Raw genomic sequence first — 60,948 nt, 5'->3', positions numbered from 1 at the left:
GGGATACTTGGCAGGTATGCATAGGATGGCCTAATTTTTCTTTCGCCTAGCCATATACAGCTCTGCCATAAAAAAAAAAAAAAGTTCCGCTCGATTGCGGTCGAGGCTACTAGGTATGAAAGCACAGTTAACACTTTTGCAGGGTCAATTTCCTGCAGCCACTGCATGCAACTATAAGGTTCTCCAACTTTCAGGAGCTTGCTCCTTTTGCTGGGGGGTTGTCTCTCGTCCCTCCCGCAGTGTACGCTGCGCGTGCTCGGCGGAGCACGCAGAGAAGCCGAAGCCAAGGCAGCAGCAACGCGGGCTCGCCGCCACAAGACCTTGCAATGATAGCTGACGAGTCCGGAGAGACGCCAGCGCCGACAGCAAGCCCCTACCAGCACCAAGGGGGCGGCAGCAGCGAGGACTCGCGATGCCGAAGCTAAACGGGCTCGTCGACAACCGGACCCGGAGGCGGCACGGGCCCGCGAGGCCGCAGACAAGCGGACCCCGAGCCGAGAGCCCGCGAAGCAGAAGCCATTAGGGAAACGTTCCCCCGAGCTTATCTGATCCGCAAACAAGCTCTTGAAAATGTATATACTGCATCACTACGCAAATTTATGTATATGGTGCATCGATATGTAAATTATAAACAGTGTGTATATAATGTGTATACAATCACCCCACAACAAATCTCAAAACGCTTCATTATATGATTGAGCAGATGTACAGAGCATTCACAGTTTACCAGATTTAACCTCTGGAGCAAGCTCCATCATCATTCACTTCGTGGATATGCTGCAATTTTTTTTTAGTATTTAACACAGTGGATACCTCGCTATCCTGGACGACACCACTGCAAGTGATCACAAAGCCACATGCAGACACCTCTTGCCTTGTCGCATGCATGAACACAGAACCACATTTCGAAGTTTTAATACATTCAATATATTTATTTACTCAGTTTTAGACAGAGTCAAACAAAGCATCATTTTTCTTTGTTTCTTCGTTCAAGTCCTTTTTTTTTCTTCGGCATACTATGTATATAAAAATGTTAAAACAGAAACCTGACTTCAAATTCCACAAGCTTAACACCGCAATACATACACACGTTCCACGCACTCTGAACCAGTCAATTTTTTGTTTGTTTTCTTTTTAACACTCACTCCACCACACACTCAAAACAAGCATTCTCACATACGCAGCACGGGTAATCACTTTTTTTTTCTCCTTGTTTCTTCTTAGTGCTTTACAAAGTCATTTCCATTCCTACAAAAAAATAATGAAAAAGCCTATATTCAGTCCATGTCTTGGCGGCCACCTCCTCCCGTAAAGACATTCATTCTGGCAACCGTACACCGCCGCACACGAGACTACAGACAACTTGTCTGTCGTTCATGTTCTCCACACCAGACGATAACGAGTTTTGCATGCTCTTTTACCGAGCCTATGCCGCATGTCATGAACAACAGAGGGGTGGTGATTGGGAGCAGAGGAGGGGGGGGACCAGTCAGGTGTGAAGCGGGGTGTAAAGGGAACCGAGAATGCTACACTGGGATTGAAAAAAAAAAAAGAAAAAAAAAAACGGTTCTGACTCCCTAAACACCGAATTACACGAGTTACGGCAACCGACGTTTCCTGAACATCTCGTACAATGACCGGGACACCGCAAGAGTTGAGTGGTGCTGCATGGTTCAACAGGCGTCGCGCCGACAAAACTTCCCTCCTACTCCTCCCCTGGTTCGCGGTTAACAGAAGCCGTACTCTTTAAAACAAGCGACGTCAAGCTGCGCCCTCTAACACGGTGAAGAGGAAAGCAAGAGCATGTCGGCCAAGAGGTGTCGTGCCGGAAAGCACCGGAGGTACACTCAACAGGCAAAAAATAAAGGAAAATAATATACAAGTGTATGATCGGGCACAGCTACTAGCCAGACGGAGATCTTGGCGGCCCGTGCATTTTTTTCCCTAAGCATCCAACGAGTTGCACACACTTCTTTGTACGAAGGGGGAGGGATTGGGAGGGTGGGGATGTCGTGAGGCTAGGGACGTGGGGATATCCGCTGTCATCACAGAGACGAAAACAGGACGCAGCTCTCCAAGCGACACCGAAACTAAAATGAAACATACGCGAGACAAACAGAACGGTGAAAGCGTCGCCCACTGCGCGGCTTTTCAAAAAAGAAAACGTAGCTCCCGCAATCCCCAACTCCTTCACCGACACTCCCCCATTTAGCTGTGAACACTTGCTTCGCTTTGGTGCGCGTGTCGTGCACAGAGCCCTCTCGCGCCTGTGTCATACATATGCACACGACGTAATTTACAGACGGCTGCAACGAGAGCCGGAGCGAGCAGCAAAACATTTTCTTTCATATTCCCCTGAGTTACCGTGCGCCCCTTGCTGCCCAGAATGACGACTCATTCTCGACAATGCCTAAAACGAAAGTCCACAAGAGCACTGACCAACAAGGCTTCTTTTTTTCCTTCCTAAAACAAACTGGGAAACTAATTTGCTGAGATTTCGGTTTCTACGCACTGTTGTCGGGACGGCTCTAGGTAAGTGACTGATGCCAACCCAACTAGAAAAAATAAAGGCTATTCACTGAGCCTGGAGAGAAAACAAATTAAAACAAAATGTGCAGAGAAGGTGAGAAGGCATGGGGGATGGGACGAGAAGCACAACGACAACACTGCACGAAAAAAAAAAAAAAAATGCACTCGTTGGAAGTAGATATCCTCGCAAGTGTTCATCGAACTCCAACGGAGCAGGGTCACTCGGTATTTTTTTTTCTCTAGGCAAGTAGCCTATGAAGGATCCGGAGAAAACAAACGTTGAGGAACACATCTAGAGAGAAGTGAAGCCACGGCGCATCCCTCCACATAAAAAAAAATATACTGCCAACACCAAACTTGGCGCAGGCACACGCAAGAATCGCAACGTCAAAGAAAAAAAGCAACTGGCCAGCTGTTGTTTTTGCGCTTGCTTAGAGGTACGCTGCTTGTTTTTCCTTTTAATGTTGAACGATTTACGGTCAAAGGGCAACAATTTGAAAAGTTCACTTTCTGTGTCAGCTGTCCCTGCCAAGGAATTAAGTGAGGGCTGAGGGGGAGGAGAAGGGGAAACGCACGCGTGAGCGCAGAGACTCGTATCTGCCATGTAGGAACGACGACGAAAAGAAAGAGAGGGTTTTTGCGGAGGGCTCATCCGCCACAAAAGAAAGCTCCCCCCATACCCAAACGTCGCAGAGTCCCGTCGTCCAGCATCGTCGCAGTAGCGAACCCGCACAAAAAAGCAGACGACGGCGCTGCTCGCCAGCACGCCACGATGAGTAGACGCACGACGACGACGACGCAGGAAGTGGTTGGGGAAGAACACAAGCCGCCACAACTTCTTGTTCCCTTGCAGGTTGATGCATGACGGACCGGACAGAGATATGGGCCAGTCGGATGGATCACTGCCGTGTGTGAACCCCTCCTCATCTCTTCTTCTTGACTGGACAAGCAAAGCCTCCTTCTTGTTCTCCTCCTTGCAGTGTCAAATGGTTAACAGTTCCGCACGAAGGAGCAGCAGCAGCAGCAACAGTAAACCCACACCCCCCCCCCCAACCTCTGCCCTTGACATTCGACCCCCCACATCAGGGGGGCAGAAGCGGCAGGGAGGGGAGGGAGACAAAAAAAATATTAAAAATGTGGCAGGGGAGGACTCAATCAGTGCTTGCGGTGCCGTTGCTCTACCTGTCCGATGCTTTTGCTACGCCGCTCTGTAAAAGAAGAGAGAAAAACAAACAAACAATGTCTTAGATGTCGTGCCGTCTGGCAACGAGATATTGCAACATGTCGGTCTATAGACCTTTTGGGTGTTTACGAACACGGGTTTCTATAGTTGAGTCCAACTTAAGCGGGCAGGTGAGGCCCTGCCCGGATGACCGAAGTGCGGCAGCCAATTGTCTCCGAAACTAAATAAATACGGTAGAACTTCGGTGATACGAACCCAGCTGACGTGAATTTTGGTCCGATACGAATTCGAAAAACTCCCGGGCCGAATTCCATCGTGTCCAATGGGCCAAAATTCAGATGCTACGAACACCTTTCCATGTCTGACGGGTGATACGAACTTTGGTACCGAAACCGTCAAGCGACGGCCGAGGGCAGCGTGCTCCGGAAGCACGCGCACGGCCAGCGCACAGTCAGAACTGTGGTTATTGTTTGTCGCAACCACAGCGCATGAAACTGCAGTCGCTGTCGACGCAATCATGTATAGCGATGACAAAACTGATGGAACTCTGGAAGTGTACACACATCCAACACTCAACCGAGTCAAAGCGATGCTGCTTTGCGCAACCACCGCGCACGAAACCGTGGTCACTATCGACGCAATCATCGATAGCGACTACGCAGCTCCAAAGGTGCGCAGCTAATGCAGCGGTAGATTCAAGGCAATGTCGTAAAAGGGCAAGAAGTGTTTTGGCGTTCCTGTCGTTCACTTATGACTATGGTGGAGCGGGGGTTGGCACTCACGTAAAGCTCTGATGCGCGTGTTCGCGGCAGCCAGCTGCGCCGTCCCCTATTGCACTCTAAGAAAAAAATAGAGTATTTGGGGAGTATTTCTGCTACACAACAATAATCGTCATCCACCTCGCACTATCACCGCGGTCCCGGCACCTGCCGATCACGAACGGCGCGCGCGTTATCAGCGTGACAAAGCATTCTTGATAGGAAAGCGACCAGAGCCGGGTTTTCAAGAAAGGAAACGCGAGCAAGCCAGATGACGATTATTGTTGTGTAGCAGAAATACTCCCCAAATACCCGCTTTTTTTCTTAGAGTGTGGTCTGCTCGTATATGTCCCAGAAAGACATATGCGAGTTCTTCAACGGAAATAAATGTTTTATGCATATAGCACGACTTGAAAATGGATTTCGCTGGTTTTTTGGAGATAGAAAATTTCGGATGACAAGAATATTTTTTCTCCCCCCTGAGGTTCATATCACTGAGATTCTACTGTGGTCCTGCTCACATCCTTCATCGGCAGGGTTAACGGCTGTCCGGTTCACAACATCAGTCTAGATTGCATCCCCACTGGCGCAGGCTTATGTAGGAATGCCACTGCTTTCTAAAGCTGTAACCGACTACAGTCGAACTCCGCTTAAACGAAATTTCCGGTACAACGAATAATTCTCGGTTCCCCATCGACAGTCCATAGGAGTCAATGCATAAATATGCTCGACACAACGAACACTTTTTCTGCTGCCGTTCCGCTTCAACGAAATTTGACGATGCCATTCCGGGCTCAAAAATTTTATTTACCGTGCAATAAACACAATCTCGGACATTTTGGTGCATTTTAGAACATAAAAATACAAATTCAAAGTCTAAATCGCATGTTGGCACCACCAGAAACCGCCACTGTTGACTGAGCATGGGGGCCGACATTGCTTGATAGTGACGGCGATCAGACTGCCCTGCTTTCCCAACTGGCTTGAGTTGCTTCTTAGTCACAGACAATCCGAAGCCAAGGCTCAGTTGTCCACACTGGGGTACAATCGCGGAACGATTCCTTTTCCAATGCCTCTCCAATGCTTTTCGTGCTTCGCTAGTGGTCAGAGCGACGGTACATGCGCGTTATCAACGCGAGCAGCCCTGGGGTGCAATTGCCGAATGATGCATTTTCCAATGCCAATGCTTTTCGTACTTTTCGCGCTTGGCCAGTGCGACCGTTGGTCGGAGCAATAATTCGTCCGCGTTATCAACGGGATCAGCCAGCCGTGAGTGGTGGATAAGAATAGCATAGAATAAGGTGTAAATCATCGCTCCGCGATAGCACGCCTGCATCTCCCCGTTGTCGGCAAATAGCTAGTGTTAGTGTATTAGTGCAACTGTGCAGTTTGTGTTGCGTGCCCGTGCCTCTGTTTCGTTCGTTCGCGGAAGTCGTCGTTTCTGCATTCTGTCCCACGTGGCGTCGCCATGCATATATGAGAATCGCGTTGTGATGCTGCTGGGGATGCAAAGGAAGCAGCAGACACTTTTTGAATTTTGGAAATAAAAGTTTCTCTGTTCAACTAGCTCAGGTCAGCCATATTTTTTTCGATTTCACTACAATGAAATGTTCGCTTCAACGAACATTTTTCCGAGCACCGTCAATTTCGTTGAAGCGGGGTTTGACTGTACAGGCAAGAAAACCTCGGAGAGTCTGCACTGCTGCACCTTGCTAAGAGTCTTTTGGAAACACTTACGGCTTTCTAGATAGTCCACGTTTCGAAAGAAAGGATCACAGAAGTAAATTTCGGTTCCAATATAGCATTGTTACGTGATTGAAAAAAAAAAAAAAAAGAAAGAAAGACGTTAGGCAATTTGACCTCACAACAATGAAAGCTGTTGCGCGCGCAAAAAAAAAGGGGTATCAGTCTAAAACTGCAGAAATGCAAAGCAACAACATAACCTTTGTTTATGTTATATTATCTTTGTTTATGGTGGCCAGATTTCTTGTTTTGTGACACTGCACACAGCATTAAGCAAGAACATTAATTTCGGTCCGACGGACTTGAATCGCCTCTTTGCAATGGCTCAAAAGAAGTCTTGTGAGTTAGCTTCATCACAGAACATCTACCCACGATTTTATAGAGCTGACTGCAGTGCACCTAGTAACTGCGAGCAGCTTCAAAAAATATTGGTCCCGAAAAAACAACAACAAAACACATTCATCTGTGGTAAATGCACCTGTGCCAGTTGCTTTCACTGAAAATTTATCCCTCACAGAGCCCAAAAAAGCTTCTTTAGAGTTGGGGATATCGCCACAATATCCTAAACAAGCAGCTCTTTGTTTCTTGCTGATAGAGATTGCATGCAAGACACTCTGTGTTGGTAATGCCTGTTTTCTGAATGATTCTTGCAAGACCATCAAGAGCTTGCTGTGTTTACTGCTGCCGCCTCCACGGCAACTTATGCTTGCTACTTGACATGCAGCGATGGCAAAAACACCAAATCGAGCTTCAACGCAAGGCACGCGCAGCGCAGAATACGGAACGTCGTGATTCGGTCCGTTTGCAGCATTGTGAATTTTAAGGGGAGACGCGGGTCGAAAAGTCGCGGTTTTCCGAAAAAAATCTGGGTTTTTTTTTTCGGCTGTACAGTCGAACCCACTTATAACGATCCCACATATAACGATCTATCGGTTATAACGACCATATTTGGGTGCACTTACGATTTTCCTATGCTAACAACCATTGAAGCTGCGTCCAGATATAGCGAACATTTTTCAAAGCCTCCTACTTTTACAACAAACACTTCGGACACGGTCGCGGTAAAAACATGGCGCATACGAAGCGAAAAAAAAGTTAAGACATGCCTTCTAAAGCGTGACAGGGGCGCGCGCTCGCGCGTACCCCGCTCCAGTTTACTCGCGATTAAGATACCCAGATCGGCGAGCGCCGCACGCAGATTTCGGATGCTGCGAGCGAGGTCGCTCTCTTTCCAGGCATTTCTTCAATGATAGAATGACAGTGAGGGGAAAAAAAACAGTAGGCAGCATGAAGCCTTGCGGTCAGCTTTCGCAGGGCAACCTTTCCCGACGCCGTTCTCTGCAGCTACGACCGCCTGCGATGAACCAAACAATGCCTAATTGGAACGCAAGAAGGCATAAATGCAAAAAGTGATAACCGCGATAGCTTTCCATCGCAAAAAAGGTTCACTGCGTCCCTAAACTCGTCGACGCCACAATGTGCCGCGAAATGTCGTCCGTCTTTTTGGTAACGGCAGAGACCGGTCGATCGGTGATTACGACTTCCGCGCGATTGCGGCGATGCCTTCGCAGATAAGCATCAGAAAAGAACGAAGGCGAGGTGGCGGCCGTCGAACGTGAAATTATGCCTTATAGCCGACAACCTTATCACAGTCATCTGTAGATACTCGGCTTTGCATGTGGCGTACGCCGTACGCTGCGGATTGACGGCGCCATGCTGCCGTTTGCAAGTTCGCCGCCGCCGCGTCGTGCAAGACTGCTTTTTTTTTTTTAAAGTGCGCGTCGCTTTGTAGAAACGAAAATAGCTCGCTGTTGTTGAGCGGCGCGGGCACCGAGAAACATCGATGCACTGACAGCGAGCATATACAGCGTGTTTGACTAGGTGACAACTGAAGTGCGCCGCGCATCGTCGTGCAGGGCCGCGAGAGCATCGCGGAGACGTAGAGTGCGCGTTGCTTGGAAAATGCTTGTTTTCGCCGTGTTGAACGAAGAGGCTAGTCGCCGCACCCGTACACGGTCCGGAGTGAAGTAAGCACGAAGAACGTACAAACGCGCGCATACAGCATACAGCAAGCGGCACGGCAGTGACTCCGCGACCCGAGTAGGCGATGCACTGCACGCCAACTAGCCAGGGACGATCGGCTCCATGTCGCGGTACCGCGCTTCGGTGAAACGGTGTCAGCTCATTGCAAAGGCGGTTAATTCACTCGTGAGCACGCAGCGGGCATCGCTTCACGACGCGAAAAGGCTTAGCTTGTCACCGAAGGGGTTGTTAGCACTTTAATAAAAGTGCACAAAGAAAAAAAAAACGGCTTGGCCGCTAAGCGCGCGTTTTTAAGGGAGAGTCCATATACAACGAACTACTGATATAACGACCACTTTTCGCGACACTTTCGAGTTCGTTTTAAACGGGTTCGACTGTATTGTCATCCTTGGACTATAACCTTTTATTTCTGAAAATATCAAGCTCAAATTCTCATGAGAAATTATCTATAAAGGCTTCCAAGTGACAAGCGGTGACGCGAGAAATGCGCAAAAGTTGCGAAAAAATGGTGTAGTTTGCGTCCTTCTGTTGCGAAAATGACGCGGTGCCCGCCATTTGCAATCCTGCCCGCATGCAGCGTAAAGCTGTCCTCTCCACAATACACCAGGGGTTAGTCTCGTATCTTCACGCAGAATAAAGAAAAAACGATAAAAACGACGCGTACGTCGAGCGTTTTGAATTTTGCGGCACGCAGCGCGAGGCCGCCATTGGACGGCGGCGCGCTCCACCCTCTCCTCCCTCCCATCTCCCCGGCAAAAGAACGAAGCCTCAAACGCCACGACCGAGTTGTTCTGCGTTTCTTCTGTATTTTCGTGCCATGGCAAGCCCTAAAAAGCACAGTTCTGATGTTTGAAAGTTCAGGACTCGCCACAAGTATAGAGGGAAACGGCGTCGGACGATTCCCAAAGCGACAGCGATGGACGATGCCCCCGACGCTCCGATATCGGATAGGCCTAACGCCGACACCGAACCCCGCGACAGTGGTTGTGAAATTGACGCTGTGGTGGAATTTATCAGTGCATCCCAAAAGAAGATTGATTCTTTGAGAGTGAGCCTAGACTTGTAGGTGCTCCTGCTTTGCGATGCTTTGCGAAATCGGTGCGCTCACGGCACTTGTGGCGGGTTCGGCATGCCACCCTTGCCACGAACGGAAGCTCGGCGTCCGAGAGGTGGCTGGAAAGCGCAGACTTTCGGCATTCCTCGAACTGTGTTGTGAAAATTCCGATTGCCCCGAGTCTACGCTTTCGTCCACGCACACGTGGAGGCGGATTGTGGCCCAATTTGATGTAAATAGTGTTTTTTCTGATAAATGCCAACGTTTCAAACTTTCAAACTTGTTTTTCTCATTTTCATTTTTTTCGACAATTTCACGTTTTGCAGGCAGCCTTTTATAAACTTATATTTATTGTATAGTAACGAAACTTCGCACACGTATTCTTCAAGACATGTAGAATGCAAATATCTACTTGAAATTGCAATATCTATCAGCATTACTTGTGAAAATATTCGGTTACTGTTTCAAAGGAGACTGAAAATAATCAGTTACAGAGTACAATTTTTTTTTATTAGTTCCATTATCTCTGTGGAATATCTGGATAGATATTGGCACTCTACAGTCTACAAAGAGTCTAATAAGATTCAACACAATGATTTTACTGAAAGTTTAGTACATAAACGAGTTCCCGCAAAAGGTGTAACATTTTGCCATTGTGTATGACATAACTCAACAACTGTAGCGGCTACATGGAAAGTAATGACATATTTGAAATCTGCATGAAAAACTATACATATAACAGAATTTTCAAAGTCTCTATTGCAAAAAATAAAAAAAAAAAGTTGTTTCGAGGAGCGTCTCCCCTGAGGCTACCTTCGGATACAAACTTTTTTGTTTATTGAGATATCTTAATGAAATTTTCATGATAGACTCAAAGCAAAAGCATTAGAAGAATTACAAAATTTCATGAAGTTATGTTCACTGGTTCTCAAGTTATGGCAGTATGTCAGAATAATGCACATGGTTCTCTTATCCCAGGCCTGGAGAACTTTCAAAAGGTACTGGAACTGTGAAATTAACTGTGATGATTCCCAGATTGATGCTTCAGGGGGTAACAGAGCCCTTTTTTTGAATTTCCTTGCTGAAAAGTTTTAGCAGACCATCAAACTTTAGTGTTGGTGATTAGGATATTATCAATCAAATTTTGATTAACTATAATAAATAACAGACACAATATATTGAAAAAATGGGCTTGTCACCCCCTCAGAAATTTATTCAAGTACATAATAAAAAAAGACTTATGGAAATTCGATGAGTGGTTCCAGAGATATGGTTGGGATAAGCAGCCTCACTAGCCAAAAAAGTCATTTTGAGAAAACGACGTTTGAAAGTTTTGAGCACATATGTAGTTCTAAAATGATCCTGCAGCATAACTGGAGGTGTCCTTTGGCACTCTCTTTCTTTGCCGCCTTTCCATCTTCTCTAGTGATCGATTATTAGCCTTTTTCAAGCGCAGAGAATTTTTTTCGGCTGCCCGTTATATTGTAATGTGATTAGGCCATATGCTGTGGTGCTTTGCCAGCTTTTTTGTATTCGTGCTATCACTTAGTCTTTATTGCAATTGATCATTGAATAATTTTTATAGGATACTAAGAGTGGCTCTCGTCATGACAGCCTATCCCTTCCTCCTAAATAACAGGCAATTACGGCCAAAACATTGGGGGAATAGAAATTCCTTAGCTGTTTATTCAAGACGCGAATTGGGTAGATGTAAATTCATCTCCCTGCTTCACTCAAGCTCACTTGTAAACCTCGACTGTGATGCGCTTCACAATTCACCCGGTTGCGGCGAACACGGTTATCTGCGAGGCTTTTATATTTTTTTTTTTTTCAGATGATTCATGAATGCTTGCGGCGATACCACGCACGGCTCCAAGCGCGCCTAAATTGCATCAACAGTGCTTTATTTCACCTGGAAGTGCTCGGCCGCGGAGTCCGGGAAATCTGCACGCGATGTTCTGGGTCGCGGCATTCGGTGACGATGCGCAATATCCCTAGGTGCGGCGACGAAAAATCGGCGCGCAACGTGTTTGGTCTCGAATTTCGGGACGCCGACGCGCGGCCGCTGCGCGACGAGCTTGGCTGTGAGGTCCGCTGCCGATGCGTAAAATTACCATCCGTGGTTCCGAGGAGCCGGCGGGCGATGCGCTGCGTTGCTTACGAAGAAGCACACTGCCGCGGTTCCTCTAACGCGTTGTTCTTGCCCGCAAAGTTCGAGGTTCGCCTCGCACGCCGGCGCCGTGAGCGGAGTTAGGCCTAGCGACGACTCCGAGCAGTAGACGCGCCGGCCGCGGTGCCCGATGTTTGTTTCAAAGTACGTAATGCGTGCTCGCGAGTACAAGGAGTCGTCCCGCGATTATCTTCGTCACTACGTACGAAGTGTTGATAGCAGAACCTCCAACCGCTGATCCGACGAGTCAACTAAAGGGTTGGACCGAGACGCGCGCTTACGACGTTCGCTACGAGCGCGGCGTGCCATCGTAATCTGATCGGGCTTCCGCTTGCAGCTCCTAACTAAAACGTAGTTAAGTTCTACGTGATCGTCGACTTCGAGCCGTGAACACATAACGAGTGCGAACGCGTCATAAAGACCGCGACTTTCGACAGCCGTGACCTCGCGAAGCGCAAGCAACAGCCATGGCAGCAGCCGACGATCCCCCGAAGCGCGCATCGGACCAATGGCGAGGCGCGCTGGGGCAACATGGCGGACGCGGCCAATCGGAGGCCTCGAAACGACCTTCGGACATTTGCTTTTTGTGCGCTTGTTTTCGAAGGGAGGAGCCAGCTGAGGCGGGGAATTCGAAGACGGAGAAATGCTCGTTCCGACGAGACCAAAATATCGGCGAACGGTGGCGCCGTTGCGAAGCTATTATTTTTTGAAAATCAGTGTTTTTTTGCGATTTCCGCAATAACTTTCGCCACCGTGGCAGGCGTAACAAATTTTTTAAAGCACTTCTACGTGGTTTTTGGTGAAGATATTTTGGAATCTGATAGAAAAGGGTCTACAGAAACTGAAAATGCGATTTTCAAAAAAAAACGATTTTATGCCATTTTTCGCGATACGAAAGGCGCGTCCCCCCTTAAGTCAGCTTTGTCACAATGCCACAGCGTTACTGTGAACATTCTGAGAACCCAAAGGGGCCACTGTCATGGCGTGAGCTGTGAGTGCAGCGATGCCACGCCAGAAATGCACAGAGGCATGATGGCAGCAGATGGCAAACGCGCCAATGCGACTTAACCACTGAAAACCATATTATAAGCATCTTCAGTTAACTGTTCGATATAGTGTGTGGCCTGGTGCAGTTGTAAGTGTAGTGCACACTTTTCATAGGCGAAAACCCAAATGTGCCGCGCAGTTCTTCACTGCTGCCTCTTGGTGTGAGAGTGCTTCAGGAACGAAGTAGGCACAAAGGCAAACATGAGTGTACAGTACAGCAAGCCTCCCAACAGTGATGGCGTGAGCTTGGTAGGCAATGTGCTGCACACTACTAACTAGGAATGATGGGCACACATTTTCGTACAGCAGCGCACTGTTTACGCGCACACATGCATCGGGGAAAAACCAGACGGGTCAACCACTCCCACCATTTGTGTCACGAGTCACTGTTGCGAAATGCTCCTTGGTATCGCAACCATGCACTGTGACACGGCCGTGTTAGAGAGCCATAATTTTTCCGTGCTCATCACGAGATGCGAATTTGCAAATTGGCTGTTAGCACACAGCTAAGCAGGGTTACTAATAGACATGCACAAGAAAGCAGCAGTGGCTGGTGGTGCATTTATGTTGTCTCCTATCAAAAGCGTGCAGTCCGCCTACAACAGTGCTATGCTTGCTGCATTACATGTGCGGGTTTATTGAGGTAGTGTCGGTGCAGCGAAGTTCCACGGCCACCGCACCGCTCCTGATTGTGCACGATTGCGCGAGTACCTGTCGAGCCAACTTAGGAACACCAAGCTGTTTTTTTTCTGCAAAGCGATGCGCGCACTTAGGTTGTTGCCTATTAAAAGAGCACAGTCTGTTCGCAACAGCGGTACGTCACACATGCTGTGAGCAGATGGCTGGAGATGTTCATCGCGATCGGGTTGTGGGCGAAAAGTTGAACTGGAGTGTTCGTCAGTAGCTGCCATCACACCTTCGTTCTTTTCCCAACGCTTACCAGGAAAGGCAGTGCCAGAATCGTGCCGAAGTCTGAATCACTGATCAAATGGTGTCTGCAGTTCACGAAAAGGCGAAAGACCCTTTGTGGTGCATTGTGGCACTGGCCACACAGAATGTTGAGGGGTGCAGTTAACCTTTCTGCGACAAAATGTGATTGCACTGTGCACCAACCGATAGGCATAGGACAAGCCACTACAGCTCAAGTTCATTACGCTCCATAACGCTTGCTCGGGGATTCATTGCAACTACATTTCATCCATTAGCATGTTTAACCCTTTGAAGGTCAACGTTTCACACCTAGGGGAAAACGCTGAGTGCATTGCAATGGGCTCCGAGTTTCCCCCACAAGTGTGAAACAGCCTGTACGTCATCCGCGACAGCCATACATACGGCCAGACAAACATGTACAGTTGTATCCAAAAAACGGCAGGAAGTGGAAGATGGAAGCTGCGATGAAAAAATCCGTAAAATAGGTGAACAACTGTACATGTATGTACATGTACAGTTGTACATGTACATACATGTACAACTTGGATGTAACGAACCTCTATTTAACGAATTTTTTTCATTCTTCAACTCCATCCCCATAGAAATCCATGTATTTGTTACCTCCATGTAATGAAGGCATTGTGGCAAATCACCTGGGTGTAACGCATTTTCCATGCTCATCATTCATTATTTTGAGCAGTAGATCTGCCGAAAATTCGGATAAATAATGTGTAACTTTTGCAATTGCTAAAACGAAAGGCAAGCGACGATCACGAGAGGAACGCATGCAAGCGCATTGAGCTAGAGCAGTCAATCCGGTGTACCGTGATAATGATGATGATTAAAGCCACTAGCTCCCCTAACGCCGCTCTAAGGCAGATCGAAGTTTTTTTTTTCCTTTTTGTTTTTTTTTCGCTTACGCATCGTGACACCAGGTGTCACTGTTGTGTGCACCTGATTTTGCTGGCTTTTTTAGGCTTGTGCATGTTTTGCTGTCAATGCATCGCATGCGAGTAGACGCGACGCAAGCCTTAACGCGAGTGTCAACGTCGGCAGTGTATGTTGCGCGTTTCTAACAGCGATCACTTCGAAAATTAGTTCGGCGAGAAAGCATAAAGTTTTGTCTTTCGAGTACAAGCTGTCGATCGTCAATGTGTGTGTAGTTATGCCACATTCCCGGCAGGTACTTACCGTATAAACGCGTGTAAGGGCCGCACTTTTTTTTCAAGAAATGAGGGCCAATTTTCAGGGTGCGGCCCATACACGCAACGTGCAATTTTTTTTTTGAAGCGAAAGAAAAACCGTACCAGCTAGCGAACGAAGAACGTTTATTGCAGCATAGAGCATATGTGCTTAATCGTCGTCGCTCGACGAATCCTCAGACTCGGTGTCCGAGATGGTGTGTTGCAGAGCACTGTCCTCCCACAAGCAGTCGTCTTCAGCGCCATCCAAGCTGTTGGATATAGGGAACCAGCGCTGGAGTTTCCGCAGCCGCCCTGGCGGTCAAAGTGCGCATACTCCAGCCGCTCCCGCGGACGAGAGTGGCGACTGGTTGAGGCGATGCGGGCGCGTATCGCCGAAACAAAACAAGAGGATGCTGGCGGTACTGTTGCGCATTCAACTGCCACAATACGTAGAAATGAGGGAGGACGTATCCTTCTATGTTTTTCCTTCTAAAACGTATGAGTATGAACGGATGCGGCGTTGCATCCCGGCAGTCAGGCGAGCACAGTATGTTCTTGCTCTACTGTCTAGTGGCGTCGGGCTGATTTCTAAACCGAATTGCGCATGTCTGCTAGATTTATTCGATAGTAAGGGCCACCAGTGGAAACCGGGGCCAACGAGAGGAATTTCATCGGTGTTTTGTCGTAAAAAAATGTACATATTATGCAGCATGCAACATATGTAACAATTTTTTCGTCTGACCACCACCAAGTTCATTTCTGATGCCACCGCGTGCAATGAATGATACGATAGGCAGGTAGTCTGCATCATTTGCAAACAGTTACGCAGAAGGAAAGCTGTCTGTCTACGAGATGTGTACGGGGGCACGTTCGCGCCGAAGCCGCTGCGAAGTTATAAGAAATACGCCCGCGATGGATGCCTCCGTTGAACTTTACTTGTGCTACAGACAGAGTTGTCACGAACAAATCAGCGGACTACTCGAAGCTTAGCTTACTGGAGTCAGCCGATGCGGTAAAGCATCTTTGTGTATTGGCTTCCGCGGCGAAGTGCCATCGCAATTATATGCCTCGCTAGAAAAGGGTCAAATATCTTGGATTTTTACTCGCCGTTTAATTCGCCTAACGTACTGTGTTAGTTTTTTCGCTTGCCTTAGCCTGCTTAGAATAAACCTGTTTGATCAACATAGACACTTGCTATAGCGTTTTACGTGCCAAACAAGGTATGATAATGAGGCACGCCAAAGTGTGGGAATCAGGATTATTTTTGACAACCTGGGGTTCTTTAATGTGCACATAAATCTCAGTACGCGGGTGTTCTTTGTATTTCAACCCCATCGAAATGCGGCCACCGTGGCCGGGAATCTGTCCCGCGCCCTCGAGCATAACAGCGCGACACCATACGTGCTTTGCTAGCACGGTGGTTTGCTTGATCAACGTCCGCGTGCATACATACCGCAGGCTGGGCATACATACCACGGCAGAAAAACGTTGACGCAGATACTCCTTGCCTCTTTTTTTTTTTTTTACTGCAGTAGTGGGCAGCTGGTATCGACGCAGCACGTACTTATCAATGGAGGCTGTGAGCCTGCACTAGCTTGACACAAATCCCAGGGCGCAATCAGAAAATGGTGAGGACGGAGTCGCCATCAAGGCACAGCAGTGTCTCTTTGACGCCGTATGCACAGACGTAGTCTGCTCTGTAGGATTTGTCTCCGTTTTCCAATGCTTTCTTGAGAAAGTAGCCTTCAGACAAAGTTATTTTTTTTTCTAAACCATAGAGCAGTATCATTGGCGCAATGGCTGCTCGAGGTGTTCGCGCCAAAATGAAGCACGGGAACGGCACACGCGCGTGCGCTCACCGCGGTACAGTGCGGCCGGTCGTTTGAGTGCGAGCGGCATTGCCTCCGAGATTAGCCGGCGGCGCGGAGGCCATGCGAGCGGCTGAGTTATGTCGCGACTCCCCGCCAGGTGCCCTTTTTCGGCGCGCCACCTATCCAGCGCTGGTCTCCCATACCGGTGACTTTAAAGCTTCGGGTCACAACGTCCGTCGACACTGAGCTCCACGCCGACAGTATCCAACCGAGAACAGTCGCAAGCGGTGCCCTCTTCAGCCGTCCGGTCGGCGTCTGTTCATGGCTGCCGCTTGCCATCCATTCAGTGTACAGCCTCCGGAATTCAACCTTAAAAGGTCGATTAACGCTGACGTCCAAAGGCTGCAGCATTCCAGTGAGGCCGCCCGGAATCACGGCCATGTCTGTGCCGACATTGCGCAGCTGTTCCTTCACCTTATCGGTAAGGTGACCGCAGAAACTGTCCAGCACTAAAAGTGACCGTTTGGCCAACAACGCTCCCGGTCGGTTTTGCCAAACACACTTCACCCAGTCCAGCACCAAGTCGTCGTTCATCCACCCCTTTTCTTGGGCTCGAACTATGACTCCCTTGGGGAACACTTCCTTGGGAATCCTTTTTCTTTTCAACACGACGTACGGAGGTAGCTTCCGCCCGTCCGCGGTTACACAAAGCATCACTGTGCAGCGTTGGCGCTCAGCGCCGGTGGTCCGCACGGCGACACTCTTTTTGCCTTTCAGTTCGACTGTGTAGTTTTCCGGGCAGTCAAACCACACAGGAGTTTGATCTGCGTTCGCTATTTGAGATAGCAGATAATTATGTTCATGGCGAAGGCCGATGACATACAGTCGCCGACCGTTTATTCGGACTCGACGGGAACCGCCGAAAAGTCCGAATAATCGGGAGTCCGAAAAAACGGATTCACTCGAAAAAAAGCACTTTTATTGGCCCGATCGCCCGAAAAAACTGTCTATGCGCGTTTGCACACACGCACGCTTACGCGCGACCACGTCGGCCTGTACCTCTGCGAGTGTCTGGCCGTCGCTGTAGACAGACAACAGCATCGATATGGCCTGCGCCAAGTCCGCATTTGATGGTTGTGGTGCGGGCGGCGCGTCATCGTCGGAGTCACTGTCCGCCAGCGCCGGCTCGCAGACTTGACGGACGATCTTGTCATCGTCCAACTCTGCGCAAGGCAAAACGGCACTGTCGATGTTCGCAAACTCTTCAAACGTACCCGCCCCCACATCGACCCCGCTAGCACGGAGGTCGTCCAAAATGTCCGCTGCTGCGGTAGGCGGACTCTCAACCGCGGGGTTCTGGCCTGTAGCACTGTCCTCAATCCCAGTCATAAATCCTGCGTGGCGGAAGCAGTTGTGGATCGTTTCCTGAGTCACTGACTTCCAGGCATCGGACAACATGCTGATGGCCGTCAGAACATCAACGACGTAGTTTTTGTTACTGTCGACGCATAACAGCATACGATTCAGGAGGCGCGACCGGTAATGAACTTTCAAGTTTTTGATCACGCCCTGGTCCATGGGCTGCAACACGCTTGTCGTGTTAGGCGGCAAAAACTCAACTGTCATAGCCTTCAAGTTGTCGATATGCCCATGGGCACCGCAGTTGTCGACGAACATCAGCACCTTGCGATTTTGCTGTTCGTACCGGCGGTCGAGCTTGCGAAGGTACTGCTCGAAGAGGTTTTGCGTAATCCACGCCTTTGAATTTGCTTCATACCACACAGGGAGTGATTTGACGCCTTTAAAACATCTCGGATTCTTTGACTTCCCTATTACGAGGAGCGGAAGTTTCTCCGTCCCCGTCATGTTGCCTCCTACAACAACTGTTAGACGCTCCTTGCTATGCTTCCCCCCATGACAGGGTTCGCCAGACAAAGCTAACGTCTTGTCGGGCAGCATCTTATAGAAAAGTCCAGTCTCGTCACAATTAAAGACGTTTTGTGGTTGATATTGGCGCAGCAGTGCGCACAGCTTGTCGGCGCGGTAGTTGGTCACGAGCGTTTGGTCGACGGAACCACTCTCGCCGCACATTCGCTTGAAGGCCAGGTCGTACCTTTTCTTAAAGTTGCACAACCAGCCGTCACTGAACCTGCAGCCGGTAATACCCATGCGCAGGGCGAGCGTCTCTGCTTTCTGTCTGAGCAGATCGCCAGACACGGGTATTTTCCTAGCCACCGTGGCACTCAACCACATGTTCAGCGCCTCTTCAAGCTGCGGGTGGCTGCCGTCCCGGAAATTTTTCTGCGTACCCGCAGACGCTTTCTCAGCTGCCTCCAGGATCTTAGCCTTCTGCTTGAGGTAGTCCGAGACGGTTTGCTTGGAAACAGAAAATTCCCGAGCAACTTCAGACTGAGGTCGGCCTCCTTCTACCTGGCGAATTATCTCCGCTTTCTTCGACATCGTGAGCGTCTTGTAGCTCCCACGTTGGCCGCGTTTCTTCACTCCCGACGGCGCAGCAACGGGTGGCGTCGGAGCCATTTCAGCACGCCACGGAACACGCAAGAGACGAGAACACAGAGAACAAGACGAACCAGGCCTAGCCGCAGAAGCAAACTGACACCACTGACATGCTGACACACGCCAAACGCCACAGCAAACAGACTCCGTAGGTGGCTTGGCGTGGCCGCTCGACTGGCTAAAACAAAACAAAAAAAAGGTGTCGTCAAACGTAGCCTTCGAGATCGGCAATGGCGATTTCTGCATGCATTTTGACAATGGCCCGACGTCCATCCATAGCTAGTGCAGCATATCAGTGCTGGCAACCTAGCAAACGTATTGTTAACGTCGCTGTCAGCGTGTCATGGCGTACGGCGACGCATCCGGTCAGTCAAACGGAGTCCGAATAATCGAACGGCGCACAGCGGGGCGTCCGAATTTTCGGTCGTGAGTTTACATTAGGTTCAATGGGGCGAGTGGCGGTGCCACGAAGATGTCCGAATAAACGGGCATGTCCGAATAAACGGTCGGCGACTGTATTTGTGAAAACTAAGCACCTTATCGGTGTAGTCTTCTGGCAGCCGCTGGCACAATGTGGTCCTTCGCCGAAAAGAGAGATCCTTCCTTTTCAGAAATCGCCGCACCCAGCCAACGCTAGCCTTGAAAGTCCCGGCCGGTATATTCTTCGCACGTGCCAAGGCTAGTGCCTTCACGCGCAGCATGTCTGTTGTTAGGGCATATCCATCGTTCCGCACTTCTGTCACGTAGCGGAACGACTCTTCTTCTAGTTCCGGAAACTTGCATGGCTTTCCTCGGAAAGCCATGCGCTTTTTGCTGTTCGTGTTTTGCAGAGCTTCCTTTTGCGCGCACCATCTTCGAACGCACTTTTCGTTGACGTCGGGGAACACTTCCCGTTTCCCGTGCTCGTGCGCAAACTCGACCACCTTTAACTTGAAGCCAGCCGTGTAGCTGTAGAGGTGCTTCCCCATCGTGGCACAACGTGAACGCTCAGTAGAAGACAAGCACGAGAGACAATAGCGCGTGCACAACTCCTGCAAATGGCCGGCTGAACTGCACAAGTTGGTGATGCTAATGCCGATATGGAGAGCGCGTGTGTAGTGGTGCGAGACGCGAAGGATAAAATCTCGGTTTAACCTTTAGGTAACGAGTGTATGAACACTAATCAAATAGTTAAGATATTTAGCAAACTTTATGAACACCTTAGCACGAAGAAAGTTCAACAAAATATACTAGTGACGTACTGTACCTGTAAACCGCTGTAAACTTCAATAATGATGATGATGATGGTTGCGTTTTTTCGCGCCATCTATTGACTACGTTCAAAAGCTCGCATGCACCCGTGCATTTTGAAAACGTGTGGGTTAACGAAAGTGTGGGTGCGACCCTTACGCGGATTTTTTTTTTTTTTTTCGAATATGTAGTTAATAAAAACGGGGTGCGGCCCATACACGGGTGCGGCCCTTACACGCGTTTATACGGTATTAAGGAGGTTTCACTGTACAGATATGTTTCTACTATACCTCGCACATCACCTTGGCTTGAAGGAAGGTGGTACACGCAAGTGTACGGGGGCAATGCGCATGTGCTCAAGAACGGCGGTATACCAAGTGTACAGGGGCAATGAGCATGTGTTCGAGAAAGGCAGCGCACGCTAGTGTACAGGGGCAATCCGCATGTGCTCAAGAAAGGTGGTACACGCAAAGTGTACGGGGGCAATCAGCATGTGCTCATCAAGGACGGTGGTATACCAAGTGTACAGGGGCAATGAGCATGTGTTTGAGAAAGGCAGTGCACGCTAGTGTACAGGGCAATCAGCATGTGCTCAAGGAAGGCGGTACACACAAGTGTACGGGGGCAATGCACATGTGCTCAAGGACGGCGGTACACCAACTGTACAGGGGCAATGAGCATGTGTTCGAGAAAGGCAGTGCACGCTAGTGTACAGGGGCAATCAGCATGTGCTCAAGGAAGGCGGTACACGCAAGTGTACGAGGGCAATGAGCATGTGCTCATCAAGGACGGCGGTATACCAAGTGTAGAGGGGCAATGAGCATGTGTTCGAGAAAGGCAGCGCACGCTAGTGTACAGGGGCAATCAGCATGTGCTCAAGAAAGGCAGTACATGCAAGTGTACGGGGGCAATCAGCATGTGCTCAAGAAAGGCGGTACACGCAAATGTACGGGGGCAATCAGCATGTGCTCATCAACGACTGCGGTATACCAAGTGTACAGGGGCAATGATCATGTGTTCGAGAAAGGCAGCGCGCGCTAGTGTACAGGGGCAATGAGCATGTGTTCGAGAAAGGCAGTGCACGCTTGTGTACAGGGGCAATCAGCATGTGCTCAAGAAAGGCGGTACACGCAAGTGTACGGGGGCAATCAGCATGTGCTCATCAAGGACGGCAGTATACCAAGTGTGCAATGAGCATGTGTTCGAGAAAGGCAGCGCACTCTAGTGTACAGGGGCAATCAGCATGTGCTCAGAGAGGTGGTACACACAAGTGTACAGGGGAAGCCAGCATGTGCTCAAAGAAGGCGGTACACACAAGTGTACGGGGGCAATCTGCATGTGCTCAAGGAAGGCAGTGCATGCAAGAATACAGGGCAATCAGAATGTGCTCAAGGAAGGCGGTACATGAGTGTACAGGGGAAACAATCAACCTGTGCTCACCTTTGTGAGAGCTCCGGAGGCGGCGTTGTGGTGGTCGGCGCCTTTCCTCCATGGGGGGTAGGGGGGAGATGCGGGCATGCCGTGCTGCTCGCCGTTCATGCCGGTCAGGAAGGTCCCTCGGTAGGGGGGCCGCTGCGAGCCTGACGCCGTGGTCGGGGGCAGGCCCCGCGAGGCCGCCGTCGACGCGTGGTGCGCCTGCTGGGCTCCCCCCTGTGCCCGGTGACCTCCTTCGGGACCCCCCTCGGCCCCGACCACCCCCGTGGCCCCGGCCTCGGCACCGCCAGCCTGGCTCCGATTGCCGCCCTGCAAGGTGTTACCAATCAGGACACTTGCAAAGCGTGTGATCGGCTCCTTTTATAGACTCAAAGAGACACTAAAGGGAAATAATTCATGTCAGAGTGACAGGTCAATGCTTGAGAACGTCTAAAACGTCAATATTATACACAGTGACGCTTCAGTAATCGAGAAATTAAGGTGAACGTAGGACACGATTTTCGCCACCAGTGGGACATACTGGAACAAGCCCGACGACATAGTAGAGCCTCGGTACAACTAATCACAAGTACTCAACCTACCCATGACACAGAAGAGCATTTCAGTGAATTACAAGATGGAGCGCATTTCAGTTCGATTCATGCAGAAAAGAACTTCTTGACGATACTCTGGTTTCATTTTCGCCGGCCGTGCCCTGCTAAAGCCCCTTGCTCGGAGGCCATTCTCATAGGCGGGCAGTTTGAACTGCGCTAATAGTATGCAGACCACTAAAACGTGTAAGTGTTTCCTAGGCATGGAACAAGCACTACGAGGTTTCTGGAACGCTATTTCAACAATCCACATGGACTTATTATTTGCCTTTAGTGCCCCTTTAATCCTTTGCAGTCTGTTGTTGGGCCCCTCCCAAAAACTTAACACGGCCGCAGAAGTCTGTGGTTGAGCACTGAGACATTCTTTTGTGGTTGATCCGTGTGAACGTTTTCTGACTGCAGTATGTGCCACCTCTTAAAGAGTAAGTACGCTTCTTTAACTTGAGCTTTGCTTTCTTTAGTTTCGAACCGGAACGGATGGAAGGTGGGTAAAGGTTTCTGTCTGTTTTGCTACAGTCCAAATATGAAGTCTACGATGCTAGAGAAGTTCGTAGGTAGCCAAAAGGCGTAGCATCCTCACTGGGTTTCTTCTTTAGACACAATACTACGATGCAACCAAATAACAAAGCAATGTATATAGTACTTCAACTGTCTCTAATTGATGTGGAGTAATGAGATCAATAGAAAATGAGCTGAAGTGGCCAAAAAGAAAAAAAGAAAACTCCCCGCTGGTGGGGACCGAGCCCACAACCTTTGCATCATGCATTCGATGTTTTCCCCAGTGTCCTTCAGTCCTCTGTCCACCTCACTGGTTATTTCTCGACGTGAAACCCTAGGAGTTTCAGCCAGCCCAACTTGTGGTCATGATGGCAACTGTGGAAATGATTTACTTTTGTCTGATGGTGTCACGTTAAGAACTAGCTGATGCTTATACCTGTTTACAGTGAAGGATTTCTGGTCAGTGATGAGATTGCCAACCGCCAATCAGAATGCACAATTATAAGAGGTGCAATGAGCCATGGCTGGGTTAGAGGGGAGACGTGACGCTGGCTAAAATGCTTGTGCCCGCTGTTCCCTAGCTCTGGTGTGAACTTGCTTGTTTTAGATGTGAAGCATCTTATAGCGGAGTTCAATCCGGTGGTGGTGTGCGGCGTGACCACCCTTACTGCGCATGCGCAAACCCTCTCCACTCCCCTCTCTCCTTTCCCATTCCCTCCCCTCTCATTTCCCCTCTTCACTTCACTCCCCTCCCCTCACCACCTCTCCCCTTCCCTTTCCCCTCCACCCCATCTCCGCATACCTCTCCCCTTCCCTTTTCCCTCCTCCTCTCCTTTCGCCCTCTCCACTTCCCCTCTCCCCTCAGCACTCCACCTCTGAAACGCGGGCTCTACATGCCGAAACACTGCTTCGCATCGCCTCATGGTCCCCTTTAGCGGGAGATGGTGTGATTTTTTTTTTTTCTTTGCCGACGTGATGGCACCCGCTCGTGTGACAAGGTTTACCACTGTGATCGTACCTTTACAGGAATTACCAAACCTACGAGTTCACTCAGCAACTGGTGCCTTTCTGGATCAACTTTGCACGTAATGATATGTTTTTGGGCTACTAGACGGTCACCGCATGGCACCTGAGCAGTCCAGCCTGGTATTCCTGTGCACTTGTTTGCCATTTTGTGTCCCAGTGCAGTAGCCCTGGCACACTACAATGACCCCACTAAACGCTAGATGCTCACTCAATGACGGGTGCTGCGGCAAGAGTGTAAAGCCCGAGCACAATACATGCACACTGCAGTGCACATCACAACAATTTCATAAGAATAGCAGTGAAGGCTCCACCGAATAAGCAAAATGCTCATAATACTCGTCCACATCAACACATCAAAAGGAATGCCATGTCAAGTCTTACCAATTATTGCTGTTTCCCACTGCAGTGTAGCTCACCGAGGTGTGAAGCCTAGGCCACACACAGAAAGGGGGTGAATGTCTAATTTAATCCCACGCCTAAAATTAAGCTACCCATACCACTCCACATTATGTGCAGAAGCAAAGCAGGAGAGAACCTTGTGGAAGCTCCCACGAATGGCCCAACGTGTGAAACTCATGTCCATGGGACGTACACCCAACAGCAAAAGTTTGTGGGAGGTGAGAGAAAGGTAGATTCTCGCTTTGTCTGGGAACATAACCTCCAAATAAAAGTTCCAGTCTGTAGCTGGTATTGCAACCTGTAGAGTCACCAGCTAGATTACAAGCAATACACGCCCATAGGGTATAAATTTGAATTTGTTGTGGAGCCAACGTCCCGTAAACTTTTGCTCTCGGGTATACATTGAAGTGCCCTGGCCTACTACATTAAGCTATGAACACAAGTTCTAGCAGCACTATGAAGGTGTGCTGCTACTCGCTTAGAGCCAAGTGCGATGCACACCATGCGAGTGAAGTGTTACAGAAACCAGTAACTAAAGGGCGGTGCTAGAACCCCCTCCAAAATGATGATCATGTCTGCACAGATGTCGGCAATGAAAAACGTGGTGCGGCCTTGCAATAAAAACTCGAGCCATTTGACATTAAGCTTAAGCACACATTTGGCAACAGCTCAAACTGAAAAGTGCACAGTATCCTCGCCGAGGAGGGCACGCAAGAGACTGCAGAATTCTGCAACAAAAGCATCCGTCCGGACCCATGCGCCGAGATGAACAAAAGGTAGGCAGAGGGCCCGTTTGTGCGTACTCACAAACTTGAGCATGTTCCAGTCAAACACGTAGTCGTAGGTAAAGCCCTGCCTATGGAACAGGTTGCGTAGGAGCTGCCGCAGGTACGAGTAGTCGGGCTTCTCGTCGAAGCGCAGCGACCGGCAGTAGTTCAGGTAGGTGGCAAACTCCGAGGGGAAGCTGCGGCACAGCTCCTCGATGGGCGTCGACATCTTCTTCTCGCTGATGCGCTCGTACTTTTGCCGCTTGGTGGCCGCCCGCAGACCCTGCCAGGGCAGGCTGCCCCGGTTGAAGTACATCAGCACGTAGCCGAGGCTCTCCAGGTCGTCCCGGCGGCTCTGCTCGATGCCCAGGTGGGTGTTGATGGAGGCGTAGCGGGCCGTGCCCGTCAGGTTCTTGTTCTCCCGGTAGGGGATGTGGTTGTGCGTCCGCGAGTCCCGGTACTTCTTGGCCAGACCAAAGTCGATGATGTACACCAGGTTGCCCTTCTTGCCCAGCCCCATGAGGAAGTTGTCGGGCTTGATGTCGCGGTGGATGAAGTTCTTGGAGTGGATGTACTCGACGCGCGACACTAGCTGGTCGGCCAGCAGCAGCACCGTCTTGAGTGAGAACTTGCGGTTGCAGAAGTTGAACAGGTCCTCGAGCGACGGTCCCAGCAGCTCCATCACCATGACGTTGTAGTCGCCCTCCGAGCCGCACCACTTGATCAGCGGGATGCCGACGCCACCCTGCATCATCTTGTAGAACTTGGACTCGATGTGCAGCTGCGGGTGCTTCGTCTTGATGCATTCCAGCTTGATGGCCACCTCCTCGCCCGTCGTTATGTTTGTCCCTGCACGGTGGGAAAGAGAGGTTAGATGAAAATTCAGCCAGTTCTACGCTGCAAAAACAGTCAGACAGTGAAGCTGTTAGCACATGAGTGTTTGCGATTGGCTAGCGAGATCACATGCATTATCATTTAGCATCATTATTATCACAAACATCCCCACATCATCATGAGCACCCCTAGTGGTGATGCAGGGAACCTGCCCCTGCACAACACTGGACAAACATGCAGACGGCGCAGGTTTGACTTGGAACAGCTCAGTCGCACCACGTGTCGCAATCTCCATTTTCGTGAAACTGCGGGCCTCCACTCATCTCAAAACGGAGCCATGTAGTTGTGTCAATTTTTGAACTCTCCGATAACATACCAAATGTCTCAAACCGAGAGTGTGAATGATTTGTGGTCAGTAACTTAGTAACCTCGTCGGCTCAGTTCATTACTTTAAACGCGCACTCACAAAATGAAGGTATACAGATAAGATAGCCTGATCACAGGATGCCCTCAATTACAGCGAGATACTGTGTGAACAGGCAGCAGTTGAATGAACTTCGCCGATGTGTTTTGTCCAATAACAAAATTTTTGCCCCGTCCCGATCACTATACTCTGTTCCAGAAGTTCCGTGCAGCACTGTGGAAGCTACAGGCCTTCTCAACCAATCAGGAGGGCGAGCACATCTAAGTGTATCCTTCCGCGCCCTGTCGTCTGCTAGCGGCGAGCGCTGCAGCGAAAGCGGCAGCAGCGTCTCGGGACACTGTGCAACTGCGCAGTGAGATGAGCTGTAATTGTGAAAGCGGTTAAATATTCTCCTCGGCACCGTAAAAGCGCGCGTCTTCGAGATACTTGCACGATATCGCACAGGTGAACCAGGCGCCGCCATTTTGACTAAGGAGCGACCAAATCTGCCACCACGGACTAATCACAACCCAAGACTGGGTCCTCCGCGGCGCTGTGGACGCTCGGGCTGTGCGGACTACTCATAAAAGTTTAGACAGTGTCGTACCATTCCTTCGTACTTTATAAGTAAAAACATAACACATACGAGCCACAACAGCGTTATTTCTTTCGTCATTTGCATGTTATAACACGTACAAGCAAGAACTCTTTCTTCAGTATCATGCAGCCACAAAAATTGTTTTATACAGAAAATGCGACAAAATCGTCATACAAATCACAGCTACAACACGCAGAGAAGCCTTCAAGTAAAAATCCTCCGACGAGACCGCTTGCAAAAGTCGTGAGGACAAACAACGGGCTACGTATATGGGGCACTACATCTCGCTTCGCAACAACATGCGCTCGAGGGTCGTGTAGCCTTGGCCCTGCTGCACGGAACTTCTGGAACAGAGTATAACTTTAGTCATTCTGCACGGTGACTTCGTGCTGATGTGTGTGAACCATTAGTCCACCAGAAGTTTCGTGGGCAGGTGTGAACAAAACACTTCACGTTCGGCTTCCGACCCTCATATCATCGGCTATTATTGACAAGCCTGCAACAGTAGCCGAATGCACGTTCCTCGTATTGTGCTGCTAGCAGATTGACGCACACACGAGGCCTCTCTGCGCAAGCTAGGATGTAATCTAATCTTGAATCTCGCAGTGCAACCTTTCCTATTCCCCCCAGCTCCTTATCAATTTAACCACTTCGCAGCGTGGATAATGAAGCTTGTTTACGCCGCCTCAGGCCCTTTTCCACCAGTGACGCAGTTACCTGCAGACTTGATACCAGACGTGCGCGCACGACTCGCTGAAACGGTAAAAAAATATGAAAACATGTGCCGTGCAGAACAAGCCTGTACGTGATGGTATTACAGCTACAACATTAAATAATAATAAAAAAAAACACCACGAGGAAAAACTAACCAAGGCCTCCTTGCCTGAAACAGCCATTGTATAAACGAAGTATTCGGCAGGACAAGCAGAAAAGAAAACTGCAACTGTAATAAAACGGAAACTTGGGCCAGTTAGCTGTACTTCATATTTACCGGCAGCGCAACCACACACACGGACAGAAAAAAGAAGCGAAACGGAAACACAGCGCTGTCTTTTCATTTCGCTCCTTTTCTCTGTCCGTATGTTTGGTTGTGCTGCCAGTAAATATGAAAACTGCAACTGCTAGAATAAGAAACTCAAGCTACTGGCTAAAGTTTTACTGGCCAACACACCTAGGAACACTTGGCAAGACCTGAACTTTCCGTGCAAAAGCTATCATTTTGCGAAACACATGTACATTGAGGGTTCATTCAGGAAGTGCGTATATGCACGGATGTGAACTGTAGCTTACGGAGAACCAAATAACGAAACCCGATAATAATAACATCCGACGTTTTATGTCCGAAAAAAAAAAACATGATTACGAGGCACGCTGTCGCGCAGGGTTCCAGAAATTCTGACCACCTGGGGATCTTTAATGTGCACATAAATCCCACAGCACACGGACCTCTAGCATTACGCCTCCATTGAAATGCAACTGCCGCAACCAGGATCGAACCCGTGACTTTTGAGATGGGAGTTGGGCACCTTAACCACTGTACCACCACAAAATGGCCAGAACGAAACCCAATGGCTATGGTCATATGCTACAGTTTTGTGCGCTCACTCAGAGGCCGCTGAGCAAAAGTCGAAATGAAGTGAGCGTAAACTGTAGGCCACCGTGCAGAAAGGATGGGAAGGTGTCGCTATCATATGTGACAAGAGTTTGCAGAATTCGCTCAACTAGAAACTGTTCTGTGCACAAGTCTTGTCTGATCAGTATTACAATATACATGGTTCTAAGGTAATGCCTGAGGTTGTGATGCTGTGGCAGAGTTACAAATTGAACTGTATCACAACAGCGTACACTTTTGATTGGTGTATGTGCTGCTGGTCTGATTTAAGTTTCTGGTGTCAGCTGTTTCGTGGCAGCACCCTACAGTAAATGTCACACAGCAAGCTGCCACAAGTGTGCACTGTCCAGTAGGAAACAGCTGTGACCTGGCTCACAGACCTGCTGAAAGTGAGTGGCAGCTACATGTGACTAAGCCAGACTGCGCAACAGTTGGCAGCACACATCAGGAAACGTGTGATCCCGACAGCAGCGTGACGCTAAGAGTTGCAGCGATTCCCGAACATGTGCTGACACACACAAGAGAACAATGACTGAGAATTCTCACACCGCCTTACTTAGATTAGATGCGGATTAACAATAGTCTGAATCACCCTTGTCTAGAGTGGTCGAGAGCTTGGTTGGGGATGCTGGCACCGTCCAAAGCTGCTACCTCACGTTACCTACAACCTTCCGCTCGTGCTTGAATTCTAGCAAAAGGACTCGGCAAGCGGTGTGACAATGTTTGGCATCGTTACGCCGCCAGCCTCTGCATATTCTTGCAAAAGATGGCGGCTGAACAGGCCCACTGCCCGCTCTGTACAAGTGCGACTCAGACTGTACATGAACTCGTATCAAATACCGGGCAAGAGCATCTTACTTGCCACGCCAAGTTGCACGGATAGAGTGCCGTTTCGCCGGGATTGTCCTCAAGTGAATCACACTAGGTTGCAAGTTCATCCTGCACCGTGAGCTTGCAACGTACGAAACCACAGGTTTTGGACGCGCACTACGCGTCGGACAAACTTGACGTTTCTGGTCAAACACTAACTGTGACGAAGTTGTTAAAGCCAGACTGCTTTGCAAGACGACGGTATCTACGAGGTTATGAAACAACGGCACTTGGCTGTGAATCAGCAACATGCGATTCTTGCTTGTATGAACATGACAAGTTGACACCGCTAAACTTTTGCTGGCCACAGTCAAAAGTGGCGGGACATTTACCATAGCTCATTAACGATGGAAATACATGAATGTGTTCAAGAGCACTACTTGCTGTGTTCTTATTATGTAGTCATTGAATCAGCGCATTTTTGTTCAACAATGCAGTACCAACTTGCCCACCAAACAACCCTTCTAATACAGACAGCTGTGGTATGCTGCCTTTAGTTTAGCTTCATAACGACACAGAAGTCTGAAGACATGCGCCCCCCACGATGCAGCAGACAACCAAATCAGGCTTGCTTGCGCAAGAGCTACGGGCAACAACACCAGGCTTTCTATATAACGAAAGAAAAGCAACACTGATCGGGAATTCACAGCGGTGAGTCATCATCGCCAGACGACAAGAAGAGCGGCAGGCAGACGACGGCGGCGCGGCGATCGAAAAAAAAAGAAAGACGATACACCGCGCGTTTCAACTTTCATCGATAAACAAAAACCGAAAAATTCGCGTTTTGTCGGCGCACCAGCCGATAAGGTGTGCTCGTCGGAGGTTGAAAGGAGGGGCTGTTAAATCTGTCAGATAGGAGCGAATAACCTTACTGCGACGTACGCAAATTAACGGGTCCAAGCCGCCACAAGAAAAACAACTCGTGGTAGAAGCAACGAGAGATGACACCGACCTCGGGCTGTGTGCTCCCTTTTTATCAGGAGGGCAATTCACCCGCTCCTCCGCAAACTAATAATGCCTTGCCCCGACCCAGACCTTTACCTTCCAAGGCACAATGTTTACGGGTTTGGTTATTCTCTCTGAGTACGAACTCTTTCTTTGCGGCGAGTCGGCCATCATCGGAGTCTTTCTTCCCGGCCTGATTACAAACTGCGCACTACGGGACGGGAAAAAGACGACGCGTTGCAAAGGGTCTCATTTGCACGGGCGGCGGCCAAACAAATAAGCACAAAAAACACGGGAGGAGAGGTTTCTTTTTTTTTCTTTTCTCCGAAGCACACGACTTCTGATCAGCCAGTGGAGAGCACCGGTCTAAAGGCGGCGGCGGCTCTCGTTTCGTTTGCATCGCGATTTGTTGCCTCGTTTTGTCTTACGAAAGTACACCGGGCCCTGCAAAAGCGAAGACGCTATAACATTGGGGACTAGCGAGAGCTTCTCTTAAAAGAAACAGAAAAAAAAAACTGTTACGAGAAATAAGCCTCGGCGGCCACCAAAAGGGCACGAGAAAACTTCTCGCAACGGGGGTACGGTATTGCGTGCAACAAAAAACGCCCACGACCGAAGGCTCCGCAATTGTTCCAAGGGGGGGAGGGGGCGACCATCTTTTTCGATCAGGCTAGAAGCGCCGCACCGTAACACCAGCGGACCAGCGAAGCCTGCGCGCATAAACAGCTGAGCGAGGGTAGGCGACTCCCGTCGTGTTCGCGTCGCGGATCCAAATTCGGAGACCGCCGTCACACAGCTGACCGACGCAGCTCCGCTCGCAAGAAAAACTCTACGGGGGGTAGCCCTCCGCCTGGGCTTGGCCACTCGGCACATAACGAAAACGTTTTAGACTTCTTGTTTTCTTTCGCGAGCCCTATCGATTACCGGGAGGTGCGGTGGTATCTTCTTTTGTTATTGCAACTCGCACGCCACTAGCGCACACCGTTACGAGCCCTTCGCAAGTCAATCGCCGCCCGTTTTGGGGCAGCGAGCTAATAAAAAAACCGCGCAGCACCGCGAAAAAGCCGCTACCCTTTGTCAGGCTGACAACATAGAACGGCATCGCACATCCCTCCGCGACTGTCCACACCCGCGGAAGACTTATTTGGATGCTCGCGTCGAAGCAACTAAACAAACACCACAAAGACGGTCTCGCTCGCTCTTTTTTTCGCGACCCAATGCTAGTGCGACGCAGCGAATTTATTTCGACACTGCGCGTTCTGAGAAGACTTCGACAGGGGCAAAGCAACGTAGTGGGGTTACGCGAACGAGCAATCGAGGATAGTTTTGCCCCGTCGCGTTCATGTGTTCCGAGACGCCCAGTCAGGGTACAAAGAACTCTGATGGGGGGCCGACGCTCGCTTGCTCGAAACGGGAGTAAAAACCTCCGCTACGGCTCGGCTGGGGCCTCGACATTTGGAGGCTCGACAGAATAAGCTACTGGCAAACGAATAAGCCGCGAGCCCGGAAGGGCAACAAGGCGAAGTCCAAAATGGGTCTGGGTCATCGTCAGCTGAAACAACTGCCGAAGCTGAGGGGGGGTCGCGAGAAAAGGGAACGTCACTTACCCAAATAAATATCCCCGAAGGATCCGCTGCCAATTTTCCGTCCGAGCCGGTACTTGTTGCCGACTCGAAGCTCCATTTCTCGTGAGGCAAGGAACCCCCGCTCGGAGAGAACGAACTGGCGGTGGTTTTGTGGGGGGATACCCTGTCAATTTTTTTTCAACGAAAATACGCCGCCATCTTGGAAGGACAGTGGGCGATTCTGACAACAATATCGGACTCTTCGCGGCGCTTCACCTCGTCCACGGGTCGCTCGGCCGGCTCGGGACCTGCGGCACGGTGTTAGTCCACGATCGAAGCACCCTTCTTGTTTGTTTTCATGCTGCTGGAGTCGATCCGTAACGAGGATTCTTCGGATTTTTCGGAAACATCGCACCACTCTTTTCCCAACAAATCTTGTAGCGACCTCTCTGCGCATGCGCCAGAAACTCCGCACAAGCGAGCTCCCGGATGAACGTTGCCAGACCAGTTGCGCGCTCCGAGGCGGCGTCGGTCATCTGGGCGAGCGCGCAGAAAGAAATTGCGCAAGTAGCGACGTGAAACCGCGTCGTATGCGCTGCGCAAGCGTTGCACGAGTCGGTGAGAAGCGAAATAAAACGAGTCCTGTGGTTCGTGACGCTCGCGCTTTTTTTGTTTTGACTCGCGCGAGACGCGAGCAGTGAGTCAGCGGAACGAGCGACGAAACGGAAGAAGTGCAAAGAAAGCAAATTACGAAGGTTAGCGCGGTACAACTTTACCGCGCGACTAAAATGACGCGATGGAAGATACAAACACGCCGATTAGTGCGACGCTCCACGGTGTAAACTATCAACCAGTATACCGAAGCACATGCAGTTGCCAACGTTGGAAAAGAGAACTCGTTCGCTTGCCCTTTGTGATTGCCCAAAATCGCGCTTGCGTCATCAAGATTGAGTTGGACCAATCACGCGAGAGCAAGCGCAAAACAATAAGCAGAGCGCATGCAGTCAACCTAACCACCCCACAAAACACAAAACCTCTATAAAACGTTTTATAGAGGTTTTATACGTTTTAAAGACATTTTATAGAGGTTTTGTGTTTCATGGGATACACTCTGGAACAACGGTTCGGAAAGCGAACCCGTTCACTTGCCCTTGCTTGAATGACCAGAATTGCACTTAGGTCATCAAGAGTGACTTGGACCAATCAAGCGTGGGCAAGCGCGAACCAATAAGCGAAGCGCATGCAGTTCACCTAACCAGACGCTCTATTGCAACAACGGTTCGCAAAGCTAACCCGTTCACTTGCCCTTGCTTGCTTGGCCAGAATCACGATCATGTCAGCAAGAGTGATTTGGACCAATCACGTGAGGCAAATGCAAAACAATCGATGAGCGCATACAGTTATCCCAGTGAAATGCTCTGTTGTGACAAACGGTTCGGAAAGCGAACCTGCTCGCTTGCCCTTACATGATTGGCCATAACTGCGGCTTGCGTCATCAAGAATTACTTCGACCAATCACGCGCAGCTCAAACCAATCAGCGAAAGCGCATGCAGTTAACCTAAACAGACGATCTATCGTGACAACAGCTCGGAAGGCAAACCCGTTCACTTGACCTAGCGTGTTTGGCCAAAATCATGCGTCATGAAGAGTGATTTGGACCAACCACAAGAGGGCAGGCGCAAACGAATAGGTGAAGCTTATGTAGTTAAGATAACCAAACGCGATATTGTCACAATGGTTCGGATAGTGAACATGCTATCGCTTGCACTCACGTGACTGCCCAGAATCAAGCAACAGCAACAGTGATTAATTGGAGCAATCACGCGAAAGCAAGCGAGCCGCTTGTCTTCTTTTTTCCCCGTAAAGTGCAATGAACCATAAGATTTGTTTAATGGTATGGGGTGAATTGAAGCACCAGCCTTTTACAGAGGGCACTTTACGAGGCACCGGAGCGATTTGTCGGCAACTTCGTAAAACAAGTGCTCACACAAAAAAAGCAGGCACAACTAAGACATTCATTTCAGTAGAAAGGCACATACGTACATGGTTTTATTTCTTTGTAAATATATAACGCAAAAGCATTGGAAGTCAATACGGAAATTCGTAAACTTGGCCACACAGATTTCACATTACGGATTAACTTCGAAGCACATTGGTTCACACTCAAGGGTTCTCATGTTCAGCCAGACGCAGGTGAATGTCTTGCAGAAGGACGGCACAGCCACAAGACGAACTGTCTGCCCTTGTTCACCTGAAAGCAAAAAAGTAGTAAACAATACATAAAAGCAAAATCAAAGACATGCCAATCTCATGATTTGTAAAATAAACTATCACTCTAAAGCAACAGCTATTGAAAATAGAAAAATAGTTAAAAGGACACACCAACTGCATACTAAGACCTGCTTCATGTATGACATGACGTGAATGGCACACCAATAACATGATGCCGTTGTGGTTATTTCTTTAACCAGGTTATCATAATTAGGATGACATGCATGCACATAGAACCGTTAAGCTTTGAACACCGGCCTGTTCTCTTAATATTGTCCCGTGGTTGTGACGGTTAACAAAGCAATTGCGGCTCGTAACGACGAAACTCTTCATTGGGTGAACTTGTGCCCAGAAAAAAGAATGACACTCAAAGTGCAACGACATCGGCGCACACAGTCGTCGAACAATCTGATCAGCGGTAAAGCGCATCGGCATTTGTACATGCGGCATCGAAGATTCCAGCGTTATTGTTGGTCGCCGGGTTAGTTTGCGAATAAATTCTATTGTTTGCGTTGTGCGCGCAATCTTATCGGAAGATTCTGAAATAATTGGGAACGTTCCCATACATTATGGCGCAGTGTGGGCAAAGCAGTGGCTATGCGTGTAACGGGCTGGTTGCATAAAAATAGAAAAAGAAGCCCGTGTGCCAATATCGTGTAGCATTTGTTCACCAACAGTGTTGCTAGTCTCAGCATTTGCGCTAATCAGACGTGACAATAACACACTTGTCAGCTTCAAGATGACAATTACATAATTATATGTGCCCCACTGCAAGTCACTAAAAAATTATTTGGCACACTGTAGGTAGTAAGCTAAGTCGTCAGTGAAGTTCTTCTTGCCACTTAATGTTCACGTAGTTCATCTGCAAAACAAGGCAGGGGCCCATGTACAACAGTTTCTTCCAAAATAAGCCATTCCACGTAAAAAGTAACACCTGGTATATTGTACTATGTCTAATTGGTTGTCACACGGCTCACCATAACTATGACTTCAAGCGCGATGAGCAGATTCTTACTTTTGTAGAGCTTGGTGGCAAACTTTTTCTGGTTGCCCACGAAATAAACGTGCGGGCAAGAATCCAGAATGAAGGGGTCTTGATCTGTGAACGGGTAGCAGGCTGTGCAAATGACAAAGGGCAAGGATAGAAAAACGAAGGTACGAATTATTAAGAACAAGCACATTGATTTCTGAAAATTCTCACTCTTTGCAATGTGAGCACTAGGCAGAAGATAATGACAGACAGCCAATGTGTGACTACCTTAAACAGTGCCAAACCGAAGCATCGAGTGACACACTTGTTTTTCTTTCAAGCACTTGCTTCCGGTTTTCCGAATATTCAGGAAAAGTCTTGAAAGGAATAAAACTGGTACGAAATTGATGGTTCTGGTCAAGTGAAGAGTTATATTGCATACATATGACATTGCAGCATAACTTCACTTAAGGGGCACTGCAGTACTTTACCAAGTAGCCATGGAATGGCTTCATAAAGGAGCTTATTGCTTCACGAATCAACCACTGCAAAAATGTTTAGAATCCGTCCAGTACAAGCGGATACAAAGATTTGTCGCAGGCTGTAATTTTCTTTCTCTCGTCTCGACGAAAGCGCTGGAAGCTAAGCAAGGAGGGATGGCACGGGGGAAGAAGGTATGTCACGCGCGCCTCGTGACCTTGAGCACTTCTCTCTTTTTTTTTCGAACGCGCAGCGTACTTTCAGTGCAGTCGCGCGCGTGAGCAAGTGGTGGCCTCTCACGGGGGCCGCAGTAACTACCAAGCACACCATGTTCAATTCAGCCTATGGCGTGGAACTTGAGTCAATGACGCAGTGATTTTGAGTAAATAGCATGTCGAGAGAAGAGGAAGCGATTTATAGCTGATTTTGAGAATTTATTGCAAATCGCAGGCCTTGCACTGCGCTATGACGTTTGGCTCGCGTGTTCTCGGCAACCTCGACTACTGATCGGCAGCGTTTTCTGACCATGCTATTAAATGTCACGGTAATTAATGAAGATTTATTGAGCTCATTGAAAGATTGTGTACAAGTGGGATTGTTGCGGCATCTGGTGGAGCAGATCTCAACCACAAGCTTCTTTCAACGGGCCTCTGAGATCCACACGAACGCTGACGTGCGAGTGCCATTACCAGGCACCGAAGTCGTGGATTAGGGTTGCCTCCAATTTTTTTTTGCTCAGTTAGCTTGAGAACAAGAAAAGAATGTCACAGTTCTTTAAACTACACCTATCTAGAAACTACAAGGTGGGCAAAATTGATACTATTGCATACTGCTCTAAAATATGCCCCAAATTCGCGAGTAGGTATCGACCAAAACCTGCGTAAACATAATGCAGTAAAACCACGAATTTCGGGGTGATACGAATTTTTCTGGGGTCCTGGCCAAGGCCCATTAGCCTGCAATGCATTGGAGTATGGTTGTTGCGAACCGATTTGCACCCCGCGACGCTTGATACGAACGTGCGCTAGCGCACAGGTACGAACAGGTGCTACCCGCGCTGTCGCGGAAGACGCGGCAGTCACGCGCGGGCGCGGGCATGCGCGCTGCGCGACCATCAGTGGTGCGTCATTGCCTCCAAGATAGCGCGTGCGAATCTTGCAGGCCTTTAGGCGCCTTCGCGTTTAGATTACAGAAAACGTTGACGTCGCGTTGACGCGTGCTCCTGTGCTCGAGGCAGCAGCGTCCTTGTACTGTGTTAACATGTGCCTGCCACGTCGATGCAAGCCATGTCCCCACAATCAGACGTTCTATGAAACAAGACTGAAACTTAGGCTGCGGGTCCATCATGAAGTCCCATTAAAGGTGGACGAAGACCCCAAGAGACGAAGCGGACAGTCTTGGCGAAGGAGCTTGGCCTCTATCGTGTGCAAAGCGCTTCTTAAGTCACTTTCACCGCAGTACTCTGGTGTCATACAGAAAAGCATAAGATTAGGAAGGGGCTACTAGCGGTCACGGGGCACAACACATCTGGTTCGTTAATTACACATGGGTGCATGCACTGTATATTTACAAGTATGATCATCGACATCTAAAATCTTTACTGGCAATCATTCAGAGCTGTTCATGACGTCGCTGCGGCCCTGAGAAACAGTGAATCAAAACGTATGCCGACTTTCTTTTGTCGCATACTAATTTTCCATGTTTTCTGGTGATACGATTTTCGGATGATACGAATATTTTTCGTGACCCCACGAGATTCGTATCAACGAGGTTGTACTGTACTTACAGCAGTTAAAACTTATGCACTTCAGGTGTTTTAACAGTAACAGGGTGAGGACTTGGGCTGGGAAGTGTCACAGTAAATTAATTTAATGGTGATGTCCACTTTTGGTGCGAAGTTGTCAATTTGTAAACCTCTAGCTTCATTTTATTACGCTACCTTACAGATTTCCAGGTATCTTTTGCAAAATCTCTGAGGAACTAATTCGGAGTTCTGATTCCTGCTATGTTTAGGAGAATCTAGCTTCCTCTCTTTAAAATGGAAAAAAAAAAGTTTTCAAATTCTTTATTCAAATCAAGCTAATGTTTGTAAATGAGGGTACTGCTACAGCAGAATAAAATAAGGTGAGCGAACACCGACAGAAGGGAAGAGAACCAGTCGACACAAACGGTGTTCATGTTTGCGAGCCCTACCATCTTCTAAAATGAATCCCTACAATCTAGCGAAATTTCTGTCATTCTAAGTTTTTCCACTGTTTCACATCTGTACAGAGAAATTGAAGTTAGCCATGGGGGGTAAAGTCAGCCTACTTAAAAAGTCCACTCCTTTGAGTTGTACAAGCACCTTAGGTTGACAGCACATGTATTAACCCATTCTCCGTTTCAGACAAGCACAGCTCGCTCTCGTCGAACTGTCCCAAAACCGTTTCACTCGTCCGCTTGACAGAAAAGCTTTCCTTCAGCGTCAGAGTGATGAAATCATACTCAATATGCTGAAAATTTCTGACACCATTCTTCTTCTCTTGTTTTTATTGTTATATTAGCAGGTGGCTGGGCTTTTTTTCCCATGAGTAATTGTCGATAAACTTGAGCTACTTTGACTTTGTATGTGCTTCAAATTTTTTTTAGACAGCAAAAACTTGATTTTTAGATGAAAAACATTTAAAACCAACTTTAAAAGAAATAACCAATTTATGGGGAAAACTTCCCATATATCAGAACGGTTAAGGGGTTAACAAGGACAACAAAAAAAGACAGAGACAACTGTAGTCTATGCCTTTTTTCCGTTATCCTTGCTTACATGACTTTTTTAACATCGACACTGTAAATTTAAGGCAATGTAACACCAAGTAACCCAATCAACCACCCTGCTTAGTGATAGTCCGCATGACAAGAAAAATGTTTAAGAATAAACATCCTCAAAAGGCGCTGATGAGGCAGGCACCCCTTCTCAGGTGACAATGCCAGCAATATTAGTAGAACCAGCTAAAGAAACGAGCAAAGACAAAGAAACACTTGACAAGTTTCATACAGAGTGTGTCTGGACACGTAGGTGCCAGGTGGCGCCACTGCAGCGTCTTCTCCATAATCTCAAGAGGGCAGGTGAGTTGACTGTAACGCTGGACATCCGTCACGTTCTGCCCCGAAGTTCCCAGTATCCTGTAAGGAAGGAACGTTAAGTCTGTTTAGCTTAGTTAAGTATTATATCGGAACTCTCGTGTTCTACAAAATCGCAGTGATAGGTTGATGCTTAAATAAAGAGTACTGGCAGTTTTGCACAAAGGATGAACTACTGCGCGCCTGGACCACAGAGTAAGATATACAGGAGCGCCTGCTCCGCCGCCCTGCAACGCATTCGCTCAGGACAAGCCATGCAATGTGGAGGATGCGGCGGTCTAGCTCATTTCTTTCTTCTCTCCTTCTACTCCTCTTCATACTTACGCACATGCTTGCTCCTTCCTTCATGCTCCAAGCTGATTGCTAACTTCGAGTAGCATCATTTGTCAAGCCACGTCAAAATCATTCAACAACCTGCTTTCATGTGCACATGCTCCAAGAGGCGGAAGCCGGTGGCGACGATGGCGCGGAGCAGATGACAAAACAGATGGGAAAGAAAGCAGACGCGGGAACGCAGCAAAGCACGACCGTGCACTGTGGCTATAGCAACGATAGAAAGATCTGAACTTGTCCCGTCCGCGGCTCTGCTTGTTCGGAGTCACCAACGCTTCTCCTCCACAACTTTTCCTCATGTGTCGTGCCGTCTGGCGAACACGCTGTGAAGCAGGAATCGGCATTGCAGATTGTGTCACTTTCAGACGAGCATTGTCAGAGCTCCCGTCTTATCTTACTCCGTGGTCTGAACTATTTTAACAGTATTTGAACTATGTGTGGGTGCAACATGTTGGCATCCATGGCATCATGATAAGCTGGTGTGGGCACTTTCATGCCATGTTCCAAGTGCTCTGCTGTTTTTGAATATCTTCTTTTCTCACAGTTAGGGTGCCTTTTTCGACATCGTAGCAAGGTACTGTGCTCGTACACGATACGAAACATTCTTTTGAAAGCATGCCCGTAATAAGATATTTTTGAAATTGTAGAAGGACTGCTATGAGCTTTTTGAACATAAAAAGACTACACTTAGTACACATGAAGCGTTAGAAGCACATATAAAATATCTTACATTTATACTATAGTGCTGGTCTCGAAACCTAACAAGATTGATGTAAATGTGAAATTAATGCCAAAACATCCTACAGCAAGACTTGTTGACATCATGTAGCGATACGGCTATATTTAACAACGATGCTCACAAGAAAAAAAATACAAGACAGCTGCCTGCATTCCTTTTGACTGTGCTCGCACATGGCAGCCACGGTAAGCACAGGAACTACTTTATGACATATTTAGAATATGGACACTGTTAACAAAACTGGTCTGTAACAAAAAAGCGCTAAACAAAAATTTATCCTGGACATATTGAATTTCTGTCGATACTGAAAGGATGTACCATTTCCTCGGAAATAACATAAAAAAGCGGACCGTTAACACGCCGTGCTGTTCGCGTTTCTTTCCATCGCCCCTGTACATGTGCAGAAGCTCCGCCCCTGTAGCTTTCGCTTCATCGCAATCCGCGAGTACGCCAGAACTCTGCGGACAAATCCAGCCTTTCCGGATTGTGGAAGAATCAGTTCGTAACACGCGTCAAGCGTGAGCGGCAGTCGCCACTCACCTCAACCCGTCCAACTCAAACTGATAAGGATTCGTGACGCATCGTAGCGAGGCTCGCTGGGAAGCACCAGGAAAGAGGCAGGGGTGCATTGGCTGCTGCGGAAGCAGGCTGGCCGCCGGATCCGAGAGGCCGGGCATGACGTCCACTTCCACGGAACGCTGGGACGTGGCAAAACAGTGTAGACTGTGCTTACAGCAACATCCTTAACCCTTTGCCACACTCTCTGTACACGTTTGTGTACACAACTTGTTTTTGCTAGTTGTGTTGGCTATACACACTCAAACGTCATTATAACAGTCACATCTGCCACGAAAATAACTTCGTTATATCCGAAAATTCGTTATAAACGATTATTTGTAACACTGTATCTGTGACAAGATTATTTTTCATTTACTTCGTTATAACCGATAATTCGTTATATCCGTGTTCGTTATGTCGAGGTTTGAGTGTAGTCGGTTACAACCTAAGAAAAAAATGCCAGCTCCATCCACAGCTATCATTGTCCCTCCCACAGATAATTTGCACAAAGGCTCCATCCAATCACGGTTACTCATTTTCGTGACATCAAGCACTTCTCGAGCGCTTCAGATAGTTGACTTTCCCATAAGACTCACATTTAAGTCACTGGTTTTAGGTCAGAAACTTTAATGCCCTGGTAAATTTCATCAGGGAGTCACACATCACTGCTCAGCCAAACGTAATGTTTTAGAATGTAACAACGGACCTTTAAACTCTTAATATGCCTGGTATTCACACTAGCCGAGAAAATGTACTTATGGTTTGAGCGGAAACCAGCTAGCACAACTGTATTTCACAGGTGAAGGGCAAACCTGCCGCGATTCTGCGGGTTGCGCTCGCATCTGTTCTCAGGCTGTAGCCGAGCACAGTGGCTAACCGAGTACAGAGCTCTGTATGAATTGAACCTCCTGCGTAATACTAAATGCGTCTTCATTTAACTTCATCTTGCAGTGTCCTGTTGCATATGGTCACTTTGCTGAATGCACTACTATATTCGACGAGTAATTCGATGTGCCACTTTCCACGAGACGCATCAAAAATAAAATTTTTCCTTTGCTGGGAATGGACATAACCAAAAATGAAATTGCACTATATTTCTATCCTGAGATTTGATGCTATCAATGAAAAAAACAGAACGTGAATGACTTTGCAATAAATCGACATTTAATTACAATTTAGGATTAAATACTATGAAATGCATAAATCAACGCATTATGGCATTATTTTCGTTGCAATAGAATATAAAGTGCCTTGAAATATATACAGTTGTGTAAATTTCACACATTTACAGACACTGTGACTTCATGAGTCACGTCTCAAACAGCTAAGACCAAAATTTCGATCCCAATCACCATAAAAGCCCAAAATATCGAGCTAGTTAATTCAACACGGCTTCCGAAATTATGTGCTGCCATGTGGCTGCCTGCCACATGGTGAAAAAACTTTGTCATATTTGCTAACTTCAGTGCGTCCGCGTATTTTGCTTAGCCACTGCTTAAAGGAGTCCTGACACAAAAATTTTCGCCCCGCGTTTTTTTGCTGCAATGTGTTGCTGGGGGCCTGTTAGTCATAACACGGCACATCGTTTGCTGCAGCGCGCGACAGATAATGAATTACAAGCTCCTCATTACCGACACAGCCTCAGTTTCGGTTTGACAGAGCTCCAAAAACGACAAGCCGCCGGGTGCAACTACCACCACCTAGAGAGTGAAACGCTCGGTCACGTGAGCACACGGAACAGTGACGCATTTCCGCGCGCTCTGTCGTCGTCGGGCTCATTGTCGTCTGATGGCGACGATTTTCTTGCGGCGGGGATGGAAGGAATTTTCGACGTGGCGAATCACTTCAGGTTTGACCCGCTGGCGAGGAGCGATTCGTCGGGAAGCGCGTCAAAACAGAAATGGCAGCCTACGACGTCATCATAACTTGTACCGGCTGAAACGTTTACGTAGGGGAAGTAGGGGGGTCACCTCGGGTCACCTCCGAGGGTGTCAACGCACTAGGTGCGGCCTATAATGCTGGATCGCGCTCGCGAACGTCAAAATTCGTATAAAATACCTTCCAAGCTTTATTCGCTGTCGATATTTTGCAGATGGTACACACACGTACACGGAAATCGATCCAGCAGGCTATCTCGGCCGCGAAATTTTGTGTCAGTACCCCTTTAAAGGCTGGCAACAAGAAAATTAGGCAATTAGAAGCCCTACAGCTTTGCCAAGATTGCTTTAGCAGTATGTACACGGCTCATTTAATAAGAAATTGAGTTAAAGTGAAAAATTTATCACAGTTGGCCCTTTTGAGAAGAGGAGAAACAACGCAACTGTACGCTTGCACAAGGTCCTTACCGAAAGTTGCTCTAGAAGGCTGTCGAGGAGCCTTGCCACGCTGGCATCCGCAGACGACTCCTTGCGAACAGTGAACTTGGCCTGTAAGCAGGAAAAGAATCAAAAACAATGGGATCTTCAGGTGATGCGCGTGCAGTACAATAGAGTGGGAAATGGAGCCACAGCGCAAGCTGCTAGTCACAGAAGATCCACCTCATACACTCTAGAAAAGGTTCAGCCTGTTCCTCGGAGTGAAAACGGTCAGGCAGTGAAGCTGTAGGTGCGTGAGTGTACGTGATTGGCTAGTGAGATCACGTGCGCCAACATCATAGTCATCATTTCGAACATCACCATCATTTAGCATTATCATCATCATCATGAGCGCCCCCTAGTGGTGAGGCGGGGAACCTGCCCCTGTGTGACACCGCACAGACATGCAGACAGCGCAGGCTCGACTTAAAACAGCTCTGCTGTTAAAAGAAAGGGTGTATTTGGGAATCATTTTTGTCCCACGACAATAATTAGTTTGGCTTGCCCGCGTTTCCTTTCTTGAAAACTGGGCCCTTGCCACTTTCCTGTTAAGAATACTACGTCACGCTGACAGCGCGCATATGCTGTTCGTGACCTGCAAGGGCCAGAAACATTGCGATAACGTGAGGAAAGGCACACGAGATAGATAAGGATCAACCCCTTGAGGCGCAATGTCCACGTATGTGAAATGAACTCATTTTTGCCAGTTCTTGGGAGCAATGGCCAAGAAAAAGCAAGATACGCTGTGCATAGGATGAACTGAACCTTATGCATAGTCAATGTGTCTTGACTTAGCCTCAATGTGCTGCGTATAACTGTAGCCGATAACTTTGGTGAAGGCACGTTCAATGTGTCATTCGACGTGCTGCGTTCCAGGACCAATGTCATGAGTATTCTTCTTCTTTGCTCGAAATGAATACAACCGAGAACAAACTGCACATGCATATCTGAGCTTACGATCTGATTCTTTTTCATGTAATAATAGAACATGACTGAATGCAGAATGATTAAATATTTAAATACATGCCAACTAGGATTAATTACTGAATCTAGAAGAGAACATATTACCTCCTTTTCTTTCTTTGAATGTAATACTGAGTGCTGCGGAATTATATTGTGTGAATTTGACACACTTGCAGAAAGGTGCATTATGATTTACGCCTGAAAGGGTCATTGTGCGGCAAAAAGACGCCTAAGATATGCCTTTTGCTCACAGAGTGTACTGATTTACCGAGCGAGTACACCTACTGCGAGCATCACTGTGGGTAACACAACACTTTACGAAGGACGGATACAGAAAGGACAGACCACTAACTCTCGCAGACAGTAGAAGTGCTTGTGTTTTGTCCTTTCAGTATCCGTCCTTAGTAAAGTGCTGCCCTACCAACAATGACGGATCATTACCAACTAGCCCAATCAAGTTTTCTGTTAAGTTACTGCAAGCACATCCTGGCCAAGCTGGAGAAGCATATGCTCAAACGGTCAATACTGATTTCATTATTGATTCCCATGTGACAAACCCACACAGAAAAGGCGCGACAAAATGACAATAACGGGGCACCAGCCATCACTCTTTTGACAAACACATCCGCGGCTCTGACGCGGATGCATCTGTCAAATGATGAATGCATCAGCCAGACATTTGCTTACCTCTTCTGTATTGAATTTGGATAAAGAACATTTTTTCCATGCCTCAAAGATGAGACAAGAATGCATGTTTGGGTACCTTGCAATGGTGATCAAATGAAGTCGAGGAACAGAAAAAATCAAACTGAGGGGCTTAAAAGGACACTAAAGCACAACATCAAATCAGTATACAACGATAAATTTAGAATGTGGCCCCGAGCAACGTGCTTTTGGAGCTGATTTTGTTTTGTATTTGGTTTGTTTCCATGTAGGCTAAGCTCTAAAGAAGTGCAAAGCTGTTTTTTAGACATATTTTAAGTGCTTAGCGCTGAAACTTATGGAAGTTAGTGCTTGTGTGTCCCTTTTGTCCTCAAGAAGGGGGTTCGATCGAGGGCCCGTTTTCATTTGTTATGTGCGACCTATTCAAACCAAAAACTGCTGTGCCACAACTGGTAGAGTATTGAATGCGTTAACTGGGTTCGGTACCTACCAGCGGCAAGTGGTCTTTTTGTCCACTTTAATTAGTACCTTACATTCATATCATAATTATCACATTAGAGTTAAAGACTACAAATAACAACCCTATACTTTCCTCGGCTTTGTTGTCTGTTGGTTTCATATTAGGTTTTTGTCCTCGCGGATTTTTGCGTTAGACATTACGAATATGGCGAACCAACGAGGCCAGAAGTCCTCCCGTGCTGTTTTGCACATCTGCAAGCGCGCTTGAGGTTTTCTACCCAAAGAGGAACATTGGAGGACACAATAAACGATGGAAATTACATCAATGATCTACGAGGCAGTGTCTTCGTACCCGAGACATGTCCTTGCTCGAACCCTTCTGCCGCAGGCTGTTGCCGGCGAGGATCACGCGGACGACGCGCGACGCCCTCTCCTGGTCGGCGTCGCAGCCGAGGAAGCCCGACACGTAATCGATGAGCAGCTGGAAGGGAAGCAGGCTGTCGGCCTTCTCAGTCAGCCCCACGCCAGAGACCAAGAGCACAAACCTGCGAGACCATGTAATCGATTGATGGGCATGGATATTGCTGGCATTAAGGGGGGTGGAGGGAACTGCTTCTTAAGGGACACTAAAGGCGAGCACCAAAGTCAACGTGGATTGTTGAAATAGCATTCCAGAAACATTGTAGTGCTTGTTTCGTACCAAGAAAGCACTTGGTTTAAAAGAAAATCACGTTTTGGCAGTCCCTGTACTGTTAGCACAATTCAAACCTCCCGCCCGCAGGAACGGCCTTCTGACGTAGGATTCGTCATGCCCACACTGCCCAACAGTCGGCGCAGCCGACCAAGGAGCTTTAGCAGAGCAGAGCCTAGTGAAAGCGAAATTTGTGTCGTTCTCAAGGGCAACGTCAAGTTCTTTTTTTCCATGAATGAGACTGAAATTCAAAATTTTTATTTTATTCCGTTTTGTAACGCAACAAAGTGTTCTTTTTTGTCATAGGTAGCTTGAGCACTTGTGGGTAATTGTACTGAGGCCCTGCTACGTTACCGGGCTTGTGTTTCAGAATGTCCCACTGGTGGCACAAATAATGACCTACATTTATCTTAATGATTACGAAAGCGCTGCTGTGTATAATATTGATATTCAGACGTTCCAAAGCATCGACCTTTCACTTTGACATGAAATGTTATTTGCCTTAAGTGTCCCTTCAAAAAAAAAAATTTTTAATTCTTGATCAATTTTATTGACAGTTGGTGTGCATATATATATATATATATATATATATATATATATATATGTGCTGCTTTCAAATATGCAGTTACTTTTACATTACAATATGTAGTTTCTAAAATATCAAACATTTCATGTGCTTTTTTCTGGGCAAGATTTTTCGTAAACTACGAGAATTACGAAGTAGACAGCATACTGCAATAATGTGGAATAAAATCTGTGCACAAGAAAACAAGAATGGATGTTCTAAACCTATTTGAACAAAAGTTATGGTGTGTGGAACATTCAAGAGTGAGTCCACGTCAAGCTGGGATTCCACTCACAAATGTTCAATATACCATACCTTTGTTCAGATGGGTCTAGAACATCCAATCTTGTTTTCTTGTGCACAGCTCTTATTCCACATCATTGTGAAGAAGAGCTGGAACTGAAGGAGCGTCAACGCACACAGAAGGTCGAACAGGCGTGAAAACAACATGAAGCCGCTGCTGCTGGCGTCGCTGGATTCCACCTTCTCAGCAGTGGAAGGGCCCTGAATTTTTTACATTTTGCAGCGATTACACATTCGAAACGGCATTAATCAAGGCTGCCATCACCACGGTGATCCCCTCACAGCCTTGCACCGGTGTTTCTGCTCGCCGATCCACTGACCGCCGTAGCGGCCGTAGCGGCTACTGAAAGTCGGCTTCACCGCATCGCAATGTTGTTATGCGGTCAAGCATACGCAATGTATTACAGTGAAACATGCCAAGGTTGGAAAGGAGCCACCGTCACGGGAACACAATGAATTCGCTAAAGGAACTGACAACAGGCTAGAAAGTGTGATTAGATGGAGTGAAAACAGAAAGACCGTGAATTATAGGGGCAGAGTCCTGAATTCTTAGTGCAATTTGAGTAGGACTTCTCTTTTTCTTTATTTTTTAAATTGCATTTGAAAGCCATGAAAACCGTTTCGTCACACCACCTGGTGGACAAGTGCTGGAACTGCACAAAGGAGTTGTTCAGATTGCTGTACGGTAGACTGCTGTCATTTAGGCGCGTCATAATTTGTGCTTAAAATTACAGCCTGCATACTATTAGGCACCACTGCTTTATTCTGTGCTTATTATGAGGTAAAAGTAATCGATGCTGAGGAGCGGCACGCACCACCTTCGTGACGACTGGTGGGCCAAAAACTCAGGCCAAGCCACAACACATGCGTGCGGCTTGCCGCAGCGTGCGAACATGAACCACCACGACACAGGCTTGACTCGCAGGGCCTAACTTGTTTTCTGGCGTATAATCGGCATCACATTTATCTACCACTGTTTGCAGTTTGTGTTGAATGTATAACTTCGTTGGCGCTGCAGATAGAAAAATTCTGATTAAAAAGATGTTTCACAGCGTTTTCCATGTTACTACTCCATGATCAGGCCCTGTGACCAGTAAGCTTTCTGTTGCACTGAAGAAAACAGGTAACATAAAAGTTGCTTGGCAGTCAATTTAACTGAAATGAAATCCAGGGCTCGAGAGAAGCCCATCTGGTTGGGAAAATTCGTGGCGGGAAATAACGATCGCCAAACAATTGTTTAATTATACACGCTTGCACCCAACACCTCCAGTCTCAGTACAAGCACTGATATGCCTAATATGGGTATTGGAATTTCGCCTTCATAGTTATATTTCAGATGCATGCAGCTGCAGTGAATCGTGCCCTCAAAAGCGACAGAAGCCAAGATGCTTCGGGAGAGCACTGAAATGGTACATAACGAAGCGGAACAAATGGCGCGACAACACCACGTAGTAAAGACGAGAGACATGGCATCTGTCATCTTTACTATGTCATTCTGTCGCACCATTTCTTTCGATTCGCAAGATGCTTCAAAAAGGTATAAACGTACATGTCGGTCTTGAGGAGCGGCCTCTTGATCTGTTCCGGCGGCTCGGCATAGCAGAAGTCCTCCACGGCGAAGCGACCATCCGTTCCCACCCGACCCAGCAGAGCTATGGGAACACCTGCGGATGCGTGAACACAGAGGATAACTCAACACTGAGGTAGGTGCTTATCGCGCTGGAGTACTGCATGTCAGTAAACAAGCCAATGGTGTTGAAGGCACATCAGGAAAGAAATATTCAACTTCTCTCAAATTAGTAAACTACCCTTTCACAACGGCAAAACCACCGCTCTTTGCCATGAGTAGATGCTAGCAGTAAGACCAGAAAACCAAAAAGAAACTCGGAATTCCAGTTTCTCTTCTGATAATACTCTATGAAATTGACAGAAATATGGCTTAGATTGACTATTTTGTAACTTCAAACACATTATAACAACTATGTACAGTCAGCGTCAGAAGTTTAGACCGCGAGACAGAGGAAAAAGGTGAATATTCCCACTGCTTCGGCAGGCAGCATTGAATTTACATTTCCAGTACCTGCTAAAATGCCCCAACAACATGTACTGTGCAGTTCAGCTGAATACAGTCACAAATAGCCAGGAAATTCTCAAATCTAGTGGTCTATAAACTTCTGACAGCGACTGCACGTAGAATATATACAACACAGACTTGCTTAAGCTTCGAAATGCGGTGTAGTCAGAAGAGAAGGAAGAGAGGGTGTGTGGCTCTACACTAATATTAGCCCTTTGGCCTTTTCGATCCCTTAAGATAAAATAGAGTACAGTGTAGCCTCAATGCAGCGAATTCAGATATAACGAATTATCAGTTATAACAAGGCAAGTAAAGAACAGTCTCACCATTAATACGGTGTTACGAACACAGGTTTACAGCGAATTTGTACACTGATGCTTTACACTAAAACCTCGATATAACAATTTATCCGTTATAATGAAGTAAATAAAGAATAGTCTTGTTATAGATACAGTGTCAGAAATACACATTTATAATGAATTTTTGAATACTATAACGAAATTACTTTAGCGTCAGATGCGAATTCATTATAACGAGGTTTCTGCTGCTGTTAGGAATAGTACATCCACCAGGGTTGCGTAACATCATCAGCACTCTTTCTCAGGTGGCCAGGTCACCACTGTTTAACTTCAACAGCCTGATGAGAACCACCACATTAGGAGCAATTTGGACAGTTAGTTCTTTAATGTCCGTCTACGACGTAGTCCAGGCAACTAAATCAATGCGTATGTACACCGAGCGGCGACAACACAGTGAAAATACACTCTAGCGTTACAAACAGCACTATAGCACTAACACGCCCTCTATTAGAAAAACGTCGAACTATTTGTTACTTTGTTTATTGCAGAAAATAATTCACCGTGAGCGTTCATTTTCCTTAACGCTAACTCTTTGATCCCGTTCACTACGACGTCTGCATAACGAACACAGTTTTCAACGCTTCTTTGGCAAGACTAACATTGTTAATTAATCTGCCCTGCCGCAGGCTATTAAATATTGCAACTGTCTTCGAGCACAATAGCTGATGTTGTTAATCCCGTTATTTTTAGACACGGATTAACTGGATATTTTAATTGTTCATTTTGAATCGTTTATGTGAACATGTCATGTGAATGTGTTTTAAACTGATTTACCAGTACATTAACAAATTTCTTCTGCCCTGAAATGTATAAACTACATACGACCTTTACCAGTAACTATTGTGTAAGATCCATTACCATACTTATTAATTCCTTGTATAACAAGATTCTTGCTCCTTTTCATTATGTAACCTTTTGTAACCTCCTTCACGCAACACTCCACATTGAAACCTGTGAGGACCTTGAATAAAAATTTTAAAAAAAGAAAACTTCCGACCTGTCACATGGGTGTGAACGTCGATGCTCCCAGAAAGCGCCAGCCGCTGTTTGTCGTCTTCGAGAACAAGCGAATCGGCGTTGTCTGTGAAATGGCTTCGTTGCGGCTGCGGTGCGATGTGGTGCTACGGAAGGCAATCGAATAGCCAAGATTAGCGCCAAGGTGGATTAGAAATAACCTGAGTAAAAAAATAAAAATCAGGAGGTGTTTCAAACGCAGTCATCAGGAAAGTATATAGTAAGGCTGCATGCAGTGCTCTTAAAACTACAGAAAAAGTCATTACAGTAGTCATTTTTTTAATATACCAGAAAACCACTGGACATCTAGATATGCATTAATATGTATATTTTTAATTCATTACCTTCACAGGACACAAGATTGGTAGTTATTGCATCTTAGATGCAGAGCGTGATGATCTACAAACGGAACAGTAAGAAGTGACAGAGTGCCGTGACTTCATTAGTCCTGCTGTGAATCTAGGAGTCCATGAGAAGTATGAGAAACAGGCTTTTAGAATACTTCATGCAAATAATCGAGCAGTCAAACGTTACACTAATGCTGCCATAGGAGTCACTAAGACAGTGTTCTTTCAACAAAAAGAAGTTCAATGTTGTGATCAATAAACAAAGGCGAACTGTGTCACGACCTTCAGCCATATTGACAGCGGAGTTCTGACGTGGCATAAAATAGGTGCACCGACATTGCACCTATTTGTGTGCTAGAAAGCTCAGTGGAATTCCAGCATGCCAAAACTTAGGTACACGCTTTCACCAGACCGGCCACTTTTTCATGACATAGCAAAAGAAATGCTGCATTTAGGCGAAATTTCCTTAGAGTTAGATGTTGCATCTAGTAGTTCACCACATTGTACTGCACACGTTAGGAATGTGTACCTCATAGATAGCGCTCAAATGCTGACACCCTCTAGGCTCAGAACAAACATTATCTGGAAAACCTAGAGATGGGAGCTGCTAACTAGTTTTTGGCCATTAATTACACCTGCGATACACTATGAAGCTGTGTGGATTACTTTTCCACGTGTATATTTTTTGCCGAATTCACCCAATGATTTAGCTTTTGAATCCACAAATTACACGCTGGCAAGTATAAAGACATAGACGAAGCGTATCTGTGTATTAAGGCGAAAGCCTTAGATGCTTCATCAAACGCGAAAATTTACCGCTGGTGTCCCGCATCGGTGGCATCAACACGAGTGATGCAAAAAATCATCGTGTGATGACGTCCCCAGATGACATCACAAATCGCCAAAATTTGTGATGTCATCATGATGTCACTGTGACATCACATAATGTGATGTCACATGATGACGTCACCGCATGACATCGAGGCTTGGCCAAAGGTGGGCCAATCAGAGAGGCTATTGCAAAACCACACTAGGTGCAGAAAACTTTCGGAGTGGGCGCGAGAGGATCATTACATCGACTGAGAAGAAGACGGCTTTCGCCTTCGAGTCGTCTTAGGCAAACACATAAGGGACCCTGTGAGTTTTTTATATTTGTCTGCATGTAAACGCTAACTGCAATATACTAGCATGCACAAACTTTCATTATTCCATCAGTTCAGTGATTTTCTCATGACAGAGCTAAAAGAAATATTGCATTTAAGTGAATTCTTTACAGGTTAGACATTACATTCGATAGCAGACCAAGTTATGCTGCATGTCTTGTTAGTAGTGGATCTGCGTGCTCCTAATTACTCATAATCACAGCGCATGTCTCACATTGTCGTAACACTTGCAGAAACCTAGAGAGACGAAGCAAAACTGAAACTTGCGTGAATACAGGTTTCAGCCAATGAGAAAAAAGAACCCGCTTACCATATTCTTGTCTATAGAAAACCTTCTAGCATTTTCTAGAGGGCAGAGAAAGCACAGTATCGACTTCAGGTGGGATCAGGATTGAAGCACGTGAACTTCATTAAACATTTCAAGCAGTTATTGTAATGGTCATATTGCTACAAGAGGAACATCATGAAATATTCCCATGACAAAGCTTTTTTTTTTTTATTTATCTGTAGTTTCTTTCGTTTTGATCTCTGTTTAATGCTTTGACGTGTCCAGCATACCAAAATGGTGTTTGCGTAATACCGGTTTCATGATATGGTTTGTGTGTTATGGCTACAACATGTTGACATGTTTTGTCTAACTGCAATGCCTTCAGACATATTTTTCTGCTCTTCTACTTTAAAAGGAACACACCTGCAATGGCAAAATTGCTTGAAATTTATGCAAGCAGTGAATCTCGATAAACTTTGTTACTGAAATGTGACTACTGTGTTTGCCTGATTGCTCTGTGCACTGCCGGATGGCGACACTGATTTGGCCACTCACATTTACAGCTCCGGAAAACCAGTAAGCTCCAAATGCCGAGAAGTTTGCAGACAAACTACTCTGTTACAACCCAAGAAAAAATGTCAGCTCTGCCCAGAGCCATCGCTGTCCCTCCCGCAGAGAATTGGCATAAGTGCTCCATCCAATAGCGCTTAGTCATTTTCGTGACGTCAAGCACTTCTCGGGATGTTTCAGATGGTAGACTGTCCCATCCGGACACACGTTTGCGTTGCTGTTTTAAGTCGGAAACTTGAACGTCCCACTAAATTTCACCAGGGTCTCCGACATTGCTGCTCAGACAAACGTAATGTTTTAGGTATTAATGACGAACCTTTAACTTATAATATGCGTAGTGTTTACATTAGCCCAGAAAAAAGTACTTGCGGTTTGACTGGAAACCGTTAAGCACAACTGTCTTTCACAGGTGAAGGGAAGGCGTGCCGTGGTACTGTAGTCGGAGCGTTCATTTTTGTTTTTCATAGGTGGTAACTGAGTATAATACTCTATTTATTTGTGTAGAATGCTTCAGTTTGCTACAATTCCTTTGTCAGGCATAATGTAGTTTTCCCATAGCTGTATTCTAGACATGCATGTAAAATCTTCAGAACGTATTTGGTTCAACCAATGGCTTGTCATTTTTGTTTGAGGCGGTAGCCACCTCGTTGGGCTACTTGCTTTAAAAGCTTTTTGTGGTTGCTCCTTTATTTCGCAGAAAGAAAAATAAAGCACTGAATCGAACGAACGTAGCGAGCGGTGCGAGTCGAGACCGACATTCAGGCTCACCTCCTCGCTAATCTCCTTCAAGATGCTCGGCTGGAGTTCCATGATCTTGAAGAGCGTCCCAACGACGACTGACCTCTTGTCCTCGACGAGGTCACACAACGTTGTGATTGGAACGTCCAGCTTACCTGCGCGGATAACAAAGGCATGTGACGGGCAATAAAAGCTGTATGTTTTGAACAGATGACAATTCCTCTCTGTCATGTGATGAAATCTCCGCACCCTTGATAAAACGATGGTTACAATCTACGATGGAATCTGTAACGTTTGTTTTACAGAACAAAAGCGACCAATGCTATGATGCGCAAGCCAGGAGATTAATTAAGGCAACTTATAGTTGTATCAGTCAATGTTTCTTTTGGGGGTCCCGCAACGCAAATTAGGCGTGTTGTTTTTTTTTGCTTCTGGTACAGTGGAATGCACTGATATTGCTGCGCAAGTGGCCGAGCCAAAACAAGGTTGTTACAGTTTTTTTTTTTTTTTCAACAGAGTATCCCCTTTGATATCGGACCATCGCGACACACAATGGCATGGCTATTTTTGTGATTGAAAGTGTGGTTTAATCACGTGCAAGTGAAGACAATGACCGGGCGTTTTGATTGGCTAGACACAACAAGTTACATGTAATATTCATTTGGCCACACAATCGTGCTCTCAAAAAATGATAAAAACACTTTTTAATGCTTCCTCAGACAGAAAAGGATTTATGTTTTTAAATATCAAATCCTGAAAGCAATAGCAAAACGCTGCTAGGTGCACTGCGCAACAGCCACTGTGAGGCGAGTGAAGATTTTGGATTGCGACAACTATAATAGTTGCAGTTCCCTCACACCAATTTTGATAATTCTTTTTGCGTTCATCTCGGTATTCAGCCCTAAACACATTCCAAAGCTACAGAAGGCAGATGACAAAATGTTAGAGGGCCCCTTTAAAAAGCCGTATGCGTTCATCAACAAACGAACAATGGCCTATGAAACAAGTACATTCTCACTTAAAATTTAAAAGGCCATTTGCATCCATGAACGAATAAACAGTGGCCTATCAAACAAGCACATTCTCGTTTACAATTATTAAAGTGTAACACATTGTCTGCACATCTTATAGAAATACGGAGGAAACATCGCAAGGTAGAAATCAGGCAATTAATGCGATTTACAGCTGCATAAGCCCAAAGCTTCTTTATAAGGCCACTTTGAACCAGGAACGTGAAAACACTGCCCCATGAAATAAGTGTGTTCCCATCTACAATTAAAATGCGACGTGGAGGTATTTGTCGCTATATAATAAAAATATGGCTCTCTTTGTTCTTCAATAGCACAGAATAGACATAAAATGCACATTATTGCCAGTGCTTTCAATCATCTGTTGATTCTTGGTTGTTGTTCGTTCATTAATCAATATCTGCATGTAAGACACCACATGGATTAAATGTAATAGGAATTCCCAGTTGCTGTGCACAGTGCCATAGTGCCTATTAGTGTAGTAGTACTTTGACAAAGCTTGCACGTTCGGTTTGTGACCATGTTCGCTGACGTCTGGAACACATGAGAGCATCATAGGCAGAAAACAGCACGTAGCTTAGACCTCGTTAGGAGTTCACTAAAATATTTTTTTTACATAAAGAATGAGAAATAGCTACGCAACTTATGTCTTTCCATCATCACTTCATCAATATATGGATATATATATATATAATTTTTCGAAAATTTCAGCAATGATAAAACGCTCCTAGCAGTTATGGAGAACATTTAACGGAGTCATGCACTGTTGAAGAAATTTCTGTGGGATTGTTTTTGTGAACGTGGAGCCACCAGTCCATCGAATTTCACGAACGGTGCCACGTACTTGCAGACATGCTCCTGCTTCTTTGTCACAGCTATGAGTCCGTGATCGTTATGAGGGGGCGGCAAACTTTGATCAGCCTTCGTTTTCTACGTAGAAACGGAACAAAAATGAAATGCGTTAATGAATGCAGCTCTAGTTTACTCTCATCCATAGGTCGGCAAGCTCACTCATGAGTCGACTCTCGCCCAGACACAGATTGGGCCCGAGACTGAGTGAGCACGGGTGAGTAATAATCTGGCGAGTCGGAGTCCGAGTGAGTCCGGTTGAGAAATATTTTAGTGAGTCTGAGTCCGAGTGAGTCCGGATGAGTAATATTTTGGCTAGTCTGAGTCCGAGTGAGTCCGGTTGAGAAATATTTTAGTGAGTCCGAGTCCGAGTGAGTGCGGTTGAGCAAAATTTTTGGTGAGTCCAAGTCCAAGCGAGTCCCGAGCGCCAAAAATATTTCTTGAGCGAGTCTGCGTGAGCTCCATTATTTTTGCCGGCCTATGCTGTCATCTCATACCTGCTAGAGCGGCACACATTCGGCATCAGCCAAATTCTCTCGTATGCAACAATCTAACAAAATGTTGTTGGGTTAGTTGGTTCATACTGTGCAAAAGGTAACAACGCAACGCAAGGTGAAGGAAACAAGAGGTACTCTTTTGACGCGCTTTCAGGTACCTCTAGTTTCTTCGCCCTGCGTTTACCTTTTGCACAATCTAACACAAGCATCGTCTGAGGAGAAAAACAAAGAAACGAAGGGCAATTAACGCGTTGCATACCCCATTTTTCTCTGGCACGGTCTTCCAGAACGTCACGCACCGCCTTGTACCGGGCGCAGTAGAATGCGGCGTACTGCCGGTTGAAGGTGCGATCGGGTAGCGTGAATCGGTCGCTGAGATCGCAGAAAGCGCATTCCGGCCGCGTGTACTTCACCTCGGTCAGTTTTCCGTCAACAGCCATGGGCATTTTTAGGGCAAAACGAGTGCTTGTTACGGTCCAGCGACGATATTATCTGCAATCCGAATTCAGCGATCAGCCCGGCCTTTGAGCTAAAACAGCGCGAACAACCATTTACGCGCGCTGTGCGATTGCGCGCACCATGCTCGTATGACTTGGTTTGGCTTGGCTCGGAATGACGGGTCGTGCGGCTACTGTAGTATGGTGTACTATAACATACTATAACTGTAGCCTCCGACACGATATAATGTTGGGGTTAATCGCAGAGGCTACGCTTAGTTTAAGATAAGCACTTCTAAAAAACATCCTAAAATTTAGAAAAAAGAAAAAAAAGTATGGCATGGCACATAAAAAACTTGAATTAGAATCGATCGCAACATATTTTGTTTAGAACTATGTACGTCTTATCCTTGTTTCTATCTGCATCTCACGCCACATGCAAGTGGCGCGAGATTCAAACAGCGGTTACTGACGTCCTGATTATGGTTACTCTTTGAGGAGTATACCTGCCATAAATCTTGTTTTACTTCGTGCATAGCAAATGCGATTTATCGTATACCATTGTCGTGTGGTGGCGTATATATAGAACAAACAGGACGATGCATTAATGTGCGCTTAAAAGAACACGAAGCGCCTATCAGGTCAGGAGGAGGAGGAGCAAATCTGCCTGCTCATTGCCGGGTGTGCGGCCGTTCTCCTGATCTAAAGGGCACGCAGACTATTGGTAAGGGAACCACGCAATACGAACGTGAAGTGATTGACGCGTATCAGATCTGGATACAGGGTTCAAACAAATGCATTAGTGTACCTTCGCTATCACTATCAAAGAAATAGATTGCTTATTTAGAAAAATGTGGTTACTGATGTCATTCTCTCTTATAGTGAATCACACTTTATGTGTAGTGGTTTCTATAAACCTGTTGCTAGTTCCAGCGAGTGTCTGTCGTCTTCTCTCCTTGTGTACGCGTCTGTAAGGTGGCTTTTTCGTTTCTTCAAGTATGCACTCTAAGAAAAGATCGAGTAAAAAGGGCGTCTTTTTGTCCCACAACAATAATCGTCATTTATTTTGCCTTCCTTTCCTCGCACTATCGCCGCGCGCCCGGCACTTTCCGGTCACGAACGACATGCGCGCTATCAGCGTGACATAGCATTCTTGGCAGGAAAGTGGCCAGCGCCGAGTTTTCAAGAAAGGAAACGCAAGCAAGCCAGATGACGATTATTGTTGTGGGACAAAAAGACGCCCTTTTTACTCGATCTTTTCTTAGAGTGTGTACCAACCGGGCGTAGGATAACATTCAGGCATCCCCGATCGAGATCACACGCCGACACGAAAACCATTTCGATTGTAGTACGATAAGACATAGCAGTGAGTCCAGAGGCGGCGCCAGCAGGGGTATGGGGGGGGGGGGGGGGGGGGCAGCTGCACCCCTATGGCACATAAACAACTTGCCCCCCTTTGCCCCAGAGCAAAAGTATTCAAAACACAGCGCCTAAGTTCTCAGCCTCCCTGTCCCCCTGAACGAACTCAGTTGTTGTGGGTTGTCTAGGTGAATATCATTGAACTGGCCATTTCAGCGCGCGCCGATTGGGTAAGGCCGAGAGCCGCCGATGACGATTGGTTCCGGCCCGCCAGCTCTCCACACCAGGGCCGTAACTAAAGGGCGGGGGGGGGGGGGGGGGTTGAGGGGGTTCTGACACCCCCCGAAATTTTTGCATGTTTTAACCTTTCGAATGACACTAAAATACTTGCATACCTTCATAGCAACCACTAGTTGCCATAGTTAGCCGTTCTACGCACAAGTACCCCCCGAAAAAAAATTCTGGGTACGGCCGTGCACCACACCATACATGTATCCAATCAGCGCACACTGAAATAGACGGTCCATTTGTGAACTTTTTCAGAATAGCCCCCCCCCTCCCCCCCAGCCGTGAATACTTTGAGCTTACAATCATCATTAAAATATAATATGGCGTATTTTTAATACAGTGCTTGAATTTATAACAGGCCAATTAAAAGAAATTGGACTCTTACCATTCCATAAGGAAACCAATAAATCGCCCCTGTAATATTTTCGTTTGTTTACATACTACCTTTCTAGTATTATTCTGTCTTTTCTGTTTTTGTTTTCTTTACAACTCCAACTGTCACCCGGTTCATGGTCAATACAGCGTGGTTCCACCACCAGAACAAGAACCATTCATATTAGAATGTGACAACTTGGTCTGCCATCCACTTCTACTGTTGTCATCTGCGGCCTCTGGGCCGTTGCACTGGTATACTGGGACGGGAATATATATGCACTGCTGTAGATAAATTGATATGTGAGTCAATCGATTTAATAGCTACATCAATCGCTAATGTTTATTTGATGGCCTTCTGTCAGAAGGCTTTTTTGTTTGTTTGTTTTAAAATGTACGCAATATGGTTTATTCAGTAGTCCAAAATTAGGATACAGTGAAAATAACCCTCCTTTCTTAAGGGGTCTTCTTGTCCGTGTTTTCAAGCAGCGCTGTTTTTCTTCATGATGGATCTTATTTCTAATCGACGCCATAACCTCAGGTAGGATATGGAAAATTTAAGACCATTTGATCCATGAGTAGGAGGGTGCCAACCATTTCAGGAGCATCGTCATTATCATCGTCATGAACACCGTAGTGGGTTGAGCCATCTATCCGCGACCCATCCGATTGACCAATCGGGTGTCTGCGCTGTCGTTTGAGAACAATGTCAAGGCCGAGGCAGCAACATCCGACCGACAGCTCCGGTTACGCGATGACGAACCAGCCGACGGCAAACCGCGGGAACCCCGTGTCCGGAAGCGGCTCTCCCGACTCCCAACAAGGTCGGCGGGTCGTCCACGCGTCGACCCAATCGGCCGAAGACGCGGTCGTACGCAGCGCCGTCCTCGCCGACCTCCACCGTCTGGGTACGGGCGGTGCCCCCACGACCGGTGGCCGTGTCCCGCACAAGCAGGTCCACACCCACTCGGTGCGCGACCTGCGCGAGGACATGTCCGACGACGAAGAGGGCAAGATGACCAGGTCATCGTCGAGGTCGCCGACCGTGTCCTCAGCCGCATCGTCGCCCATTAGATCGCCGCCGTCCAGGTAGGGTGACCTCTCGTCCCGCGACTCGCGGGACGGTCCCGCAAGGGATATGAAAAGAACTGGGGTTGCTACGCGCTAGTGGTGCTAAGACCGAGGAAACGGCAAAGCCGGTGGCGTTCCTTTCCTCCTCACCCTCACTTCCCTTTCCCACCCCTTGCTATACTTTACTATACGTGGCTATGATATGCTTTCTTTCTATTTCTCTTTCTTTCTCTCCCTCTTTATTTCTTTCTCTTTCTGTTTTGCTCTCTGCTTCTTCTATCTCTTTCTTGTGTCTGTTTTTTTTCCTATATCTTTCTCTGCGTAGTTCTTTTTCTCTCTTTACTTTTCCCTCTCGCTTTCTATATTTCTCTCTCTCTCTCTGTGTACTCTATCTCTCGCCCATCCGAGTTATTGCATCCCACGCCAGACAAATCGGCGCACGTTTTCTGGGAGCGATGAAGAAGAGCACGAAGAGAGAGCGTGCCGGTCCATGATGATGATGATAGTTTGTGTTCACGACTGACGGGGTTTCTCCGAGCATAAGCAGCTCTCCGCTGTTAAAATCTTCAAAAATGTCCCGCATTTCATACTTTATTATTATTATTGTTCGGCACCGCCTTGAGTTCATGCTGCATATGGCCACCCTGTTTGAGGATGTGTTAGCTACAAGCACCCCAAGCTTATGTAAATTCAAGAAAGTAAAATATCGGTGGCGGGTACATCCCAGTTTTCTTAATCTGTAACGTGTGGAAGCTATAGCTCACAGCTGTTTGTGTGAGTGTATGTCTTTTGGGTTGCCAAGTCTTCATGCTGGCAGATATTAAAGAGCCCCGAAACCACCCAGGGGTCGAAATTTAGTTGTGGTGTTGCAGTTGTGTACGAGTCTATACAACTAATACGTAGCCGTGACAATTTTCCGAAACGGTGCCGCAATAGCGGAGCTAACACGCGTCTGATGGTTCAAAAGAGGCCCTCGCTCGTTTCGCTCTTTCCTTCGCTGTGCTCCGTTCGTCGGCTCGTCTCTCCTCCTGGCCGGGGTCTCCTCCTCGCGTGGCGAGGAGGAAGAGCGTCTAGCGCGCGTACCCGCGAGCAGACAAAGAGGTTCTTTTTGTGGATGACATGGGCAGACGCGAATGTTGACGTCACGTCAAACGCTGGGGGTTAACAAAAGGCCCGGAGACGACAGGGGATTGTTCCTTGGAATTTGTGGGGCGTCCAAGGCTCGTATAGCGCTGGCGCGTTTGGCGTTGTTTATAGTGACGGCATTCCGACCTCGATGCGCACGTTTACTTGTAATGTTAAAAAAATCACAGCATATCCACGGAGTGAATGATGATGAGTGGGCGAAGCTGCGGAGGTTCATCGGTAAACCGTGAATCTTCCGTGAATTCTGCCCAGTACATCATCACCGACGTGAGATCGGGCGCGTTTATACTAAAGGTTCGATGAGTTATGACGACTTGCAGCTCACTTTAATTTTACATGTACGCTGTGAATTTTCATTGTTTAGAAAACCATTGCTTTAGAAAACACCTTGCGTCTTTCGTTAAGCAGCTGGCGTCTTTTTCGTTTTGCTTTAGAAACATCTGGCGTTCTTTCGTTTTGTTTTTACAAAACATCTGGCGTCTTTCGTTGGTTTATTTCATCAATCAACGGCGTTTTGAACAAAATTTTTATTGTTTAATCACGCACAGGAGAAATCTCACCAGGCACTACCTTGGAGGTAAACAATGGCTGCTAATGGGAATGAGAGACAGAAGAAGTCGGCTTTTAGCTAACACTTACACTTCTACAGAGACAGAAGAATTCGGCTTTTAGTTAACGCGCACGCTGCGAATTTTTTATTGTTCAACAACGCACAGGAGAAATCTCCCACCGGCACCACCTTGGAGGTCAAAGGGTAAGACTTGTTACTCACTACTACGAGCACGACGAGGGACGAACGGGTGCCGCCTTAAGGAGCTTCGCCCCTAAAAGTTATCGGAGGTGGTTTAGGTGTTTCATGACGGATCGAGCATATTTGGCCACCCTATGTCCAGGTCTCCGTCATGGAGGAGCTTCCAGCGGCTCCGAGGCTGGGCGTCGGATGCTCTGCCCACGGTGACCTTGGTGGTGGCCCTGGGCGCCTTTCTCTGCGCCGCCATGACACTCAGCCGTCCGAGGGCTACACCCGGGGGGTCCTGACGTGACAAGGAAAGTGTCTCGCGGCCTCCGGGATCGTCCATCTGTGCGCCAATCGCGGAGGCCGCGTCTCTCGGCGCCTTTCAGCGCTGAGGCTTCGAGGAGACGCACGAGAAGACCGCCATC

General features: G+C 47.3%; 2 protein-coding genes across 2 annotated transcripts; both read right to left on the bottom strand.

The window, feature by feature from the left end:
• Positions 1–903: 903 nt before the first annotated feature.
• LOC119399929 (casein kinase I) lies at positions 904–32,259 on the bottom strand. Its single transcript, XM_037666824.2, has 4 exons — positions 31,783–32,259; positions 24,954–25,762; positions 21,640–21,942; positions 904–3,737 (listed from the first exon to the last, which is right to left on the bottom strand). The coding sequence occupies exons 1-4, from the start codon at positions 31,856–31,858 to the stop codon at positions 3,708–3,710; spliced, it is 1,218 nt and encodes a 405-aa protein (XP_037522752.1). The 5' UTR covers positions 31,859–32,259; the 3' UTR covers positions 904–3,707.
• A 1,483-nt stretch (positions 32,260–33,742) lies between these two features.
• Positions 33,743–55,707, bottom strand: LOC119399928 (DNA polymerase delta subunit 2). Its single transcript, XM_037666823.2, has 10 exons — positions 55,374–55,707; positions 52,771–52,895; positions 49,638–49,761; positions 47,757–47,871; positions 45,001–45,193; positions 42,555–42,635; positions 40,192–40,349; positions 38,494–38,621; positions 35,028–35,129; positions 33,743–33,992 (listed from the first exon to the last, which is right to left on the bottom strand). Exons 1-10 carry the CDS (start codon positions 55,558–55,560, stop codon positions 33,871–33,873), a joined length of 1,335 nt encoding a protein of 444 aa, XP_037522751.1. The 5' UTR covers positions 55,561–55,707; the 3' UTR covers positions 33,743–33,870.
• Between the last annotated feature and the right edge of the window lie 5,241 nt (positions 55,708–60,948).

The sequence above is a fragment of the Rhipicephalus sanguineus genome, chromosome 7 (assembly GCF_013339695.2).
Source record: "Rhipicephalus sanguineus isolate Rsan-2018 chromosome 7, BIME_Rsan_1.4, whole genome shotgun sequence".
Taxonomy (NCBI): domain Eukaryota; kingdom Metazoa; phylum Arthropoda; class Arachnida; order Ixodida; family Ixodidae; genus Rhipicephalus; species Rhipicephalus sanguineus.
This window is presented reverse-complemented; position numbering and strand designations above follow the sequence as displayed.

What these genes read in the sequence shown, in the direction of transcription:
- LOC119399929 (XM_037666824.2), bottom strand. Translation starts at nt 31,858, where the DNA reads ATGGAGCTTCGAGTCGGCAACAAGTACCGGCTCGGACGGAAAATTGGC. An exon ending in CTTCGGGGATATTTATTTGG is followed by an intron (nt 25,763 to 31,782) that starts GTAAGTGACGTT and finishes CCCACCGTGCAG; the next exon opens with GGACAAACATAACGACGGGC. An exon ending in ACTGGAACATGCTCAAGTTT is followed by an intron (nt 21,943 to 24,953) that starts GTGAGTACGCAC and finishes AACACCTTGCAG; the next exon opens with GGCGGCAATCGGAGCCAGGC.
- LOC119399928 (XM_037666823.2), bottom strand. Translation starts at nt 55,560, where the DNA reads ATGCCCATGGCTGTTGACGGAAAACTGACCGAGGTGAAGTACACGCGG. An exon ending in TTTGAGTTGGACGGGTTGAG is followed by an intron (nt 38,622 to 40,191) that starts GTGAGTGGCGAC and finishes CCTTCCTTACAG; the next exon opens with GATACTGGGAACTTCGGGGC. An exon ending in TGCCACCAAGCTCTACAAAA is followed by an intron (nt 33,993 to 35,027) that starts GTAAGAATCTGC and finishes TTTTGCTTTCAG; the next exon opens with GTGAACAAGGGCAGACAGTT.